The sequence below is a fragment of the Apteryx mantelli genome, chromosome 1, assembly GCF_036417845.1.
Source record: "Apteryx mantelli isolate bAptMan1 chromosome 1, bAptMan1.hap1, whole genome shotgun sequence".
Lineage (NCBI taxonomy): Eukaryota > Metazoa > Chordata > Aves > Apterygiformes > Apterygidae > Apteryx > Apteryx mantelli.
In genome coordinates this window covers 138141196-138212670 of record NC_089978.1, presented here as the reverse complement: position 1 = coordinate 138212670, position 71475 = coordinate 138141196, and the positions used below count along the sequence as shown (strand labels likewise).

General features: G+C 42.7%; 3 protein-coding genes and 1 long non-coding RNA gene across 5 annotated transcripts in view; 1 reads left to right on the top strand and 3 right to left on the bottom strand.

Moving 5' to 3' along the window:
- LOC106489561 (uncharacterized) overlaps nucleotides 1–3589 on the bottom strand; it is a 4818-nt gene extending 1229 nt beyond the window's left edge. The window contains exons 1-2 of the long non-coding RNA XR_001293418.1: nucleotides 3564–3589; nucleotides 3035–3143 (exon numbers count right to left, since the gene is read on the bottom strand). This is a non-coding gene — a long non-coding RNA (uncharacterized lncRNA). The remainder of the gene's footprint in view (nucleotides 1–3034; nucleotides 3144–3563) is intronic.
- Nucleotides 3590–34990: 31401 nt separating this feature from the next.
- LOC136993284 (C-type lectin domain family 2 member B-like) lies at nucleotides 34991–41993 on the top strand. Its single transcript, XM_067304188.1, has 5 exons — nucleotides 34991–35118; nucleotides 36322–36405; nucleotides 37121–37308; nucleotides 38343–38443; nucleotides 40087–41993. The coding sequence occupies exons 1-5, from the start codon at nucleotides 35025–35027 to the stop codon at nucleotides 40199–40201; spliced, it is 582 nt and encodes a 193-aa protein (XP_067160289.1). The 5' UTR covers nucleotides 34991–35024; the 3' UTR covers nucleotides 40202–41993.
- Nucleotides 41994–47322: 5329 nt separating this feature from the next.
- Nucleotides 47323–59181, bottom strand: LOC106489551 (killer cell lectin-like receptor subfamily F member 1). The gene is made up of 7 exons (XM_013948734.1): nucleotides 59097–59181; nucleotides 52875–52952; nucleotides 51098–51196; nucleotides 50158–50298; nucleotides 48976–49127; nucleotides 48120–48232; nucleotides 47323–47455 (listed from the first exon to the last, which is right to left on the bottom strand). Exons 1-7 carry the CDS (start codon nucleotides 59179–59181, stop codon nucleotides 47323–47325), a joined length of 801 nt encoding a protein of 266 aa, XP_013804188.1.
- An 11588-nt stretch (nucleotides 59182–70769) lies between these two features.
- LOC106489558 (killer cell lectin-like receptor subfamily F member 1) overlaps nucleotides 70770–71475 on the bottom strand; it is an 8751-nt gene continuing 8045 nt past the window's right edge. Inside the window, exons 5-6 of one of the 2 annotated variants that reach the window (XR_001293416.1) lie at nucleotides 71401–71475; nucleotides 70964–71032 (exon numbers count right to left, since the gene is read on the bottom strand). The exon at nucleotides 71401–71475 is cut by the window's right edge and continues 146 nt beyond it. Coding sequence is in view for 1 of the 2 variants with exons in the window: in XM_013948737.1 (XP_013804191.1) it covers nucleotides 70903–71032 (130 nt within the window). In the remaining variant the exon portion in view is untranslated. Of the gene's footprint in view, nucleotides 71033–71400 lie in introns of both variants that reach the window. The other variant, XM_013948737.1, reaches the window with a different exon arrangement.

The following is a 71475-nucleotide window of genomic DNA, read 5'->3' as shown; positions in this document are numbered from 1 at the left end:
GCCATCCTGCCCACCTCATGACTGTGGGCGTGATCATCATAACAAGGACAGAGGAGAGGTGAACCCTGTAGCAGCCAAAAGCTAGGGGCTGCGCCTGCATGAAGAGAACTGCAACTGGCCTAGTGACTGTACCTCCACCTTCCCATGAAGGGTATAAATAGGTTGGCCTCAGAGGCTGTCTTTAGCTCTTCACAGGTGACAGTGGGTCTGACAATTTGCAGAATCCCTCAGGATGGGGACGCCCTCCCACAGTTACTTCCCTGGGATTGAGTGTATGTTGGCTGCTGAGGCAATGCGTGGGTAAGATCAATTAGAACTGGTTTGCCTAGTTCATTCGTTTGGGTAGTTACTGTTAGTATAAATTAGCTATCTTTTTCTGTTTACTAAGTAGTTACTGTTAGCATAACTTTCAGTGTAATTAGAAAATAAGTATTCTAGTTGAGCTAAGTTTCTGTTAATAAGAATTGTTGCTTTGTACCGTTGTAACTTGTGTAGTAAATTCTGATCTTTAAGACAAGTTGTGGAGTCATGCAGTAAATCTCTTCTCCTCCTCCTCCTCCTCCCTTTCCTCACACCACACAAAACCCACATGGTCTGGGACTGTAAGGTGATCTGCTGTCCCGCAACACCTTTTTTTTTTTTTTTTTGCATTACTTGAGGGACAAGGAAGCAGGGACAGGCCACTTGGGAGCATTAGAGGAACATTGTCAGAGCAGGCAGGGATGTGACTAGGAGGGCCAAGGCCCATTTGGAGTTTAATCAGGCAAGGGATGTCAAGGACAGCAGGAAGGGCTTCTTTAAAAACATCAGTAACAAAAGGAAGACTAGGAAGAACATGGGCCCCCTACTGAATGGGGCAGGGGCCCTGGTGACAAAGCATAGAGAAAAGACTGAGGTACTGAACGCTTTCTTTGCCTCAGTCTTTACTGATAAGACCAGCCCTCAGAAATCCCAGGCCATGGAGACCAAGGGGAAAGTCTGGAGGAAGGCTTTCCCTTGGTCGAGGAGGATCGGGTTAGAGATCATCTAAGCAAACTGGACATCCACAGGTCCATGGGCCCTGATGGGATGCACCCACAAGTGCTGAGGGAGCTGGCCAATGTCATTGCAAGGACACTCTCAATCATCTTGGAAAGGACACAGGTATCAGGAGAGGTGCCTGAGGACTGGAAGAAGGCTAATGTCACTCCAGTCTTCAAAAAGGGCAAGGAGGAGGACCCAGGGAACTACAGGCCAGTCAGGCTCAACCTCCATCCCTGGAAAGGTGATGGAATAGCTCATCCTGGATGCCATCTCTAAGCACAGGAAGGACAAGAAGGTGATCAGGAGTAGTCAACATGGATTCACAAAGGGGAAATTGTGCTTAACCAATCTGATAGTCTTCTACGATGGGATGACTAGCTGGGTAGATGAGGGGAGAGCAGTGGATGTTGTCTACCTTGACTTCAGGAAGGCTTTCCACACTGTCTCCCACAACATCCCCATAGGCAAGCTGATGAAGTACGGGCTAGATGAGCAGACAGTGAGGTGGACTGAGAACTGGCTGAAGGGCAGAGCTCAGAGGGTTGTGATCAGTGTTGCAAAGTCTAGTTGGAGGCCAGTAGCTGGCAGTGTACCACAGGGGTCAATACTGGGTCCAATCCTCTTCTACTTCTTCATCAATGGCCTGGATGAAAGGACAGAGTGCCTCCTCGGCAAGTTTGCTGATGATACGAAACTGGGAGGAGTGGCTGATACACCAGAGGACTGGAGAGACAGGTTGGAGAGATGGGCAGAGAGGAACCTTGTGAAGTTCATTAAAGCCAAGTGCAGGGTCCTGCACCGAGGGAGGAATAACCCCCTGCAGCAGGACAGGCTGGGGGCTGACCTGCTGGAAAGCAGCTCTGCTGAGAAGGACCTGGGGGTCCTAGTGGACACGAAGTTAACCATGAGTCAGCAATGTGTCCTTGTGGCCAAGAAGGCCAATAGTATCCTGAGGTGCCTTAGGAAGAGTGTTGCTAGCAGGTGGAGGGAGGTGATCCTTCCCCTCGACTCAGCCCTGGTGAGGCCTCATCTGGAGTACTGGGTCCAGTTCTGGGCTCCCCAGTACAAGAGGGATGTGGCACTACTGCAGCAAGTAAAGCACAGGGCTACTAAGATGATGAAGGGACTGGAGCATCTCTCCTCTGAGGAAAGGCTGAGAGAGCTGGGCCTGTTTAGCCTGGAGAAGAAAAGACTGAGGGGGGGATCTTATCAATGTGTAGAAGTATCTGAAGGGAGGGTGTAAAGAGAATAGGGCCAGCCTCTTCTCAGTGGTGCCCAACAATAGGACGAGAGGCAACGGGCACAAACTGAAACACAGGAAGGTCTGTCTGAACACAAGAAAGCACTTTTTTAGTGTGAGGGTGACAGAGCACTGGAACAGGATGCCCAAAGAGGTTGTGGAGTCTCTATCCTTGGAGATATTCAAAAGCTGTCTGGACACAATCCTGGGCAACCTGCTGTAGGTGATCCTGCTTGAGCAGGGGGTTGGACTAGATGATCTCAAGAGATCCCTTCCAACCTCAACCATTCTATGATTCTGTGACAAACTTTAGGATTTCTGTTGTCTCTTTGACAAGGGGAATTTAATACAACATCTGTGTTTTAATCTAACAAAGGAGGCCATACTCCTTCATCCGATATTACAGACACCTGTCCTTATGCTAAGCAAATTGTGTATGCACAAGTCAGGAGTAGTTTCAGATATACAATGCACAGGCTCAAACACACCACTCCTTAGCATTAGTAATCCATGGCACTCATAGGCCTAGCAGAGGAGTGGATCAGACGCATGAAGCAAATCTCAAGCCTTTTCCCTAAGCTCACAGAACTAGCAATACAGACAGGAATAGAATATGATGATACTGATTTCAAGTCTATGGTCAATCACAGAGCTACTCTGCATCAGGCAGTAAGACTGCAAAGTCTCAACCCTGAAAATCTGTAAAAGGAATTCAGATTATTACTCAAGTAAAAGAGGCAGAGATAATCACTTAAATCATAATCTCTTTACCTAGATTACAGCATCCAGTTTGTTCTTTTACTTCTGTTGTTTTTTTCCGTTTTACAAGAGTGTGATAACAGGTTTTTGAGCTAGTCCCCTTGCTTTCAGAGGCCTGCAACTCAAAGAGAAAGAACAACAAAAAACATTGAATGCCTGCCACATTAAAGAACCTTTTCTGGATAACAGTAAAGAAGTGCTTCAGTGCTGCACATCCACTAGCTTACAGAAAAAAAATGACATGGTGGGTGATATTCACACTGCCCAGCTTTAGAAAACAAACTTGGGTACCTAATTCCAGTTGTTAGTTGAGCTCTCCTTCTCTCCATAAGCTCTACAGTAAACCTACTGAAACCAGTCTCTTCACTCCAGCTTTCCCAACTAATTCAGCTAAATTAAAGCTTTTTCATAAGCCTGCAAGTTATGATGTTCCAGTCATAAGAATTACAGGCTGAAAAAGAGGCACATGTTCTACCAAAACCCACCATCTATCAGGTAAATGATAAAGAAAGTTCAGTAACTGCATTAAAAAGAGTCTTACCACTCTTTCAGCTAAATAGTTTGTTCCACCTTCTTCTACTCTAACAATCATTGCCTGATCCCAAACTTGCCGTTCTCCACACCAGTACTGCAAAGGAGGGATGAGGCGCCGGCCACTACGGCTGCATCTTTCACTCTCTTTTTCTTCGCAGGGTTTTGCACATATGTCTCAGCTACAAATAGAGGCAAAAGACATACATGAGCTGTAGGAGGCTCAAATATATAAATATGCTTCCAAATATAGTATTGCAGTTTCCACCCACAGTGATGACAGCTAATAAGTACTGCTACACAGCAACTTCTCTACTAATCTCACCTGATAATACTCTCATTTCTGAGCAGGTGAATAAAGCAGGTGGATCTGTGATAGGTGATAATTTGTTACATCAACTCGGGAAGTGATTTTACCATGAAACTAGGCACTAAGTACGGGCTATCAACTCATGAAGTGATTTTACCATGAAACTAGGCACTAAGTACGGGCTATCACCACAATGATTGTACTGAGCCAGCAGAGCGATATTGTATTGTGAAATGTATGCGCGCGACCTGAAGGGCACCACGCACAACGCAGAGGAAGACCCCTGCCTTCATCCCGACCCCCCCCCAGCAACAGCCGGCGCAACCACAGAAGTTACAGGCATATAAGGGGACTGTGAGCGGGGGATTGCACGTGCCGTTGGTGGAGCAGGAGACTCCCCGGCCGCCCAGCGCTGTTTTGCTTACTTGTGACTTGCTCAATTATTCTATTAAATTGGAATTTATGCAACCCGGCCCGAGTGGTTGTCAATTTGTCGTGTTTACCTATAACAGATCCATCATCATCTTTCTCAAACTGATGTTACTAAAAGTTACTTTCTGACTGTGCTTTCTGTAGTCTGGATCTGCATTCTGCCTAATGGACCTTTCAGGGACAGAAGGTAGTAATGCTGAGCTACCACCCACGGTAAGTGAACTGGAAGGAAATGGAAAAGGCATATAAACACTGTCTATGAGCAAATCTAGATTAAAAAAAAAAAAAAGACAAAATAAAACCAAGAGAGTTGTGAGTAGACTGGCAGGCCATGGAGAAGCATAGAAACTAAAACTGCTAGGGAATTACATTTAACAAAGAAGGCATGTAAAGTGAAGCACAGTTTGGACACATTCTCCCCCTGTTCCTTGCACACAGAAAAGTGTGAAGAGATTCATCTTTGTTTTGTGACACCAGGACCCAGACAATTCCTCGCTGAACCTGGATATCCCCTAGTGATCTAGACACACACCCTTTTAGAATACAGCTCAAGCTATATCTTGAGGCCAGGCAAAAACAATCTGGAAGTCACACTAGCATCTTGATGTTTATTTACTTCATTTATGTTTCAAAATGCAAACCAAAGCCTGCCTTTGGAATAACCACTATAAAAAGAACAATAAGAAACAACTTCCAGACTACATTTAAAGGTATGGGCAGGAAGATGCTATTGACTCTTTAACAAAGTTTTTTTTTTTCCTTCCAAATTTCCTTACTTATACAGAAATTAAAAGTGAAACTAATTGAAGTGGCTAAGAATATGGTTTCATGATAGGACATGAGCTAATTTAACTGCTCTCTGCTGCCAAAAAGAGGAGATCCTATGCCTTCATCCTATTTCCTCCCCTTTTCTTGCCACTTACCTTCAGGCTGTTCTGTTTCCTAGGAAACTAATCTAGAAGAAGTAGGGTGGGTTTTTTTGTTCTTCTGTGTTAGCAAACTGCAGGAGTTTATAGTGCAATTAGCTGAGTGACAGATGAAGAGCAATGGGGGAAGAGAGGAAACTGCATGAGAACACAGGTGCTTACAAAGGAAGGGAGACTGGTTTTGTCATGGTGAGCTGGTACTTTGACTCACACATGTAACCAGAGCTATAGATATGGTTCTGTGACAAGTTCTAGCTAGTGCCACTTATGAAAGCTTAAAGAGTTCTCAGCCTTCACCATCAGCTGCACAGCCCTGCTCTTTTGCCACCAGCATCAATAATTTCACAGCCTGACCCAAATGGGGGAATCAAACCAGCTGAAACAGGACAAGAGTTATTTTTCAGCTACCACTGAAAGTACACAGCTGCTTGAGTTCATTGGGGAGGACATTAAGGAAGTGCAAATGAAAGGACAATGAGTCTGGGGCTCTATACCCAGTGCTGCCATTGAAAAAAAAAAATGCACGTTAGACTCAAAGCCATTCCCATTCTTGCAGAACTGATTTCTAATGTTCTCATGAGATCAAAATCTTGACAGTGCCAGTGACTCACAAAATCATCCTAAGGAAAACTAGATTCTATTCCTATTGCAAACAAAATCAAGCAAGGAAGCCTATGCCAAAGGAACTGGTTCAAGCCTATGAGGAGTTTACCAAACTGCAACAACTGAAGTCACAGCTTGTTACAGGTAAACGCGACAAATTGACAACCACTCGGGCCGGGTTGCATAAATTCCAATTTAATAAAATAATTGAGCAAGTTACAAGCAAGCAAAACAGCGCTGGGCGGCCGGGGAGTCTCCTGCTCCACCAACGGCGCGCGCAATCCCCCCCTCACAGTCTCCTTATATGCAATTCCAGCTCCGGGTACATGTGGCACTTCCTGTAACTTCTGCGGTTGCGCTGGCTGTTGCTAGGGGGTCTTCTTCAGCCCTCTGCATTGTGAGTGGTGACCCTCAGGTCACGCATATATTTTACAACTTTCGAGGTCGTGCTATATTTCACAGTTGTGTGACATCGCCATCACCATATTAGGCTATCTAAACTAACATTGCCGCTTCGCTATCTCAACTCCCTTATCTCAGGCAGGGTACATGCCCCCACCACAGGATGTAGGATGTTCCCACAGATGTTCCCAAGGCTGTTTCTTACTTTGATGTAACCAATTAGCACACATCACAGTTCAGGATGTTTCAAGGCTGTTTCTCACTTTGATGTAACAAATTAGCACATATCACAATCCCCCCTTTTTGTTTTGGTCCCTTCTAATTTGTTCATCAAATCGAGCAACCTCCTGTGCCAGGGAGAGCATAGGGTTATGCTTACTCTCATCTTCATTTAGTTGTTCATATTGACTTCTTATCAACAGTAGGTGGGCAGCTTCGAGTCTGCTTTTTGCTAAGTTAATTATTTTATTTACTATACACGGTCCAAAGGTCAACACTAGTACTAGTAAAGCCAATGGGCCCGCGATGGTAGACAATAAGGTTGTTAGCCAGGGAGAATGACTGAACCATGATTCATACCACCCTTGCTGGGCTTCTCTTTCCTTTTTACGTTTTTCAAGGCCTTCTCTCAATTTTGCCATAGTATCCCTGACAACTCCTGTATGATCCGCGTAAAAACAACATTCTTCTCCTAGGGCTGCACACAATCCTCCCTGTTGCAAAAATAAGAGGTCCATCCCTCTTCTGTTCTGTAACACTACTTCTGATAGCGATGTCAATGACTTTTCTAAAGCTGTAATGGATTTTTCTATTCGTTCTAAGTCCTCATCCACAGCCGCCCGTAGGGTGCTAAAGCTCTGCTGTTGCATCACTAAGGAGGAAATTCCGGTTCCCGCTCCTACTGCCCCGAGGCCCAGTAAGGTGGCTATAGTAATTGCGGTGATTGGTTCCCTCCTTACTCGGACCAGATGAGAAGTGTCCCAATGATCGTATATCACATTTTCCGGATGATACACGATCCTGGGAATTACTTCTATTTGTATACAATATTCTTGGGACTCACTAAGCACCCTTAAGGAGACACAAGGAGTCAGGCCGGTTTTTGAGCATATCCATCTAGTTCCTTTGGTAGGAATAGCCCATCCATTTTTAGGGATGTGGTTTTGCAATGATATAGATCCACACAGCTTTTTCTTTGATTTTAGCACTTTGCCAATACACATTCCTATTCCTGTAACTTGCTCCATAGTCAATCCCCTCTTCTTATCTTCCCATTGACACTGTGAAGCTGGATCATTGCTTAAGGTATATGTCATATTTACTCCTATTGCTTCATAAAAAGGGGGTCTTATGTCGTAGCATAACCAGCAATGGGTAGTTATACTAGGGGTTGTAGCATTTAATACTTTGTAGGTTGCTTGCACAACCTTCCACAGAGGATTGTCTACCCTCTCTGTGGCTTTACTTTCTGAGATTACAACAGTATCTTTCGGCATGGGGCGGCTCATAGGAATACTTGTCAGATTCATGATCGCTCTCGTGGGTTTGATTCTTGATCCTGTTCCCTTAACAATTAAATTCGGCCCTATTACCTGTGGATTGGGTCGCACCCTTTCTTTCTTCATGAAAATTAATCCACCTGTATCGGTTGTCCCAGCCTCCCAGTACTGGACTCCCCAGGTCTTTCCCAAAAACCATCCTGGATCTTCCGGACGGGTGATATTTATCATTAAATGTGTACAATCCGACCCAAAATTATGGATTGGTGGGTATCCCCCTGACCAATCCCTCTTGGCGGGTTTACACCCAGAAGGCCCCCATCCCACTGATAAAAACTTATCTGGCCCTGCTCCTGGAGTCCAATCAGAGGCTATAGTTTCACATCCCCAATAAGCACAATAATAGGAGTTTGGGTAGTTACAGTATCCTCGTCCAGGATTGGAACGAGGACAAAAGTAAAATCCTATTAGATTCAAACATGGCTTTCGGGGTACCAATTCACACAAGGTAGGGGTGAATGTAGGGCTCGCGGGTACACTTCGTACTTGGATCACTTTTTGATCTTCCCATCTTATTAATGACCATTTAAAGAGTTGGTGTACATTATATTCCCCTTGGATTCGTCTTCCTAACGAGCCTAGCACAATCATCTTCCAGAGGAGTAGTGGACCCATGGTTTGGTTAACGGATATTTACGAACTCTTGGAAGGACAACCCATGATGTCAAGTGTCTTTGAGGCTTTTTAGAAGTCTGGGTCTTACAAGTTTAGGTATTCCTGCTTAGGAGGTGGCTTATCGGCCTCAATCCCCACAGTTTCTATACGTCTCTGTCTCCTCTGCCTACTCTTTTGCTCAGAGCAGCAGGGTGTACCGTCTTCTCAACAGCAGCCGTATTCTTCAGGGGAACCTCCTTTATGTGCCTTTCTGATTTGAAAGGCTCCCCAGTTTTTTCGAGAGAGACACCCAACATACAGTCCACCTACAATTGGTGTTTTTAATTTTAGCCTTATGTGATCGGGGTGGTTGGCATGGGTACAACCTTTCTCAGGTTGTACTCCTTTAACAAAGGCTTCCTACCATTCTACCGATCTTTTCTTAAGATCTTTTAATGTCCAATAAGTTAATTTTGTCATAACAAGGGCGGCAAATGCCGCTAGGGAGATACCCGTACTAACAATGAGTCCACTACTTCCCTTTACAAACCCTACATGCATAACACACAAAGGGATAACAAATACAATGTGGGGTTATAACAAATACTATGTTAGGTTTTACAAAATGTGGTCTCACTTATCGAGGTTTCCAGGTTTCTTCTTAAAGGTTACTTTTAAATTGTCCGGGTTTCCAAAGCCTTCCCACGATGATTCTGAAATCGGTCCTTTAATTCTGCTAGCATGTGTCCATCCTCGCTCTGCGGTATGAATAGCAGTGTCTGTGGTAAGTAAGACAAGAAAAGGTCCCTCCCAGCGGGGAGTCAAGGACGTGTCTTTCCAGGTTTTAATTAAAACCTTGTCTCCAGGGTTAACTCGGTGAATAGCTACATCTAGTGGAGGTCTCTGTACTATTAGTCCTTTCTTTATCAATTCTTGTCTTCTCTTCATAAGCTCTGTAACATATTTCTGTAATAATCTCTCTTCTACTTTAGGATGTTCTTTTGGTATTTCTAAATCGTATGGCATCCCATATAACATTTCAAAAGGGGAGACTCCTGTGTCAGTTCTGGGCTGAGTTCGTATATTCAACAAAGCTAAGGGTAAACACTTGATCCAATTCATCTGGGTTTCCATCATTAGCTTCGTTAACTGTTTTTTTATTTCCCCATTCATCTCTACCTTTCCTGAACTTTGAGGATGCCAGGGAGTGTGATACTCCCACTCGATTCCTAAAGGATCTAATGTTTCTTTAATGACCTTGGATGTAAAATGTGGCCCCCTGTCTGAGTCTATGACCAATACATTCCCATACCGGGGTATGATATTTTCTAACAATATCTTGGCTACCGATTTCGCAGTTGCTCGGGCTACGGGAAAGGCTTCTACAAAGTAAGTTAAATGATCTACTATAACTAATAGGTATTTATACCTGCCCACTTTCAGGAGTTCTGTAAAGTCAACCTGTATTTTCTCAAACGGTCTCCTGGCTATTGACCGTCCCCCTGGGACCTTTTCCCTGAGGTGCTGCTTGTTAACCTTCTGACAGGTCAAACATTCTCCCACTAGTCTTTTTGCTATGTCATATATTCCAATGCACATATATTTAGTTCCAAACTGGTCTACTAATGCTTGCACTCCCCAATGAGTCTGTCGGTGGAATTCTTTCATGATTCTCCAAGCTACGCCTTTGGATACAATTTCTCTATCATCGGGCAGCACCCATTTACCTTCTTTTTCTAGGGCTCCTATCTGTCATAATTTATCTATTTCCTGTTTAGTAAAACTCATCCTGGTATCTAGTTTATCTTGGCCCCTCTTTTCCTTCAGACAATAGGTGTAAAGCTGCTTTTTTTGCTTCTTCATCTGCTAGATTATTTCCCCTTATGTGGTAAGATGTGCCCTTTTGATGGCCCCTAACATGTACTACTGCGATTCTCCGAGGTCCCCTCAGAGGTTCTAAAGTTTTTCTAATTAATTTTTCGTGCACTAAATTCTTCCCTTGTGAATTAATCAGTCCCCTTTCTTCCCATATTTTCCCAAATGTATGTACTACTCCATAAGCATATTTAGAGTCGGTGTATATAGTCCCTATTTTGCCTTTTAAAATTTCTAAGGCTCTAAAAACTGCATACAATTCACAAGCCTGGGCCGACCAAGTTTTGTCTAGGGGCCCTGATTCTACTAACTCTAGAGACTTCCCATCTACAATAGCATACCCTGATCTGCGTTTCCCTTCAACTACGCGAGAGGATCCGTCCACAAAGAATTTAGTCCCCTCTGGTAACTCTTCTTCTTCTAAATCTTCTCTTATTTTAGTTTGGTATTCTATTAGACGCATGCAATGATGTTTTAATTGACCACTGGGTTCCCCATACAGGAACTGGGCTGGATTCTGCAAGCTTGTAGTCTCAATTTCCAACTTTGGAGAATGGATTAAAATGCCCTCGTATTTTAATAGTCTGGCATCGGTTATCCATTTTTCGGCTTTTTGTTGTAATACTCCTCGTATATTATGAGGGGTATATATTTTTAATTCTCCTCCAAAGGTTATCTTTTTAGCCTCTTCTACTAATAAGGCTGTAGCTACAATGGCTTGTAGGCAAGTGGGCCATCCCCGACTGACGGGGTCTAGCAATTTTGAAAAATACCCTATAGGTTTCTTTTTCCCTGCCCATTCCTGTGTTAGGACTCCAAAGGCTGTTCCTTCCTGTGTATTAATAAACATGTAGAATGGTCTCTTAATATCTGGTAAACTCAAAACAGGTGCATTCACCAAGTCAGCCTTCAATTCTTCGAGGCTTTGATTATTGGTTTGAGTCCATTTTATTAGCCCATCTACTATTAGTTTTTTATATAAAAATTTTACTTTATTGCTATAATTTTCAATCCATTGTCTGCAATACCCTAATAACCCCAGCAATTGTCGGACCTGTCTTTTGCTCTTCGGGGGTCTTATTGACAGTATACCATTTACCCTTTCAGGGTCCAATTTTTTTGTGCCCTTGCTAAGCCAATGTCCCAAATACTTCACCTCTTCTTCCATAAATTGCAACTTTGATTTCGATACTTTCAATCCCTTTAAACTTAGGAAATTTAACAACTTAATACTCTCACATCTAACTTCCTCCTGGGTTTTTCCTGCTAAAAGCAAATCATCCACATATTGTGTTAAAGTAATTTGAGGATTAGTTTCGTAAGTACTTAGAACCTGCTCCAGGGCTTGCCCAAACAAATTAGGGGATTCTGTAAACCCTTGTGGTAAAACGGTCCATCGGAGTTGTTGTTTCCTATGGGTATCTGGGTCTTCCCACTCGAAGGCAAAAAAGTCTCTACATTCTTCTTTAAGGGGGCATGCCCAAAATGCATCTTTCAGGTCTATAACCGTATACCATTTAGCCTCAGGTGACAGCTGACTAAGCATGGTATAGGGGTTAGCTACAACTGGGAACCTGGTAATTGTTCTTTTGTTTATTTCTCTTAAATCTTGTACCAATCTATAAGTACCATCTGATTTCTTTACGGGTAGTATGGGGGTATTATGGGGAGACATACAAGGCTCCAGTAATCTTTGATTTATTAGCCTCTGGATTACTGGTCAGAGTCCTTGCCTCCCTTCCTGTGACACTGGATATTGCTTGACTCTAACAGGGATTTCTGGATTCCGTATACTCACTTCAAAGGGAGCAATATCTAGTTTTCCTACTGATTCTGGGGTATACCAAACTTCAGGGTTGATTTTGGCCTCATCTTCAATAGTAAGGGTGCATAATTTTATAACTAATTCTTGATTCTCTACTTCTAAATTGACTCCTAATTCAACCATCATATCTCGGCCCAGTAAATTATATTCAGCTTCGGGAACTAATAAAAAGGATCCAACACTTAATCGAGAGTCTGATTCTATTTCCACATTTTTAATTACTGGGACCTTAAAGGGTTCTCCCTTAGCTCCTATCACTTGTAATTTCTCTGGGGATGGTTTACACCCCCAGGGTACCGTTTGGACAGTAGATCTTTCTGCCCCAGAATCCACAAGGAATTCTACTTCTTGTCGCTGGGGACCCAATTTCGATTTTATCAAGGGCTCGGTTCCTTTATGAGTCCCCAGCAGATAGAGCCCCTGACCCCCCTAATCTTCTTGGAACATTTGCTCATCCTGCATTCGCTTCCTACAATTCCTCTTCAGATGCCCTTTTTTCTGGCAATAAAAACACTCCACCTGCCTCAAGTCCCTCGTCACAACTTCTCTGGGTTGTCCTTCTTGGTGAAGTGGCTTTCTTTTAGGTCTGTTATACGACCTAGAGGGTTGTGCCTGGATTCCTCTCTGCCCTTCTCGGACTGCTGCCATCAGAATCTTTGCCTGCCACCGATGGGTTTCCTCTTCCCTCCGCACATGCACTTTCTGAGCTTCCCTCAGCAATTCGTCCAGCCCCCTATCTTGCCAATCATCTAACTTCTCTAGCTTTCTTCTAATATCTGGAAAGGCCTTTGCTACAAACTGTGTTTTCAATAGAGCCTGTCCCACAGGGGTACTGGGGTCTACCCCGGAATAAAGTTGCAGATTTTTCCTAAGTCTCTCGAGCCATTCTGTTGGTGTCTCATCCTTCTTTTGTTGTTCCATGAAGGCCTTATTAATATTTTGCCCCCTGGGAACAGATTCCCTGATTCCCTGAACTATTATGGCTCTCAGATCGGACATATGTGTCCGATGCTCAGCATTCTGATTGTCCCCGTCCGGCCGTTGGGTTGGACATTTAATATCTGCCGCGGGACCTTGTTGGTGTTGTTGATCCCAAATCCGCATCCCAGCCCTACGGATCATTTCCCTTTCTTCCGCTGTAAATAATATGCTTAAGATGGATTGTAATTCCTCGCATGTATAAAGGCTGGGACCTAAAAACTGATCTAATTTCTCAGCCACCCCTAAAGGGTCCTCTAATAAATTCCCCATTTCTTTCTTAAAATCCCGTATGTCTCCTGAACTCAGGGGCATAGACACAAATCCCATCCCCGGTTGTGGTCCTCCCATAGGGAGTTCTCGCAAGGGGTACAGCTGATCAGGTCGCCCACCTCCCCTCGTTTGACTCCTCGTGACCCTTCGGGTTTCTTCTGGGGAACTAGGAGGGTCTAGATCCCAGTCTGGGGTCGTTGGAGAGGGGCTATGAGGAGGGGCTGGTGTTGGGTTTTGAGCCGGAGCTGAGGGAATATAGGGGGGAGGAGAAATGGGAAGTTCCTCCAGTGTTTTGCTTTTCTTCCTTGAACCCTTCTCTTTCAAGGTAAATATCATGGTCCGAGTATCTGGTCTTATCCATAAACTAGCATACTCACTTTCTTCTAAACTAAAGGGCTCTTTTGAATTCACATATATATTTAGAGCCTGACATATCCAATTTTCAAAAGACCCGTATACTGGCCAATAAAGGTGGTCTTTTCTAATTTGCTTCCCGCCCCATACTTGCATACAGTAATGTACCATTTTTTCTCGACTTTTGCCTTTTCTGGAGGGCCTATCGTTCCAGTACTTAATCATTAATCCTAAAGGGCTATCGGGCGGTATATCTGGTAATCGTACTGTAAAGCCCTCCATGGGATCAGAAGACTTGCTCTTTTTCTGTCCCACCTTCCGGAGCACCCACCTCAGTCACTCTCTTTCTTTCCGCAGGGGACCGCACTCACACCACCCGAGTCTTTAACTGCTAGGACGGTTGTCCCTTCGCAGCGGACGGCCCAGTCGGCCAACGGGTGCCCCGTTTCGGTCCCCTGTTACAACTCTCTTTCTTTCCACAGGGGACCGCACTCACACCACCCGAGTCTTTAACTGCTAGGACGGTTGTCCCGTCGCAGCGGGCGGCCCAGTCGGCCAACGGGTGCCCCATTTCGGTCCCCTGTTACACAATCACCCTCCTGGAGGGTCCGCACTCACTCCGTCCCCTGTTACACAAGGACCCCCTCTCCTGGAGGGTCCGCACTCCCCTGGGGACTTCTCACGTGCTCCGGGTATCCCACCCCAACCAAACGGAACCGCATACATATACTCACTCAGTCCTGAGTCTTCGTTCGGATCTTCGTGCACAAAGTTTACGGGGTACTGCAGTTCTTTTGCTTACTTGTCCTGATTTAGGGTTCGGAAATACAGGTTCTAGTAGGGGAACTACCCACTCAGGGGCCATCCGAAGATGGGATGGGGCGCCTCCCCTGAGTCAGAGTCCCGAAACCAGGTAAGCCTGTATCCGAGTCACGGCACCAAATTGTTACAGGTAAGCGCGACAAATTGACAACCACTCGGGCCGGGTTGCATAAATTCCAATTTAATAAAATAATTGAGCAAGTTACAAGCAAGCAAAACAGCGCTGGGCGGCCGGGGAGTCTCCTGCTCCACCAACGGCGCGCGCAATCCCCCCCTCACAGTCTCCTTATATGCAATTCCAGCTCCGGGTATATGTGGCACTTCCTGTAACTTCTGCGGTTGCACTGGCTGTTGCTAGGGGGTCTTCTTCAGCCCTCTGCATTGTGAGTGGTGACCCTCAGGTCACGCATATATTTTACAACTTTCGAGGTCGTGCTATATTTCACAGTTGTGTGACATCGCCATCACCATATTAGGCTATCTAAACTAACATTGCCGCTTCGCTATCTCAACTCCCTTATCTCAGGCAGGGTACATGCCCCCACCACAGGATGTAGGATGTTCCCACAGATGTTCCCAAGGCTGTTTCTTACTTTGATGTAACCAATTAGCACACATCACAGTCCAGGATGTTTCAAGGCTGTTTCTCACTTTGATGTAACAAATTAGCACATATCACACAGCTGAACCCAAATAAGAAGTGAACAGAAGAACTTTTTGGTTCAATTGTCTTCTTTACAAAAACTAAATATGTTAAAAGTACATGAAGAAGTAGAGCAGTACACTTTGAAGAATTACAGACTCATCTAAGTAGGAAGGCACCTCAGGAGGTCTCCAGTCCAACCTCCTGCTCAAAGCAGGTCACTCAGGGCCAGGTTCAGTCAAGTTTTGAATATCTCCACAGATGGAGATCCCACAAGCTCCCTGTCCATATGTTTTGTTTATTCAACACACGTTAAAGGATGACTTTGCCCCAGAACATTTCATGTCTCCCAGCTATAACTGCATAGTGGAGCACGAAGTGTTCCTACAGCCTTACCTTCACCATCTCAACCAGATCCACAAAAGGGAGTGCTGTTCAGCGGGTCATCGCTGGGAACTAACAAGTGATCCAGTAAGTCACACTGCCTCCAACCATGTTGCACTATCCATATCTCCAGAGACCCAAAGCCATACAGCAACAGGGCCTTGAATAGCAACTGTGCATCTCTACAACAAGTTACCATAAACCAATTTGCACATTTCTGATTTTACTGGTATGGTAGGTCCCCCAGCAACAAAGCCATGAATGTCTCCTTTGATTGTCTGCAATCTTACCACTCTCCTGAGGATTACCAGGACAAGCATGCAGGCAGCTGCAACTCTGCATGCATGGTCTCCTGGGCCAGGCCCTCTACTGTACAGTTAGTTCTACCCTGCAAACACCTCACACACTAAAATGGGAGGGTAGCAGGATTTAGCGCTGCAAAGGAATTGTGAAGGATAGGGCAGAAGTCTTTGTCCTGCTATGTAAGAGGCTGGAAAATGAACTTCTAAAAATCGAAGCATACCCGAAGAGCATGCAACATGGCATTAGATGAACACATTGCAAATAAGGATGGGCTCCAGCCGGGCGGGAAGCACAAGGCTGCACGCTGCAAAGCCCTGAAAGCGCAGGGCGGCCACCAGGAGACGAGGCCCCCAAAGCCTCCTCGGCCCCGGGCTCCCCACCACACTATGCCTGCCTGGGAACCCCGTCCCCCCAGCTCCGGCCCCGCTCTGCGCTGCAGCCGCTCACCCGGGCAAACGGAGCCAACTGCGTCCGTCCTGGCTCAAGCGACGGTCGGCGGGGCGGCGCCCCGAGCAGGTGCGGGTGCAGACGCGGAGCCGCGGCGAGGTCGAGCCGCCCACCCGCCCGCACCGCCCCGCGCCGCCGCCCGCCCGCGCCGCCGCACCGGGCCACGCCGCCATGCGGCCGGTCCGGGCCTGCGCTCCTCGCCGCACTGGCCCCACGCCGCTCCATGTCTGCGGAGCTCCACCAGCCTGCTGCCCAGCTCCCTGCGAGACGGCAGGCGGCTTTTCTGCGCAGCGCCCTGAGGGTTTCCTGGTTTTCACTATTCAGCGAATCCGTGAATGGCTCCACTCCGTAATCAAAACGGGGAAAAATGTAATCTTCGTCCCATATGGCTTTGGGATGATTCTTCAGCAATTCTGGAGATCACACCTTGAAGCGGGTTAAGTATCGCTGCATTAGATCTAGGCAGTTTTCAGTCAGCAACCCCCAGCCCAACTGGGACCCTCTCACCTCTGGCTCCTTCCACCCGCTGCGGCAGGGACACCACCACAGTGCCCTGTTGCAGCGGGAGAGCGAGTCCCTCTCGGAACAGGAGCATGGCAGGCTCCAGCTAACGGGTGCAAGCAAGCCGCGGCGGCCGCCCCCCGCCCTCTCTCCCCCCGCGAGGCCGCGCACGTGGCTGCTCGGGGGCGCCGCCGCCTAGCGGCCGGACGGCGAGCTCCACTGCTGGCACCGGACGGGGAAGGCTCTGCCCGGATCACCGGGGCAAGGGGGAGGCGCGGTGACTGTTGTAAAGCAGATAAAGCTCTGCTCTTCAAGGAGAAAACACAGTCCTTGTGTAGTGGGGTCAGACCACTAGGCAGTCAGATCAGATCAGATCACTGTTATTTACAAAACAGTTTTGCAGAATACCCTCCATCTGGACTTGCTGTAGCAGCTAATCATGGCCTTAGATTTATGAGCCTGAACAAAAATGGAAACTCCTGCAGGCTCACAACAACAGCACAACCTCTCAAGCTGCATCTTGGAGTGGACTGCAGTCTTAGAAGGAAACTGTAAATCCTCACCAACTTTACCTTGACCCTACTTGCTACGCAAAGTGTTGTAATATTTCCTCAATGCCCGACTATTATTATAACATAGTATCTATTGTGCATAGGGTGAGGTAAACTACCTGGACAAATCTTTCTCCAAACATGTATGTTTGCTGACAGGCCCCTGACAACTTTGGCTCAGGCAAGCATATCTGTAATAGAGCCCTCATTCTGATCTCAGATTTACCTGACCAGGCTCTTTCCTTGTATTGATTCCTTTGACTATGCAGGGCCTCTTGCACATTTCTCAAATGCATGCTGCCAGGCCCTCTAACCTTTATCTTGGCGCTAAAATATTTTGAGATATCATGGACTTTTCTTTCTAGTTTTCTTTTAGCAAGTTCTGATATGCCTGTGAGCTGACACCTATAGCAGACACCAGAGATGAGAAACCGTATGGAAGCCTGCAGTACATCCTGCACTACTGTGATTGATAGGCGATAATTTGTTACATCAACTCGTGAAGTGATTTTACCATGAAACTAGGCACTAAGTACGGGCTATCAACTCGTGAAGTGATTTTACCATGAAACTAGGCACTAAGTACGGGCTATCACCACAATGATTGTACTGAGCCAGCAGAGCGATATTGTATTGTGAAATGTATGCACGCGACCTGAAGGGCACCACGTACAACGCAGAGGAAGACCCCTGCCTTCATCCCGACCCCCCCCCAGCAACAGCTGGCGCAACCACAGAAGTTACAGGCATATAAGGGGACTGTGAGCGGGGGATTGCGCGCGCCGTTGGTGGAGCAGGAGACTCCCCGGCCGCCCAGCGCTGTTTTGCTTACTTGTGACTTGCTCAATTATTCTATTAAATTGGAATTTATGCAACCCGGCCCGAGTGGTTGTCAATTTGTCGCGTTTACCTATAACACTACAAACAGGAGGGATGGCAATACCTATTCCTAATACAACGTGTTATGCCTCTCAGATTTCCCTATCACTAGTTTTAGAGCCTGGTTGAGTTTTTCTAACCAGTCTGCCTTTCTGTGGATGGTAAGCAGAGATTTTTAAAAGCATGCTCTTAACTTTATGCATAAGTGAAACCACGAAAATGTTTCCTGCTAGGAAGCCCCCTTGGATGAAGAACTTTAGAGATTCATTTGCAACTGTCCTGGCATTGGCAGACTGCAAGGGTACAAGGTAAGGGTAGCAGAAAGAAATAATGTTACAGGCAGTATGTGCATATGAGCTGCTGAATTGTTTGGCCAGGCAATGTCCATCTCTCTGGATCTCCCGAAGCATAGCCTCACTATGGGTAAGGGCATATGGAATCCTTGCAGAACTGGCCATTTGTCAGTCCAGTCCAGATCAGCAAAATTTTGTTGTTTGTGCAGCTTGGCCAGAAATAAACATGTGAGTTGACACTGTTTTCTCTTGTTCCCAGTATCCAGAGCAAGGCACACCACCTCTCTGTGAAATTGGTCCTTAGAAGCCTTTATATCCTGATTTCATTGAGCTGGGCGTTGAGGGAAATACTACAACACTCTAAACTGCACAGCAAATAGGATCAAGGTAAAGTTGGAGAGGATTTACTGTTCCCTTCTAAGACTGCAACACACTCCAAGATGCAACTTAGAGGTTGTGTTCTTGCTGTGAACCTGTCTAGGGTTGCAATTGCCAACACTGTTTTCCAGTCACCTCTCTTTTCTGGTCACCTGCTTTTCCACTATAGAGCAGAAAGCAGAGAAAGTTACCTTCAAGAACAGCTCCCTCCATGCCTTCTTACCCTGGACAAAGCAACGGATAGTTCAGCATTTTCAAAGGGGAAGGTGGATCCTTGATCATGGGATCAGCCAGCTGATCAGTCTCCAGTTGTGTACTAGAACAACAACATATGGTAATTTCCTGATCAGGCAAGCCAGGAGCTGCTGACCATCAATGGTGATCCTAATAAAGCCACTAAGATCAAATGTGCATGGGGGGACATTATCAGCACAGAGCATCAAGCCATTCCTGCAGCGAAATCAGGTCTTCCAGGTTTGTTCACACTATATCTGCTAATGTGCGTTGGCAGCATTAGACTGGACAAATATTTCACCTGGCACTTTTCTAGCCTGTAATGATTATCTGTGAAGGGGCAGCTTTGCATGCCACAGGAGAAAATATGGTGGGAGAAGGGGAAGAGCAAGAGGCTGCCCTCAGTCTTGCTGTCCTTTCAGCCTTGGAGATGGATCCAATTTGTCAGGGGAGTACTTGAAGCTGCCACTGTAGCCATTAGTCTTTGTAACACTTATTGTAGCTGTTGCTTATATTAACAAATCTGACTGTCCAATGACCATGACCACAGTGAAGATCTCACACATCACATCAAATCCATTGCATGTTACTTTTTGGGCAAGTCTTTCTAAATCCCACCACTGGTAGCACAGCATCATAAAGAAGACAGACATGCCCATATTACGTTATGAAATGCATACTGTTCAATACACAAACATGCAGATGAGATGCGGCATGTGACTATTACCCCAGAATAAAGAACACAAAAACACTCTATGCAGCATACTTGAAATGTTTGCACAAATAATGTAATTATTTTTTATTTAAAGCTGGAAAGTAAGAAGACCCTGCGATATCTATGGATTGTTGATAATTACAGGATTCAGGTAAGGAATGTGAGAAGGGTCTTCTGGTTGGTAGAAGCTTCTTTAGCTATTTTCCTAATCAGTGAGATGAAGCAGAATTGATCTTCTCTCTTCTGTGATGCTAGTGACTAGTAGTGCTAGTAGGAAAAATGTTACCATGTTAAAGACTGAGGATTAGTGAGAACTGAAAGAAAGTTAAAGAATAACAAGGCAGATGGTGCTGGTTATAAAATCACTTACCTGAAATGGCCACATTTCAAACAATACAGATGAGGATAGATTTCAGTTCTTCTTAGCTCATTTCCAAAACTCCCATAGAAAGTCTGAAAGAAAGGAGGAGCTACCTTCTTATTAATCCTTTCATCTTAGGCATTACTTGAAAAGGTTTGCATGGAATACAGACATGGAGGAGAAGGTGGTCTTTATGAAGAGGATCATAGCAGTACCTATACAGTAAAAGGGACAGACTATGGCAAGAAGCTAATTACATGCCAGCTCTGTGGCTATTAGAGCTTCATGTGTCATGGAAAAAGGGGAGAAAATGTGTCTTGGGCACCTGTAGAACTGCATTCTCAAAGATTATTCATGATGAAAACTACAGAGAGCTGTCTGCCACAGAAGCCAGGTGGAGTCCCCAGGTTCCCAATAGTAAGTAGTGTCATAAATTCATAGATATTTTTTCCCCACCCAACACAGGAATCCCATTCTGCCACTGAACTATGCCTGGGCAGGCAATTTCTTGTGGAAATTTTGGAATTTTATTGCAAAAATACTGTGCCATCTTCACTGAGAATGAAACAGTTTTCAATAACATGCATGTTGTCATCATCATCGTCATCACTGTAACAGCCAACAACAATATATATCCCATTACCCAGTGTGACAGTACCCATATCACAGAGATTAAGATCCAGAAGTGCTTGAATCCAGGTGTCTAAGCTAAGTTTCTTATCATAGATAAGAAACCCCCATGGAAGATCATGTCAATTCTCTCTGTAAGATATATATCCAACTATCTGACACAATTTCTTCTTGAACACCAAAGAGGCAAACCGAGACAGAGCTAATGGCATTTCAGCAATAACAGCCCATGAATTCTGCATCAAATCAAAGCACTCTGCAGAAGCAGAAACACCTCGCTCTGTATAGCCTCCCACAACATAAAGCTTCTGGTTACATAATCAAGAAATCCACAGTCATTATGGCCTTCAGGCATAGAAGGAAGCTGCAGCCACTGCTCATTTAGAAAAAATGTACCCATAGAATCTAAGAGTGACCTAAAGCTTCTACTAATACCTCCAGAAATATAGAGCTTGTTCCAAAATGCTATGCATTTTGGAAAATTCATGTCTTTTAAAGGTGGCAGATAATGTATTTCTTCTGTTTGTGGGTAGAAACAGAAGATAAGTTTACTCTGGACTCTCTCAAATGTTCCATCTGAGCCCCAACATAAATTCTCATTCAAGCAGACAATACACTCATCATACATGCCCTGCCTGAGCCCTCCATTCCCCTGCAAACTCTCTTCTGCATTCCTCTGCTTCCGTTTCATCTGGGCATCCCCATAACTTTTTGAGTCTGCCTGGACCACTGCAATCTCTTCATGGGTCAGGAGGGAAAGCTGGAGATAAGCCATCAACTCACTTAGTTGAGAAAGGCACTCTGCAGGCTGAAAACGCACCCAGCATTGCACTGCCCCATAGAAAAGCAGTTCTGAAGTCACTGATAGGCTGCCTGAGGAGATAGGCTGTCTATCAGTTAACATACTGTATTTCAAGTGTAAAAAGTCCTGATCTTCAGAAAGAAATTCATAGTGCAGAAGGCCATAGTACAGGGACTCAAAACAAAAGTTTGTGGTTGTGAGCATCAGCCACTATACAAAGCCTCAAACAGTTCTTCCAGGAAATGTTCTTCAGAAAGAACCCCACAGCAACAGCAAAGAGGACAATAAACACAAGGGAAAATTTCTGAAATATGAATCTCATGCTTTTGGCAAATATTTCTGTTTGGGGTTAATGTGGGACATAGATAATCTCACATCTATAGCTTCTTTGCCCCTTCCTGAGAATTTTTGTGTGTAGGACCATTGCAGAAGCAAGAATACTGGACTAGATGGAGTATGGAACTGATTCAGTGCAGCAATTAACTTTTTTTCTGCTCATAAACACCATGGGATTGCTCATTTGCATTTAGTCTGCCAAATGTGACAGCAACAATATTACTGCTTACAAGAATAGTCTGGAAACCATGTGAGCTCTACAGTCAGGGAGGCTAAAAAGGCAGTCTCTAAAACAGCCTCCTAATTCCTAAACACAGGTTCAAAGTCAACCCAATCCCATTAAAATAATCTGATTACTAAATTTCTAAAAGATACAGACAGACACACTTTTACACATACTGTAACCCTGGTTATGCACCAGGAGTACCTGGTAAGGATACAATAAAGGTACAGTAACTCATGGTGCCCTATCTGGAGACAACTGGCTGCTGTGAATAAGTCTCTTCAGTAATTAGTATCTCATGTGTGGACATAGTTCAACACACTTTCCATAACAGAAGCAGTCATATCAGTAGGAACAACTTGCCCACTTGGATTGCCACTGCAATTGCTAGTGAACATGCCCTGGACGTAAGGACTGATGGAGGCCAAAAATACCCTGCCCACACAGACGAAAATGCATTAACAGGTAACTCTTCTCTTACCTATAAAGAGCTTGTTCAGCACAGTACTTGGGAGGGTGATCTCCAAGAATGATGGAGAGCATACTTCTAGAAAAGTGTAGGCAGGTGTCTTCACTGATCCACCTCTGAATATCACCTCCTCAAAATCTCTACTTGTCAAATGTAGCCAAAGTCTCAGATTTGCATCTGGGACTTCCCAGTGGCAGAAAAGAACATTTTTCTTCAGGCATAAGCCCTAATGTAATGGGAAAGTAACATTTGGATTGGTAATTCCACAACCGTGCAGCACTGGAAATGTCACTCCTCATTAAGAAATACTGTGGGGGGAATGTAGAATATGGAAATGACCCAAAACTGCAGCAGCATAACTCAAGGTTGCTGGGTAAAAGACACTGCCACTGCATTTCAAAATGTATTACAAACTGCAGGACTGGCAATTACCATCTAGAGTGGCAGTCTTTGCTTTTAAACTGACAGTTCACTTAGGATCCTCTCCTGATAACAGGCTCTGTATCAGTTCACCCTGACCACCAACACAGGAAAAGCTCACACAGAAAAATGATTTCTTAGGACAGCTCCCAGCTCTCTTGGCAGTACTAGCAGGCACAGTATCAGTAGCATGGATTTGATTTTTTCGCCTTCTGGGACAGCAATTCACCAGAAAGTTGACTTCCTCATCAAGAATTGATTTTAACCATCTGCCATTCATCTACATAGTCTGCTTTTCTATTCCACATACTAAACTACTATCCCTTTTCCACCAGACTCCAGCCTCTCCCAAGTCCTCGCTCCACCTTGCTTTCCTCCTGCCACTTCCATTTAATTTCTGGACCCCCATCAAATACATCCCCAAAGACAAATTCATACTGAAACTTCAAGCCTTGTTCATAGCATACCCCACAGCAAGTGCACCATCTTTGCTTTGCAAGCACAGCTACCTTCTCTCACCTTGTCTCCCAGTGTGTTTTACCACCCAGAGCAAAGCACAAGGGAGAACTGCCCCCTTCACACCCTGCACACTGCACCGCTTTACCCTGTGTCACGGGCGGCAGGCCACCTCAGCGGCACTAGGCGGGGACACTGGCTCTGCCCGGGCTCCAGAGCGCAGCCACTCCAGCAGCGAGGGAGCTGCTTTCCTTCTGCCGCTGTGTCGCAGAGACGCTGACCCTCGCACAGCAGCCCGAGCCCCGACAGGACGGGGCAGTCCGGGAGGGGAAACCAGACCCCTCCGGGAAGAGCCGAACTCGAGGCTCTCTGAGGCGAGGCGGCGCCTCCCAGCCGCAACACACAGGCGTGCAGGGACTCGGGACTGTCCCCTGCACTTGCCACCACCAAAAACACCCTCTGCTGCTGGGCCAGGACGCCCCACCCGGACCCAAATTCCTGCTTGCCCCCAGCGCCGCCAGCGACCCTCAACCACCCCTGGCGGGGGGGGAGGCAGAGGAGAGGTGAGGCCACTACACCGCCATCCCTCCAACCGCGGTGAGGGATAAAGGCTGCTGATTGCCTGCCTTCTGCGAGCACCCGAGCGCACTGCTACCCCTTGCTAATGGGATGCCGCAGGACCTGGTGTGTCAGCTGTTGGGCAGTGGGAGTGGGGCAGTGCCTCCGGCAGCCACGGCCCGGGTGCTGTCTCTTCCTGCTCTCCTCCATCTCATCCTGCCCCCCTCCATCTCCCCCTGTTCCCCACATCCCTATACCCCCATGCCCCTTCCATCACTTCTGCTCTCATTCCCCTTCCGCACCTGAGCTTTTTCCATCCCTTTCTACATCTGGGACACTTCACAGACAGGATACCACAGCTTATTACATCTTGCTGCAGCTTTATGCACGGAGGCTCTTATTCTAGCCCCAAACCTGGCTGATCTTGGTGCAGTCAGGGCTGAACATTGTCGGGCACTGTCAGTAACTCCCTCCATGCCGGGGACTGCTGGCATTCAAGTGCCTCCAGCAAAACATAGGTGGGCAAGGCCCATGTCGCTGCCTCTTTGGTCAGCCTTTCCCCAGTTGCTGGAATAAAATATTTTCCGGCAGTGCCTTCTGCTGCCTTGGGCCTGCAGTCAAGGAGCTTTTTGCAGCTGATGGCTTCTAATCTGGTGCAGAGTGCTGCACTGAAATGGCAAGGTGTTGGAAAAGGGAAAGCTCCCTTTGCTGCGTAAGTCTCGAAGGGTGGTAGTGCTATCTAACAGGAAGCCAGTGCAGAGAGTTGTTTGCAGCAGATGCAGTTGTGAACAGCACCACTTAAGGAGAGATTATACTGAGCAGCTCTGCAGACTAGGAAGATGTGGGTCAGTTGCTCAGAGCTGGTGGGTCTCTGGCACAAAATGGCATCATTCATTATCATTGGCACTGGGCAGTCCATGCAGAAATGAGTAATGCTGTAAACTCCTCCAGACCTGCCAAGTTGGCCTTCCAGCAGGAGGAAGCTTGATGTGGGATCCTGACCAGTGTGGAGCCTTCTTCTGCTCTCTCACCCTGCTGTGTCTCTGGGGAGCAGCACTGGGCAACACCTGCTGGCTCTTAGGATGCTTTCAGGAACCAGAAGGTGCAGTGGGGGGTGCTCTGCTTGGTGTCCTCCTCTCATTCCTTATTGTTAACCCCCTTGCCCTGGCCCTCACCCTTTCATTTTTTTCCTTCTGCAATCGTTTTCTTTCCATGTTCTCTTTTTTTATTACTCCCTTCCTCTTTTTGAGGTTGGAGGAAAAGAACATTTAGTGTTCTTATGGATGGAAGAAGCAGCCCTATGGATGGAAGTAAACAATACAGACAGTGGCCAGTAATACAGAAGGACTGGTCCCCCCCTGCTTTCTGCAACTCCATAGGTGAGATATGCTGAGTGCTGCAGTAGCAAGGGCATGCACTCTTGCTCCTAGAAAGAGCTCACTCTCAGGTGCCTAGCATCCTTCCCTGCATCAGCAGAAGCAGAAGCAGGACAGCATTACCACCACCACCACAACCCTCACTGCAGCCACTGGGACTGTTACACCACTGCCGCAACCCGTGCTTCTATTACCACCTGCATCTGCATTGTGACACCTTGCCACCCCATACATCAAGAGTCAAGGACTCCCAGGGCCACAACTATACACTATCACCTTTGCCCACATGTCACCTAAAGACTTGTGATGGTGTGCTCCCTTCCCCCCTTTGATGGGCTCTCTCCCCCTCAACCTGACCCCCCTGTAAACAGCATGTAGACAGGGGCTAATTGAGCATGCGCCAACTAAGGCCTGTCTAGTATGCAAATATGACTATGAGTCAATCATCTCCCCCCCCATAAACAGGGGGCAGCCCAGAGCCCATTGAACTCTCCTGCACAGCAGCGGGCTGCACTGCAGAACCCCCTCTTGAGCAGGGACGCCTCTCAAGGTTGCTCCTCGAGGTTGAGAGATTCCTTACCCACAACAGATCCTCAATAAGTGATTAATAGCATGCTGAACTTTTATGAACTTTGCGAAACTTTGCTGAGTTATATCTCTGACTAATTGTGCACTTAATCCCTTAGACATAAACCGCTGACCCAGTCTGGGACTAAGACTGGATCCAGCCACACCTGGGCTCCTCTCTGAAGGAGTTTAGAAAGCAAGGGGGTCCTTTCTGAACCTCATGACTCAGCAGGGGGGTCTCTGTTGTGCGTGCATCTGACCCTGTCCTTCATGCAGTAAATAACTGAGTGAACCTTGCCAATCGAACCTCATTGAATCGTTCTTATTTATGATTGAACTTTGTTAAGTCGCTATCTTACTGCAACAAACACAGTGCTGCTTCCCTCTTACAAGTGAAGTGCATCACTCCTTTCACGACAAGAGTGACTTCTACTCTTTAGTTAAGAAAACAGCAAACAAAATAAGGTATTACTTGCTCTCTACCATGGGGAGATAATATTTTGCACTAGACAGCTCTTGTCAAACATTTCTTTTTCTTCCCACAGACCTCAGTAATATTTGCCTCAGCTGTTTTTCTCTTGCAGACCATAAGGATATATGTGATGTGCTTGGCTGTACTGGCTACAGAGGGGACAGAGAATGGGCTATAACTGTCCTGTCGAAGGCTTGCTAGAAAACAGTCCGTCAGAAGTGCCACTGCACTGATGCTTTTATGCGTCTGAGAAGTTCCACAATTACAGAAATCATCCATATTCCTGGAGGAAGTCACCCACTATAGTTTGCTTTTGACCTCATTCTTTGTGGGCCTAAGGTGGTAGGTGAGAGAGAGGTGGAAAGCTTTTGGCATTTAGTTGCAACTATTATTTGCCCACTAACATAGCTTTTTGGGTTGCCTAGACTGTTCTAAAAAATTAAGACCTCAAGAAATGAAGGCTGCTCAAAAATAATTTGTCTTTGTTGGCCTCATTCTTGCATTAAAATCAAGGAAATGTTTAACATCCTAAGCCAAGGACTTTAAATACAGTTAAGCTGAATTTTTGTATTAAAGGAGGAAAAGCATTCAAATGACTTGCAGGCCATGAAATTACAGTCATCCAATAATAAAAGCACTTTAAACAACTTGTTTTATGGTTTCTTTTTCATTCAGACATCTATTTATTGAAATGTATCTTGTGAAAGGAAGGATGATTTGTGGCTAATGTACAAGACTGGATCTTCTGCCTTTCTTCTGCCTAAAGATTTACTATGTAGCCATGACGGCTAGAGCTCTCTGCACTTCCGATTCTCACCATGAAATGTGGATAACAACTTTCCTCTCTCTGGCCTGACGCTGACCTTTTCTATTTAGACTACTGGCTCTTCCTGGCAGAGATACCAGTTGCTGTAAGTATTTAAAGTACGGAATCTTGTCTAGGATATCTGTTATGAAAGAAACAGGTATTCTAATTTTATATTCCGCCTGGCTTCCAAACTGCCAGTAGCATTGTTTTTTCCTCATCAGCCACTCCTGCTGAATGCAGGTATTTTAAACAGAAATAGGTCAAAATAGTACTCACACATGCCATACACACCAATGAGTTTTCCCTATCTCACTCTGATTTTGAATATTTATGTAATAAGGATTACTTTCAGTTCCATAATATGCCCAATCCATCACCAGATCTAATTTGCTTATGACACTAAAATATTGAATAATTATCTGGGGTGGAAGAAAGGAGTAGTGGCATAGCAAAATTTTCAAGCTACCCTAAATTATTTTGGTGATTAAGGACTTGAGCAGGTAAGAAAGAAATGCAGAGGCTTAAACAAGACATCTGAATTGACCTTGCAATGACAAGTGACATTTTATGTCAAAAAACGGAAGTTAATGCACAATGGATGAAAAAAAAGAGGAAATTTTAAAGGGTTTTTTAATGATAAATGTGTCAATTCAAGAAAACGGCCTTGCAACCAGATGGACAGTTCAGTGCAGATGTACTGCCAATGTAGAGCTGCTGTCAAAGCAGCAAACAGGCTTGTAGGATGTATAAAGAATGTGATGAAGAATCTTCTGACCCACAATGCCCATTAAAATCAATGGCATATCACACTCCTGTGAGCACAGACTCCTCGTACCGTGAGCAGTTCTGATCTCGCTGTAGACCTATTACCCCATGCAGCTCTCCTACTGCACTTCACATAAAACTTTTCTCTTGTTTTGGTCCAACAGGGAGGAAAGTACTTCTTGCTACAGCACATTCCAGCACCACAGCAGGCAATGGTGGGAATAAAAACTGTTAAACTGTTACAGATTAGGAAAAGAAACCTTGATGAGCAGACAGAGATTCTAAACTCCTTTGATGGCAGGTGCTCAGCTCTGCCAGTTGCAGCTGTGAGACATATGAACAAGATGCCAAACAGGAAACTGATTTGAATGGCTCGTCAAACCCATGTCAGAATGACTCACCACTTCAAAAGTCACAGGTGATCACAGCGCGCGCTTTTGTTCTCTCCTCTTTGGTCGAGAACAGACCTATCAGTAGGAGCAATGGAAGTCACTAGCTGATGATGCAGCTGTATGGTATCGTTTCAGTTGTTCTAGCCTCTAAGAGTTTCCTGGTGCAGATGCAAACCTGCAGACATTTTGGGGAGGACTGCTATCCATATGGAGGACATGATGAAACCAAACTCAGCTGGCAAAATCTATGATTCATGGCACTTTCTTGGTTTGCAGCTGCAAAAGCATGAAATGGTGAGTAACTTTTCAAGGTGTTAAATACAATGTTTGTTCTATGATGAATCACATGTTGTCTGTAGAGAAAATTCTGCTCTCTCCTGGAAGCTGAAAATTTAGAGAAAGTACAGCTACTAATATTTATTGATGGCCAGACCATCAGCTGTAGATAAAGACAAAGAAGAACTCTGCCTCTTTAGATCATCTAAGGTTTCTGCTCTAATCTCCCTGTCCTATTTATTTTTATATTTTTATTTATTTTATTAAGCTTGCTACTGTTAATTGTTTTCATGTCATTATACTGCTGTGGTGCTTTCTCTTCTGTATTCCAACCTTCCCTACTTATTTTTGTCCTCACTCAGGTCATTTTCAGTGTTAAGACTGTCAGTTCTTGAAGATGGAGGTTATGTCTTCTACTAAATTCTAATAACACACAAGTGGTACAGACAAATAAACAACAATCCTAGTGAATATTAGCCTCATCAAAAATACAACAGCCAGTAATGTAGCTGGACTCCTTTCTCTTGTGCCTCCTATTCCAAAACTGTAAAATAATTGCATTCTAAATGCTAGTGTTTTGTAAGACCTCTGCAGCTGAATGACTAACCTTTTTTGGTGTAGATCTATTTGGCATACACAGCATTCTCAGCCCAGCACTTCATAAAATACTTAGCACTCTTCAAATACTATTTCTTAACTTTTGCAGTAAATACAGTGTTCTAGTACCTCTGTTAAATACTTTTTAAAGGACAGTAACTTTTTAAATGTTCAAAACTACTAACCAAACCCCATGTGTCCCACAAGTCACTCAGCATTATTTCTGCTACATTCTTCTTTCATCTCTTTATTATCTAAAGCAGTTATATTTCCCATGTTATTCTTGCCCATGTCTGAGTAGTTGACTACTCGGTTACTACTACTACTGAGTAGTAACTTTTATGTTGCACAGTAGGAATATTCACATACTTAAAAATAAGTGCAGGCATATATTTTCCAGTCTAACATTTTCACTTTGGGAACTGCAGGAATCCCTCAATAACATCCTGAAAATATATCACCTCAAAAAAAAATAGCCTCTGGAATAGGAAGATTTTATAACTATTAACAGGAAAAAAAAGCATTTTTGACCTGCTGGTAAAAGGACTTCACAGCATCACAGAATCACAGAACGCTTGAGGTTGGAAGGGACGTCTGGAGATCATCTAGTCCAACCTCACTGCTCAAGCAGGGTCATCTAGAGCACATTGCACAGGCGGGTTTTGAATATCTCCAGAGGAGACTCCACAACCCCTCTGGGCAACCTGTTCCAGTGCTCTGTCACCCTCACAGTAAAGAAGTTTTTCCTCATATTCAGATGGAACTGTATTTCCATTTTTGCCCACTGGGCACCACTGAAAAGAGTCTTGCCTCATCCGCTTTACACCCTCCCTTCAGATATTTAAATGCATTGATAAGATCCCTCCTCAGTCCTCTCTTCTCCAGGCTAAAGAGCCCCAGCTCTCTCAGCCTTTTCTCTTACGAGAGATGCTCTAGTCCCTTAATCATTTTACTAGCCCTTTGCTGGGCTCACTCCAGTAGCTCCGTATCTCTCTGATACTGGGGAGCCCAGAACTGGACACAGCACTCCAGGTGTGGCCTCACCAGTGCTGAGTAAAGGGGAAGGATCACCTCCTTTGACCTGCTGGCATCACTCTTCCTAATGCACCCCAGGATACCATTGGCCTTCTTGGCCACAAGGGCACATTGCTGACTAATGGTCACCTTATTGTCCGCCAGGACCCCCTGGTCCTCCTCTGCAAAACGGCTCTCCAGCCAGTCAGCTCCCAACGTGTACTGGTGCAGGACTGGACCCAGTACTGACCCTTGGGCTACACCACAAGCTACAGGCTTCCAACTAGATTTTGTGTCACTGAGCTCTGCCATCCAGTCAGATCTCAATCCATCTCACTGCCTGCTCATCTAGCCCACACTTTATCAGCTTGCCTATGGGGATGTTATGGGAGACAACGTCAAAAGCCTTACTGAAGTCATGATAGACAACATCCCTCAGCAACTCTCCCCTCATCTGCCCAGCTAGTCATCCCATCATAGAGAGCTATCAAGTTGGTTAAGCATGATTTCCCCTTGGTGAATCCACACTGACCACTCCTGATCACCTTCTTGTCCTTCACGGGCTTGGAAGTGGTATCCAGGATGAGCTGCTCCATCACCTTTCCAGTGACCAAGGTGAGGCTGACTGGCCTGTAGTTCCCTGGGTCCTCCTTCTTGCTCTTTTTGAAGACTGGAGTGACATTTACTTTCTTCCAGTTCTCAGGCATCTCTCCTGATACCCATGACCTTTCAAAGATGATTGAGAGTGTCCTTGCAATGACATTGGCCAGCTCCCTCAGCACTCCTGTGCGTATCTCATCAAGGCCCATGGACTTGTGTATGCTCCCCAGTTTGCTTAAGTGATCCCTAATCCAATCCTCCTCCACCAAGGGAAAGTCTTCCTTCCTCCAGACTTTCTCTCTTGCCTCCATGGCCTGGGATTCGTGAGGGCCAGTCTTGCCAGGAAAGACTGAGGCAAAGAAGGTATTCAGTACCTCAGTCTTTTCTCTATCCTTTGTCACCAGGGCCACTTGCACAACCAGAAGTAAACTGTAGGAATAGTAAGCAAAAAACAATCCTTCAGGACTTAACTCTTTCTTATTTACAGTCAGGAGTCCTATGGTACAGAGATATACTGAAATCAGGAGGCTTTGGGTTAATCAAAAGGTTAGAAATAGGCCCTGCTTTTTTCTCCATGAGAGGTACTTATCTACAGATCAGTTGAGGGTTACTAGCTTAAAAAAATGTAAGAAGTCACACAACACACTATAAGATTCATTCCTTTTCTAATATATGGATTGGGCCAGTTTGATGGGACCCTAAGAAACTAACCCTTGTCTGATGTCATGGCTAGACTTTACTAGAGTTTCCAGAGCACCTCAGAATAGCAGAAGTTAATGTCATGTTTGGGGTACAAATGTATAAAGGCCTGACTAAAGATTCTGAACTCACTGATAGTCCTTCCATTGACTTCGGAGGGAGATGGAAAGGGACTGATTCAGTCAGTCAAAAGCAGGGTAAATTAGTTACCCTAGCCTGTGCAATCACAGCCAGATTGCTACTGGTGTGAGGTAAGTAGTTCCAGTCAAACTCAGGCATCTGTGCAGTATGCTGTTGTGACTGCAGTGTAGACATTTCCTAAGTATGTACTCTGGCTCTAAACTTCTGGTATGCAATGATTTCTCCTTGCATAATGTGACTGCAGTTTTTCAGAAAAGGTAGAGGTAACACTTTGAAGAGTGAGAAAAGATAATCAAAGATTATTTGTAATGGCAGTGAACAGGAGGTGGCATCACAGAGACCAACTGTAATGAGTCAATTCCGTGAGATTGCCAGTACTGCAGGGATAAAATGGTTTTTGAGAGAAAATCATTTCTTTTGGAAAATGACCTGCTTTTAAATTAAAATGTTTGTGTTTTCATCCCACATTATGGCAATATTTTAAAGTCATCTTCCAGTGATTCTGGCTGGAGGGTATTTTTGTCTTGTGCCTTTTTCCTTTAATAAATTTCTATCTCCTTTTTCAATTTTCATTTTATGAAATGTGGAAACACTGAAAGAAACAAAATATCCAGATTAAAACTAAACAAATGTCCCTTGCAGTACCTTATGGGACACATTTTTTCCTGCAAAAATAAACATTTCTCTTTTCTAAACAGCTGTCCTTAGCACCCTAACAGCCCCCAGTGATGTCCATGGCAATTAGCTTTGCAGAGGAATTTGCAAACTTATGGGCCTGGGCCATATGGCTTGAGCTACTGCACAAGAAAGGAGAGTTAGAGGTGATCCTACATGCCAGCAGCTGAGAGTGGGTTGGAAAAGTGTCCCTGCTGCTCTCAGTCCACTCATTGCATTCACACTGGTACAAGGATGAATTCTCCTTCTCCTCCAAGATCAGCCTGAATACTCTGTGCAAACTCTCAACTAGTCTATCCCTAGTTCAATAGCTACCCTCCCTCACTGAAGCAGCAAGCTCACATGGGGTAAGCCTGCCAAATCACACTTCCTTGATAACAGCAGCAGACTACACACTCTTCATCAGGAGGTGTCTTAGCCAAACTGTGAAACTAAACGTCAAAAGCCTCAGTAAAGTCAGGACACTTGTACAGGAAGCATCTGGGGTTATAACTATAGGGGTTTTGGAGCATCAAATGATTCACAAATGAAGATGTTATAGGTTCTCAGTTTTTTTGTCAGCCTGGAAGATGGCCTGAAAATGTCAAAACTATCTTCTGTATTAGTGGGTAAGGATGAAAAGGGTGTCTGTGAATGCTCTGTGATTATAAGCCAAGTCATTTATGATCTTAGTAACAGGAAGGTCTGCCACACTTATCAAATTGCAAGAGAGCCAGCTAGTTCTTCAGAGCCAGGTCATTCCTGAGATTAAAACTAAGCTAGTGTACTAGCTTGTTGGAGGAAGGTGGATGCAGTAGTTCACAAGGCATTTCTGTTCTAGTTTTTTTGTTTTGCTTAACTCATGAGGGGCTTGCCTAATTTTGTTACTAAATAGCCAGAAATAGAACAGCGAATAAATGTTGAATATTCTGTTCTTAGGATCAAACACAAGAGTAACTATGCACATTAGCATTCCCCTACCTCTTTTGAGGCAAAATTTGCTCTGACTACATGAAACAGGTATTGTACCTTCCTACTGTCCTAATTCCATACCCTACTCTCATTCGCACTCCTCTGAGCTCACGTCTCCCAAAATCTCTTAAAGTGCTTACAGGTCATGGTCTCTGTACCCATTATCTGCCCCTTCTCCCATTCACCCTCTTCCAGGAATTCTCAGTTCCCTAACTTCCCAAAAGCTGCCATGTTTTAAGCTCTCTCTCCTTGTTCACACGCATCTTTCTTACTCTTTGCCTTTCTCTTTCTTCCTGAGTGCCGTCCTGGGCATGCTAGCCTGTCCATCTCTCCCAATCCATTGCTCAGACCAGCAGCTGCTGCAATCAAAGGCTAAAATCAACTGCAAGTCAATTTATATTTATGGAAGTATGAAGTTTATACTGTTTTTTACTACATGTAACGATAAACACCTAGAGATAATTTTCAATAGCTGACTAACCTCAAAACTGCTCAAATCCCTGACAAATCAAAACAATTGGAGATGGCAATGAAGACATAAAATGTAACCCTCCATTCTCCTGGTTTTCTATTCAAGATTTTCTGCTTAGACACAGATAGATGAGTGTTTCGGATGAACCATCATTAAACTCTTTGCTTGCACAGAGCCTGCGTGCTGACTTGAAGAGAGCCATATCCTCTGGATATTCGAACATGTTTTACAGCTGATCTCTGTTGTGAGTAAAACAGTTACTGTGCATAATACACCAGCTGAAATATTTGTACTGTACATCAACCCTCCTGATATCTATGGCCCTGTCTTTCAAGCATTGCTACAACTTCTCATACACCTTCATTCCCACAGTTGCAGATCAGAATCATCAGATTTAATGCTTTTCTGGATGAGGCCCATCACTGGCCTGATTTTCAAAAGGGATCAAGTTTTAACTAGTCACCTAATTTAAAGACAGCAGGAGTCTCCCCAACCCCCTCCCAAATGTTCTTCATCCAGAAACCTGCTGATTTCAGAGAATAAGACTTTCACAGTGAGAACTGGTGGAAGCCAAGTTCTTCTTGAAACCATTTCCCATTTCCTTTTCTATTATAAAGTGGTATGACTTCTTGCAGTGCTGCAGTGATACCAAGTCTTTAGACTAAGCTGACGACACCCATGAACAGAGGTGAAGCACTCACAGTGGGTCTAAACAGTGCAAGCAGTACAAAGCCCTCCAAGTCTACCCGAGGTGTGGAAAGGGGAGCCGAAGCTCTCCAGTCTTCCCAATGCTCATCTCTTTTCCTGTTCCTCCAGGCAGGAACCAAGGACTACTGAAGGCACCTGGCTCCGCTGGGGTCTCTCCAGCTTCGGCACAGCGCAGATGAGCTCCGGGGAGCTGGAGCCCGCAGGTGCCCGCGGGGCCGAGGGTGCACTGGGCAGCAGGTGGGTGCAGCCCCCCGCACCCGCGGCCTGGGCACCCCATCCCCGCCATTGCCCCCGAAGGCGGGGGCGCTGCGCCCCTCCCGGCCCCGCCCGGAACGGCGGAGGGGATAGCAGCCGGCCGCCGGCCCTTCCGGCAGTTCCGGCCCCGTGATCTCCCCTGCCGGCGGCGCGGGAGCTCGGCGCCCATGGGCCGCAGAGGGGCAGGCGACGACGGCCGCAGCGGCGGGGGGTCGCCCCAAGGCTCCCCCGGGCGGAGGACGGGGACTCCCCAGGGTAAAGGTGCAGAGAGGGAGGGGCGGGGAGGGCAGCCACGGGGCGGCGGCGGCAGCGCTTTCCTCGGCTGCAGCCGGGCGGGAGCCGGGGCCGCGGGCTGGGGCGCGATCCCGGCGCAGCCGGGCTGCTCGGGGAGGCGCCGCCGGCCCGGCATGGTGCTTCCCGCCTGGGGGCTGCCTGGCAGCCGAGCTCCCTTCCTGTCTGTCACCAGAGACCATTTTGGGTAGACGCCGCTACTGGCGAGGCGAAATGGCGCCAGGGGGCGGGGGGTCAGGGGGCCACGGCCCTCAGCCCCGGTGGCGGCCCTGCCCTGGCAGCCTCAGGCTGGCTTGGAGGGACCGGAGGCTTCAGCCTTGGGGCTGGAGGCCATGGTGAACAGGGCTTGGCACAGGCCACCCGATCCCCTTGGCAGCTGGGCAGACGCTCCAGGAGCAGCCTGCGCTGCTTCACCATTGTGCAGGCTGCAGCGTGTCTGAGCCTGGGCACTGCCCCTGCCCTCCAAGCAGCATCACGTGTATGCTCATGTTGCGCGCAAGTGCTGGGTAATAATGCCTGTGCACTACGTGGAGCGAGGAAGGAAGCTTTCCAAGGAGGTCGTTGTACTGTCAGATCGTACAGTAACCACGAGTGAGAGGGTCTTTCAGGGACACTTTGGGTGCTTCATCCCTTCCTGTTGCCTCTGAAGTTTGAAACAAGTGGCAATGATAGATTGGTGAGTCCTTCCTGCCACCAAACCCAGCTTACTGCACAATCCTAGAAGGGATGGGAAGAAAAGAAGAATTTAGAAAAGGTGTCTTGGTGGGGTGAGACTAGAAGTACCTCAGTGGAAGTTTAGGGCTCTGGAGTTAATGAATTGCCTCACTTCTCTTAGCAGTGCCGTGCTCAGACATCAGATCTGTCTCAGGCTTATTTTCTCACACTCTTTTGTTCTACATTAATTTCTTTCCTTTTCAATCACTTTTGAGGTAAGGAATTACCTCACTATTAGGTCTGAATGAGTTCTGAATTATGTAACTAAAATTCATAGTAATTCATAGTTGTTGTTAGCTCAGAAGCTTTGTGATGACAAGCTAAATGTCACACACTCCAGCACTGCTGCCAGCCTGCCCTCTGTGAACAGTGACTTCCTTTGGAATAGCTTAATGGATCCTGGGCTCTAATTCCTTTATCAGCTATCTTTTTGAAATTTCTGACATTTCTTCTTTTCAGGTTTATTCTCAAATATCTGGTTCTGGCGAGGTGTTGCTGGACTCCTTGCTGTTGCTACAGTTTTGATTTTGTGTATTCAGTTTGGTAAGTGTGTGAATTATTTAAAAAGAAATTATAATTAGCCTTAGTAATTACTAGAGTTCCAGGTGGTCAGGAGTCCTTATAGATTAAAAAAAACCCAACTCATTGCGTTTATATAAAACTTACCTTATATCAAAGTTAAATAGATGTCCCATCTGACATATTGTTTAAAACTGAGGTTAAATGCTGGAGAAATTACTTCAGTAGTTGCAGTGGAGTTAGCTGAGTGCTCGGTTTAGTCCTAGTGCAACATTCAAATTTATAACCCTACTGTTGATCTCAATCCAAGTTCAAGAAAACAAATAACAAATGGAAGATTCTTTGCAACCAATCTGTAGTTTTTCAGAAAATGACACTATAATTAATACAGCTATTAATGCAGCTACAAGAAAGTAACATTTGCAGAAGCTATAGTTGTCAGTCAGAAATGTTTATTTTACAGAAGAATCCTTGAAGGAGACATTTTTATCATCTTCTCATCTAGTTCTACATACCTGTCCATGATCATCACTTTAAAGATGTGTCAGCAACCATAAGGGTGCAGGAGCCAGAATGTACAGTTAGTTTGGGAAAATTACTTCTTCTGGGCAGAAATAATGACATTATGGTTAGAACTGGATGAGATTAGATGATGCAATCAGAGAACAAGCTAAAAAACTCCAGAAGCTTTTTTCCAGTATCAGTCAGAAGAAATAGGTGGTCTGTTTTTGTCTTTTAGCGGTAAACAGTTCTTCGGAGAAAGATTTTGCTGGCTGTCCATCCCTGGAACTCTGTCCAGCAGATTGGCTCTATTTCCAAAGGAAATGCTACTACCTCTCTGAGAGTGAAGCCAGCTGGAACTCCAGTCAGAACTTCTGCTCATTACACAATGCTTCCCTCCTTGTGATTGAAAATCATCAGGAACTGGTAAGAGAACAGAAGGGGGATGATGGTTTAATCCCATCTCACTTGTAGGGAGCTGCACAATGAACCTTTGTGTTTTTCCAGCCTCATAAGCTGAATGGTTTGAAATCCAATGACTGTGACAAGTCACAGAGTAGAGAAAGCTGTGTCCCTCATCTTCCTACAAACTCCAGTATCAGCTTTAGCAGTTAATGTTTTAGAAAACACCTGAGGTGTATCTGAGTTAAATTTTATGCTTATTACAGTCAGAAATACTCACACTGTTAGGAGAAAAACTGTTGCTTCTGATTTATCTTTAATTAAACAGAAACTGTTCAACCTTAGCAAGGTCTGTTAATGACAGTCAGTGTTGGCAGATACGTTAACCTTGAACTTAGAAGTTAGGAGATAGCACTCCTAATCACAGCCTGAACTTTCTTTTTCTATAATACTGCAATGCTAGGAATGACTGCATCTAGCATAAAAACACAGGAGAATATACTTTCCCATATCTGCTGTAGGCCTTGACAGCACTTGCTTCAATGTTCTAAAACAGCCTGTCCCTAGGTCAGTAGACCCCATCAGAAACACCAGTATAATGGGTGCATTGGGCACAGATGACAATTCTGTTGCACACACTGTGACAAGGATCTTTTTTTTACTTTTCTGTCCCTAAAATGTCTTCCACAGATCCTTGCTACCTGATAGCAAAGAGTCAGTATGATGAAGAAGCATCAGTGATGGAGAAATCCATTGGCTGCTGAAGTGTTCATGGTTCATTGAAGACTTTCTTGTGGAGAGACCATAAAATGATGTGTTTGCAGTTCCTTAGAAAAAGTTATGTGTTTGCAGTTCCATAGAAATTCTAATCAAGTTGTAGATTTTATTTCATTTATGTGGATTACACAAGATCCAGATGCTGCACTATTTTTTTAGATTTAATCTTTAATATTGTTCCTTCTGGGAGAAAACAAGATCATTCTTTTGCTTTATAGCCCTCAGTCAAAGACTTTATATTTTGAAAACTGAACATACAAATATTCTTTTCTCGTATACAGAATTTTACGGTGAAGATAACAAAGCAAGACCCGTGGATTGGACTTTATAAAAGGAATGAAGAATTCTTTTGGATTAATGGAAATGCATTAGATAATAAACTGTAAGTTGATGATGGGTTTTTTTGACAGTGATACTAGGTTATAGAGGAATAAGAAAGGAAAACTAATACGGATGTAGGCAATGACTTGAAAGAAATGTCTATAGTGATGTTGAAAGGATGACATTGGAAGGAGTATGGAATACAACAGAGATTTCACACAGCGCTGTTAAAACTGTGATGGATGAAAATTAAGAGATAAATTCATAACACCAGGTTCAGAAGTAACATGAAAAGGGTAGTCATGGTAACAGAGAGTATAGCGAAGAGAAAGTTAAGCCAAGAGGCCACTAAGGTACAAAAGTTAAGGAGGACAGAAATAAAAGATTCCAATAACATGAATTCCTTGTTATATGATATATTTTGGAAATGTACTATATGAGATTTATAGATGGGTTAATCGAGAGACTTCATCCTTCTCATGATATGTGTGTACAAAAAAACTACTGGAAGGAAAAGTGAAGTGAATTTATATTCAATGAGCTACTCTATAGTAACTGGCCTGTGCTCTGTCTCACTGGTGGCAAGCGTGGGTTGGTTTGCTCCACCCACGACTGCTTCCCCATCTCCTGAATGACTGCTGCTTCTCTTCGTGGGGCAGCTGTCAGCAGGAGTCAGTGGAATTACTAATGAGAGTAATGTGAATTGAAATTTGAGAAGTCTGAAATTAACTTTGAATATTTACATTTTCCATTTCATAAGTTTGTGACATGACTAGTGACACCTGACTATATTCAGTTCCTTACCAAGTCTTGAGGACTTGATCTGATGAAGATCATAAGCATCTAATGTGACATCTAAGCAAAACAGGCATCTAAGTTGAAAATTGCAATCCTTCCCACTTTTGCTTATCCTCAGGCCGGTGATACATACATCCATGGATGTTTTACTTTTCAGCTTTGAAGTTCCCTATATTCTTATACTTCTGCCTTTTTGCATGCCTAAAACTGCCCCTCCTGACATTACAAGGGTGAGCATCTTGATGTCTAAGCTCAGTTGGTATCCAGAGTTAAGTTAACACTGGGGCTTTGTCCCATTGACATTTTCAGAGCACCCACTAGTTTGACTGGCCTTTTCACAGAGCTACTACAATTTGTTTTAAAACACAGTTGGTGAAGGAGGCTCTTACGTCTTAAATAGCAACACCTACAGTGTAGAAACTCAGATTCATTTCCTGTTTTTCATCACCCCCTTAACCATAATGCCATAATTTCAGTTACGAGGAAGAGGGAAATGAGAAAGGGAGGCATTTTTCACAGTTTCTTTTGGAACTGTTTTGCTGTATAAAAGGATATGGAAGTTGAAGAAGGAGCCTGTCTTGATAGCACAGGTTATTTGAGAAGGGCAAACTTGAATTCCAGTCTGCTCCAAGGACACATTTCACATTAAGCAGCTCCTAGACAAGATGCAGGTATGCTGCAAGTTCTAGATTTTTGTATCCTAGGGGCCAGGCCTCATAAGGAAAAGACAATCTTTGCAGTGTGCTCTCCAAAGTTCAAGCTGTCATCTTCCTCCCTGCGATGCCTTGGCTGTAGTAAATTAGGCATTGTACAAGGAGAGTCTGCAATCCGTTTGGTTCCCTTTGCACCACTGAATTATTTGATTCTGGGTGTCAAAGTAATGGTATCTTTTGTTCTCCCTTGCAGGCTCGAAGTAAAGGGCTCTGGAAACTGTGCCTATCTTGAATCAAAAGGAGTCTCAGCCTCTGGATGTTCTTTAACCAGGAAGTGGGTCTGTAGCTTGAGTACTAGCTTAGCATGATGAAGGTGGGGAAAGCCACCACCTCTGCCACTTAGAGCTCTGATATGTAATCTACATAGCCTATGTGTATACTCTGGGACCTGGGAATGTTTCTCAGTTCCTGCCTAGAGGTGAATGTCTTTTCTGGTAGCCAGAATTCTCTACCCATAGAAAACCTCTGCTTTTCCACTATGTCATTTACATGAACTGTTTCAGGGTCGTCTTAAACTTCCGTGCCCTGTTTTTCTAGCTGCTGCTCAGCTTTTTGTTTCTTTCCTCCGTGTCATCAGTATTTCTTCCATTAACTCTTTTCTTGTGGGATCCTAAGCAGCTGCTCTTTCTTTTCCTTTTTGGTGTGTACTTGCTGTGCATACAGGTGTGTGTTGTGAAGTGGGTCTGCCTGTGTCTCTCAGATAGTGGATAAGCCAGGAATTAACACTGTTGTTTTAGACAGGATCACTGTGAATTTCACTTTCCCAGTTTGATGGGGTGCATCTTGTTGCGCAGCTGTGTGTTGCATTGAATGTTTTGTTGCTATTTTGCATTAATCTTGTTAAATTAGTTTGGCTTGGTGCCAGCGGCAGAATCATAAATCAAGAGTAAGAGAATTAATAGCAAAGGATATTTCATGATTATCTCCTGTCTTATGCTTCTTGGAGTGTGAGGTTTGCAAGCAGATGGTTAGCTTCTGGCTGGATAATCAGCTTTTTTGTTCTGTGCATATACCATTTTTAACAGCAACATCCAGTGCTTTTGAATTGATGTGAGCCTGAACAGAACTAGGGCACAGTCCCACTGAACTCTATCCACTCGTATGCAGCAGGTAAACTGAGGACAAAAAGTGAAATTTGTCTAGAGGAAGCAAAACAACTTATTTTCATAGAGGGACTGGAATATTCATGCCATTCTAGAGAGGAAAGGATCGGGAATTCTCATGTGTAAGAGGATGAAATCCTTTCTGCTCAGAATAAAATCTGAAAACACTGGACTTTGATTTTAAGAATACCTGATCAATATAGAATAAACAGTAACCACTAGAAAATCACCCCAGCAGTAGAAGTTATGAATGTATTTTGTTAAGAAATATGGGACAACTCCTCATCTGGCAGAAATCAGTGTTGCTCAACTGATTCAAGTGGAAGAACACTACTTAACAGAAGTTCAGGATGTACTTCAGTGTTGTGATTCCCTTCTGCCCATCTCTTAAGGTGCACATAGTTGGTCTTATCATCTGGGATGCTGTGGAGTGGACTACGAACTACATGGGGCTTTAAAAGGAGCAAGATTTTTTGAGTAGCCATGAGAGTGCACTGTTGTTTCACGGAAGGGAAGATAATCATGTTTTCTTGTTTTTCAGTAATGTAAAATTGCACAATTTTTGACAGGTTATTTGCAGTGGGGTTTTTTTTCATCCTATTGGTAATTATTTTTGCCTTCACTACTTTTTTGTGCAAATTCAATTGCTGTCTGGTTTTGTTCGTTGTATTTGTATTGTTTATGCCTTATTTTCTGTGGCAATAGGACTTTAGCATAACAAGACCATGCAGTATGGGTGTTGTAGTAACTTGTGTCTTTCAGATGTTAATTTATGTATGATCACAAATTTTGCTGTGCTACATTTTATTTTTATTACTTGTGTCCTTTATATGCACAGTAACAGGACTCTACAGTATGAATAGCCTTAATAACCTTATGTTAATTTATATGTAACTAGTAATTTTCTTGTCCTGCAGACTTTTTAAATTAATTAGCTCTGAAGGATATGATATGTGCAATAGTCGTGAAAAGGTACCTAATAAATAACTTTACGAAGCTTCTGAATTCCAGCAGTGCATGTGCTAATATTGTGCCAGGGGAAGTATTTTTCAGCTCAGGCACCATTTAAAAAAAAAAAAAAAAAAGCTAGACTGACACAAAATAAAATTTTTCAGGTTTTCAATTGGAAAGATCTTTAAAAAAAATGTTGGGCTTGACATGAAACATGACATTTGACCCAAAACAGAATGAATTCCACTTTCTAAGTATTTAATCTTTTTCACACTTTAAAACATGTCAGACTTTTAACAAAAACATTATTTAAGTGAAATGCTGAACTACTTGCATGGAAATGCTGAAATACACACAGTGCAGTACCTTTGGAGAGAATTGTGAAATTTTCTATTGCTCACACTTGCAAAGGTATCAGAGTATTTACATTATGGGCATACTAGAGGCGCATTTTACAAATTTAGTAAAATATGTAAGGAATAAAGAGTATTCACATAACACATTGCATCTCAGCCTTTTTTACTGAGCTGCTTTACCTGAACATTCTTTTTAACTATAGAATAACAACATTTTTATGCTGTCTTATGATTGAAGAATTGTTTTCCATCAGTCATCTATGGGTAGAGTGCAAATATGGGAAATTTTGCTTCTTAAAGGAGGTTTTAGAGAAACTATGAGCACAGTAGGTAATAACTTGGGTTATTGCAACCCAGCTCTTTATGGGTGTAATTAGCATCTTCTATAGCATCCGATGTCTGTAATGCTAAGAAATGAAGGGTCAGTGAACTCCCTTTACTCAGAGCGGGGTTTAATGAACTACTACAGTTAAATACCCATTCCTTTTTTTTAAAGCCAATGGAATGCTCAGGATTTAGTAACTGCTTAAAATGTAGGTAAGGGCTTCAGTATAGCCCTACAAAAAAGCCAGAATGCTCCAATACTAGATGTTCTATAAACAGAAAAAACTTAAACACCACAACTGATTTGAGAGAAACCAGCTCAGTAATTTTTCTTGTTAAGTTCAGCATAGCTTGAGAAACATCTGCCATAAAAACAGCAATTCAGCAATTGTCTACAATGCATAAGGAAGGTGTGTTTTAAGTACCCTAAAGTTATATACACACTTTTCCCATTGAGAAGATATAGTGTGTTCATTTCAGACCGTTGCTTGCCTTTGCTTCTGTATCCAGAATGAACAAACCTCTCCCACGCACACACATGCTGCATTGAGATTTTTCTTTTTTCTTTTCTTTCTTTCTTTTCTTTCTTTCTTTCTTTTTTTTTAACACGAGAATAACAGTTTTTCAAATGAAACTTTAGCTGCTGATATTGCATACTGTAGGGGAAAGTTGGGCTGTTTTCACTTGAGAGAAAATCACCCTCACTGAAGATGTTGTTCACTTTTTAATCTGTAGGACTCAAAGTCCTTCTGAAAAACCATCATATTATGCTTATGGAACATAGCAGATTGCATCAAGTGATTAGTATCTGTTTCCACAGAGGATCCCTGAGCCTTAAAAGCTCTCATACACACCTACCACCTTCCTGACACCTTTGTGTGTCCATAAACAAGCTAAGTGAGGTGTTACCCATCAGTGTCCATAGCTTGATTCTCACCTGATACCAAGTTTACATTTGTGCAGGAGTCTGAAAATTGAACTGAAAGTTACTTCTCTGAGGCCCTCTCTCTTATCTAACATTCACTGTGGTCATTGCAGGTTAAGTAGAGGTAAATTGCTAAAATATGGAGGGTATTTTCCTATGCGTGTAGTTTCTCAGGTCTCTGACTTTCAGGGCTCACACACCACTTTATCTTCTCTTTGCTTTTGGTGCAGTGAAGAACTCATTTTCACACGCAGCAATGGAGGGGTGTCAATTTGTTTGTGTTATCGTATTTCTCAGTAATCTTTCATTCTGTAGCTGGACTCATGTATGTTAAACCCAGGGTACTTTATGCCCAGAGCTCAGTGTAAGTGTGTCTGTTAGTTACTCATCACAAGTTGCTAGACATTAACCACAAGCTCCACTGGAGCATTTGACATCTGGTACAGGTATGAGACAACATATCTGGAAACGTGCAGCTGCCTTTAATTGTATGTATCACAATAAAGGTTATCTAAGGGCTATATGTTTTGAAAGCCACATTGGACTTGTCTCTCTCTTTCACTGCTATAAGGACTTTAATTCCAGTCTATGCTTTTTTTGTTAGAATAGCACCTTCGATTTTAATGTCATTTGTCTTCCCCCACCCACCCATGGCCTGTGTAAAAGTACATAAAATTTAGTAAAACCCTGGCAACTTAGAATCTCCCACTGACTATAAAATGGCCTTGAGATCCCCTCCACTATAAATTATTCTATGATTCTATAAAATGATGTAAAAATCTAGCTTCTTACTGTGGAAAGCATAGCATAAGAAGAGTTAACTTAAGGGGCATGTGAAGAGGTCCTATCTGAAATAAAATTACGGTGGGTAAAATGAAAATTTACATAAGCAGCCCTGTCTGTAAGCACAGAGTAGGTTATACTTTTGTAAGACAGCACTTTGTAAATATGAGAGTGCTTCTGTTGTTTTGCCCCACAAAGTGACAGTATGCTATAAGACTACAGGTTCATAGTTTGGAAACATAACTAATTTATGAACTTTTTGAATATTAGATTCCACATCAAAAGTATTTGTTTGGTATTTTATTCAAAGGATAAACCAGCCCAGCCACCAGTTTAATTGTCCAGCCTGCCATGTGGATAAGACTAAGATGATGTAGATAAGACCAGATTCTGTCTGGTATTTTTGACTCAAAGCACATCTGGAAAGAAAACAGCCTCATTGTTTGGTTTCCGTGTTGAATGTAGTCATGACTGTGTTCCATGATTGTGGTGCATAAGTCATGTGAACAAGAATCAAACATACTGTGGGAGGGTTGGTATTCTTTGCTACAGTAAAATATACAGGTTGTACTGTGTTCATCTACCCCTTGTAGAAGCCCTTGTTAACTTAAGCAAGCCAACTACTTCTTTTGACTGTGAAAAATAGTGCCTAGTATCTGGCAGAGAAGAATCAAGGTTGTGTTTTTCTTGGAGATCCACCTTTTTAAGGTTTGGCAGTTCACCTCTGCACTTGGAGGAGAAGACATTTTTCCACTCATTGCTCCTGTAAGAAGAAAATAAAGTTCACGCATGCAAGTTAGCTCAGAGGGTGGAAGTACACATATAAATGGTATACAGTCTGCTGTAAGAGTCATGTCTTTGACTGGGGTTAATTTGTGCATGAAAGGGGTTGCAATCTGCTTCAGTGGATGTTTGGGATGGACAGAAGAGATCTGTGAGTCTTAATATGGGCAGGAGTAATTCAGAGATCCCCAGGCACCTGAGCATTATGAGGGGACATAAAATCTGCAGAGCCAAAGTTCTGGGCTCCAATAATGAAAAGACTATTTGCAGGAATACAAAACTCAGCTTGATCTGTACGAAAGAACTGAAAATGCCAGCTATGGGGCTTGGTATGCTTGGTAACAGCTGATGTACATACCTAAGGGAAGGTGAGCCAGGAGCCGAGGGTCACCTCAGCACAGGCAGTGCCCTCACCAAAGGGTCTGACCACAGCAAGCGGAGCAGGGTGCTGGTGACAGTCCATCAAAAGTCCCAGACAAGGCAAGCAATGAACCAGGTCCAGGGTCTATCCAGGTACTCCAGTCAGGAGCCAGAGGAAACGTGGCCAGAGACAGGACTGGAGACAAGGCTACAATGTGGGCCCAGAGTCTATCCAAGAGACAAGGACAAAGACAGGACTGGAGACAAGCCAAAACATACTTGGATGGAGGGATCTATTCATGAGACAAGCTAACTCTAGCAAAGGTCCGAGGTCAGTCCAGGAGGGCTGGAGACAGGTACATCTATGACACAGTTTAAGCAGAGACTGGAGGCCCAGGCCTGAGATTAAATAAGGCTCCTGGGCCCACAGGCAAGAGGTTTGGGTGAGGGTCTCAGGAGAGGCTGGTCAGGGCCATTAAGGCCTCTGTGCACTTAGGGCCCTGATAATACATAAGTGAAAGTACATGATTTGTGAACAAGAAGAAAACAGTTTTATTGCAGCTCCACTTCCATTTTCCCTTATATTATTTTTTAAATTTCCATGGTTACATGTTATTGGTTTTCCTGATTGTTGCAACATGAGTCACTGGAAATGACAAATGCAAACATTTTCTTTGCTTTTGTTCACTCTGGTTTCAAAGATGTGCTAGATACAGATCTAGAATAATTATTACCTGTATGAGACTAAGGTGTTTGTAAAAGCTGGAACAATTGTGAGGTGTCTCTGTGTTCATAGAAATCAATTCAACACATTTCTCCACTTTTTCAATTATATAATAAAGTCAATAAGTCAGACTGCTCCTATCATTCCTTTATTCTACATCCAGAAATAGCATGTGTCCCTGAAACTAAATGACCAAGCAATGTGTTTACTAGGTGCATCCACAGACAGTAATTTCACCATTCTTTGTGTAGCTTCAGTACCTTGTCATGCCTTCCTGGCCTACCGTCCAGGCAGTACTTACAGTTGCATGTTAGAGAATTCACAACATAAAGGGCAAGGAGAGGAGGAAAGGCAGGCTACCATCTTTCCTCATACTGTTCCACTACAATCTGGTCTTATGGTCCAAGCCCTTTCCTGTGCTAAGAGCTTGCTTTCAGATCATAAGGTTCAGTATCAGAAGAAGGTAGCAGCTTATTAACCACAAGTGTTATGAGTCACTTTGTGCTGAGTCTAATGTCTATATTGCCAGCAGCCATGCAGGCCAGCTCTGAAAAAGTTTAAGTGTCTAGTAAAAGCATTTCTCCCAGCCCTCCAGTGACTTGTGAAAGAGTCACATTTAGACTATAAGGAAAAAATATAAAACTTCAAAAAACATTAAAATATTGAATCCCATATAGAAAGTGCCTCAGCTCAGTAAAGGCAGTGTCAGGGATATAAACAAAAGCTGTGTATTCCAACACACACTTTCATCCTCACAGATGGCAGATTTCTCGCACATCACGGTTCATTTTACCTATTGTTCATCCTCACATGAGTTGCTCTTGTCCCCTCCCCTTTCCCACAGCAAGCTTCTGCCAATGTCTGTCTGTGGGAACACTCTGCGCCCCCAAAAACCACATGTGCTGAGTTAACAGTCCTACTGCTTGGTCTTCACACTGAAACTTGGCAACTTCTAAGCTCCCTCTTGATTTATCAGATACTGTCTTAAGTGAGGTAAAGGGCACAGGACAGCAGAATTCAAACTTCTGTGCAAGTCTCTTAAAGTTATTTACATCAGATGCTTTTATCAGCAAAATGGGTCTTCTGACAAAGAGCTCTGCCTGTTATCTGGCAATCTGGTTCAGAGAACCAACAAAGTTGCATTCTTCTTGCATATCCACTTTTTTAAAGTCTGGCAGTTATCTGTTTGGATCATATTTTTTCTTCTGTAAACAGCACAGTTCTTGTCAGCCTCAATTCTGTTTAGCACTATCCTGATGAGAGAACAAAAAGAACCTAATGAGTGGTCAGCTTTAAATTCAGTACTGGATAAAATTTGCTGATAAATACACTAAGTGAGGGGTTTGGGTGAAGCACATGAGTTAACCCACTGAAGCACAGTTCCTCTATTTCCACACATAGATGGAATGTGCACCCACGACCAAGACTGCTGGCTGCTGAGAGATTGATGCTCACAAACATTAGCTTAAGAAACATGGGAAAATCTCCATACGCAGCCATGACGCTGCACTGTAATGGTGAAAGGGAGGGGAAGGACCCTTCAGCTGCATGAATCCCAGGCACCCAGTCTACATGACTGGCATCACATTCGACAGAGGTGGTATGCACAGTTTGTACATGAAGAGAGTTTGCCAATAGTGATTTTAGTGGCAGAACTGTGCAGTTATGTCCCTCTGCATCAATGTATACATGGGCTGTGGCTGTGGTTGATTTTGCAGGCAGAAAATCAATGTTTCCAAAGGTGCTCAGCAGGATATGGTTGACATGAAATTGGCCATGGATTAGATGTAAATAAGTGCTTGAGACTGCAGGACTAGATCTGTGCATTAGGAAATTAGCTTGGATTCAGAGTTGTATTTCCATGCAGAGTAATGTGCCTTTGCTTTTACCAAAGACTTCCCCATCCCTAGTCATCACCTGTTTTCTCTTACTCCATGATTCTCAAGCCAACTCCATTGTTTCTTCTTCTCTTGAAACTTCAACCCAATCCAGATATACTTGGTATCTCTCTCTTTATTATCTATAAATTCCTGTGGAGCAAGTAGAAATATGTTATTCAACAGCAAAGCTTTTCTGCTGTGCTCTGTCACTGTTCTGTCTCATGCACAGCTTTTAATGTAGTCCCTCACGTGGAGAGCTAGGGTAGGGATCCAGCCATATCAAAGTGATGCCTGCTACACTGGCCCATATGCATTGACTAGTCACAGAAATTCTCTTCTGACTGCCAGTCAGGCTGACTAGCTTCCTGTCAACTTTCAAAATTCCTCCACACTTGGAAATGGCCTCTGATACTCCTCACTCTAATGTGCTAGGTTACAAAGCCTGTTCCTTAAACTCCAAAAGACCTGCTCCTTAGGGAACTATAAATTGCTCAGAAGAGCCATGACCTGCTATTTAGTGATACCCTGCCATTCATGTTCCCAAAAGAAGATGAGAGGGAGGTTTGACTGTTTGGATTTCCATTCAGTGCTGAATGAAGCCTCTCCTCCCAGAGGCAAGTGATGGAAATGAATGGGAGGCCCCCAGGATTTCCTCCTCCCAGTCAAAGCTACTTTGGTTTCCACACTTGCCCCTCTTGTGCTTCTTCAGCTCTACCCTGTAGGCCCACTCCAAGACAAGTCCTGTCTGTAAGGAGTTAGATGCTCTGCACCTGATGCTCTTGCTCGGCTGCACGTGCATCTGTCATCTAGGCAGTGTTTCAGGGTTCACTTGGTGAAATGTTTGACTAATGCAGGTGATTGTTGCACAATTTTAGGGCTGCCGAAAGACTCACCATCTCAATTTCATCTTCAACAACAAGAAGCTGGGATTTCCTAGCCAGGCAGTTTCTCTGGCTGTCATCCCAGCTTACAGCCTCCTCAGAGAAGTAGTAACATCTCCCCCTGTGTAGTTGCCACCCTGGTGGACACAGCTCACATGTTGTTCCTGTGGGTAGGGAAGGGGAGAGCAATTAGCTAGCACCGTGGCTTCTTTTGCTTGCCCTGTAGCATTTTAAGTTAATCTGCCTGGCTGACTGGTCCAAAAGCAGTTCATCCTCTCTCCCAGGCGTGGGTTTACTGGGTGTGGAGCAAGGGTTGAGGGCTCCAGTGTCCCTGCTCTCCTCGGTTTCCCAGTGCCTTGCCGTGGCACTATGCACTTGAGCATTCCCACTGCACAGCACCAGCCTCTTGTCACCTCCTTGGTGCCACATGCCATATGGAGAGCAGGGGGAGGACCTAGAGGGCTGCCAAGACACTGGGTCTCCCTCCCACAGCCCCTTGTGAGGAGACACCATGTGATGCAACATGATGTGGAGAATGTGTGTTTGACACATTAGGTGTTTGGAAAGCCCAGCTACTTTGTTGAGGTCCAAACTATGGCTATGGAGCTGGAGGAGGAACTATGTTAAATAAGGGGAACACTTACTCCCAGGTTTACTTTCCATTTCACTCAGAGCATGTGTGAGGAACCTCTTGGCTTCCTCTAACGTTTTGAAGTAACAGTGTCTATATCCTTTTTCTCATTATAATCAATCCTTAGAAAAGCATTACAATTTACCAACAATCAATAGATCCATGACCACAAGACCCTAGGAAGATTTTCCCCTGCCTGATCCTTACAAAAGGATATGAAAGTTAAATTCCCTCCTGCTCTTTGCAAACATACAAACAGCTATTGGCTGCAAAGTGCTCTCCAGGACACAGGGAGGATCTGAGGCATATGGCATTTCTGACAGCAGCCCCTGATAGTTCTGCTCCAAACACAAAGAAAGTACTGAAAATTATGTACCAAAAGAAGATCAAAACTATTATCATTACAATGTCAGTTTAGATCCTGTCACCACTTCTCTGCAGCGACACCATGCTCTGTGAGTAGTACTAGTAATTTCCCATAAATTACAGAAATGGGAGCAAGAGACAACAAAAGCATACACACAGCATGTGTTCTGTGTTATAAAAAGACTAACTTTCCTTACCCTCTCCATCTTCACACAGTTCCTCCATTAGCCATTTCAGTAGCACCACTGAGTCAGCTTTCTCCGAAGAAATGTGTTTGTGAGTGCTATTAAGACTATACTGAGACAAACTTTCCGATTTTTCTCCCCTGCCCTTCACAACTTTAACAAAAAAAAGAGATTATGGTTAACAACAGGGTCAAGGAAATGTCATCTCTATATCCAGCTTTATACTGTGAGTGTGAGTGTGTGCATATGTAACTGAGTATTCAATGATGAGTATAACTGTCTGGCAAAGGGTGTAGCTGCTGAATAATATAGCCAGTATGGAAAATGAAAATAAGCTTGTGCCATTTTTGATAGTTGAGTATTTAAAGAATATGTGATATTTTGAGGGGATTTAAGGAGGGTTGGCAGGGATGCAGGGATGAAGTTTTTCAAGATTTTATTCTCCTAGAAAATTAATGACTTCCCTAGAACTGTTCTTGTATAACTGGAGTGCAGTGTGGGTTATGATATTACTGGTGCTAGGGAAGTCTGATTAAATGAAACAAGTTTTACTCAACTAACTTTGAAGTCTGCTTTTTATTCTATTTCTTCAAACCTGTAAAGTAATTAAGGGAAATGATCTTGAAGCAGCATCATGGGTGCAACTTTTAACTCATAAATCAGGAAGGTCAAAGGTTCTGATTATCATAATGATTTGAAATGTCCCTATCTAGGCCTTCAGCATCACTGATGATGAGGTAGATTGTAGCAACTTCCCTTCATCAGTGCTCTATACGTTAAATGAGAGATAACAAATGTTCCCTTTGGAATGCTACATTTATCTTCCTGTATTTATGTATAACTTGACACCTTTAATGCAAATTAAGGGAATTTTTCTTTTGGCAACATACTCCTTGTGAAATTTAACCATGCCTGCAGTGAAGAGATGAAGTAGACACTATGATCTACTCACATTGCTTCGCTAAAACAGCCATAACGCCCAGCAAAATGAGCACCAGAATTCCCAGGATCACGGCCACGTAAAACCAGGCTGAATGCTGACATCTGGCACCTTCAGAAAGTCAGGTAGAAGAACAGCTTAAAATCTTTGCCTTATTAAAATTAACATTGCCTTTATATATGCCAGTTTCCAACTTGGAAGCAATATGGAAAACATCTGTCTAAAATCTCTCTGCTGTTTAAAGTATTTAGGGACATTTTACTTATTAACAATTTACATCTGTTTTGCATAAGTGAAAGTGAAATTAAAGGATCATTTTGTCAGAAAAAGAAAATGATTTTCAATTAATTATTCCATTAAGAATTACTGAGCTGTTTGTAGGAGGAAATTCAGTACAAGTGATACAGAAAAATCTGTGACATAATAAAAAGTATTATCTGGCAATCAGGTCACATTGACTGGGATTTCGACAATCCCACCAATCACACATGGATTCCTGCTGTGGGAATTGTCTATTAAGTGGCAGATAAGATGAGGTGGAAGTTCCCCTCCTGCAGTGCTCTCTGGACTAGTGAGCTCTCCTTTAATCATGTCCTGGTAGTACAGCTCCAGTCCCATCGGCTTCCCCCAGCCACAGGGAAGCCCATGGGCACTCTCAAGGATGTCCTAGCCCAGTGCCTCTTTCTCATGTATAGGAAGATATCGGGGGCTTGAGGAAATGAATTCTCACTTTCTCCTTCAAGATAATTTTTTCAAGAACTGCCTCCTCCCACCTACCCACCTGTACCCTGTAAGATACTCAGAGCACTTCAGAGGAAGTACCAGGAATGGTTTGTGGTATATTCCTCCTCTCTATCACACTCTCCACAGGAAAAGATAAAGATGTGGTAAAGTGCATCCTAGGGCTGAGGACCAACTTACATGAACATATACAAAAGGCAAAGGTCCCATACTGATAGCATATTGCCATAATGTGCAGCTAAATGAGTATCTCTCCAGCTGTTTGGCCTTCATCAGCTTGTGACAGTGTAAAACTCAGGAAAGGGAGGAACCCATGAAATTTGGGATCAAGGTGCCATTTCTACAAGTCACAAAGTTATGCTTTTGTAATTACTGTGTTCCTGATCTTGCCTCATTCTTTGGCTGGCTTAGGTGTACTTTGTAATGTTCCTTTTCAGTTTGCAGTTCTGTGGGCCTTATCTTGTCTGGCAAACTTCATTCGGTGCAGAGAGGATAACAATCAGTTCACAACTAGCAAATAAAGATCTGGGTATTACACTGACTCCCAAGGCAAAATCTGCCCCTGTGACTGTTCCTGCAGAGACACAAGCAAGTTTGTACTTACATGAGAGTTCCTCAAAAACCGTGAAATTTTACTGAGGCCCTGAAATCCAAACTGCATGAAACCAAACCCCAGTCCAGTACATTTTGATTCATTCATGAATGTTCTAACTATAGGAATGTTCTAACTACAGTTGTTTTCTAAAAAATACTTCCTTCCTCTATTCTTAGAAAAACCCAAACAAACAAAAAACCCTCACTCAGTTCAGTTTAGGGCATAAAAGCATTTTTTTAAATTATTTTAAAAATCTCAAGATTATTTTTATGAGAAAAGTGTGTTTATCTAAGAATCCAGTGAAAAGGAACATGAATGTGAAATCATATCTCAGTTCTTTGTTGAGAGGTTGTGTATAAAATAAAGATTCCTGATAACACGTTTTACTGTTGGCTAATAGGGAAGACTAAATCTATAATTAGTAACTGACAACCAAAGAAAATAGCACAATACCAGAAGCGGAAATCTCTGATCTGCTGCTCCCTCTGGGTTTCGGCTTCATGCGCAGTTCAGCATATGTGATTGTATTTCCTGTAAGGAGCAGGGAAATGCTGACATTTGTGGTTGTATGAGCCACTAAGCAAAGAAACAATCAAGAAGTACGTAGAAGAATGAGTCCATATTAAAAGGGGCATGTGTTTCCCAAGCTGCTAGTTCAGCTTCTTTTTTTTTTTTTTTTTTAAGAAAAAACAGGCAAGTTGATGACTTATCATTTCCTGCTGGTGTCAGGAAGTAACTAAAAGCCTCCCCCATAATTCTTGCTTGAACTACATGGGTCCTGTGTGGTTGAACAAGGAGGGAGCCAGACAGAGTGAGGGATGGGTAAGACCTGGGTACATCCATAGCAAACTTCCCAATGTTTCTAAGCCAGCTCAGGAAGCTCAGGAAGTATCATATGAATTTAAGGCATGAGAACTGTGACTGCTCCATGGAGCAGGGAGAACCCACAGGGAAAACTGCAACTGAGAGAAATGCTTTTGTAGCAAGGTGATTTTTAGGGGCATTCTGGGCTTGTGAAACTTTGTGCCAGGATGTGACGTGATACCTGTAATAGCAGAGGAATAGACCTGATGATCAAAGACATGCACATTACTGTAAAAAAAAAACAGAAAAGCAATCCAAATAGCTTGGTTTGAGTTACGTGAACATACATCCTTTATTAAACACATTTTCAATTTTGTTTTAGACAGATATTTTGTAAAGCTATTTGCTAGTTTTATGAAAAGTATTTGCACCTTTGGAACCGCGGTTTTCTTTCCATAAATGGTGAGATTTAATCAAGCTGAATCAAGAATAAGCTTCTGTGCTACTGCCTTAATTTGTGATTACTGGGATTTTTAACCAGTAAGCACTTTGTGTTGTATAAAATCTCACTGATCAGGGAAAAGCCTAGCAGAAGGGAAGAACAGAGTTTCATTAGGCTGAAAAGAGATAGTATTTGATATGGGAGTTGCTAAAGTGTTGAGAGGTTTTATGGTTTAATGTAAGAAAAATACAGAGGAACTGGCTGGTAAATGATATTCATTCATACAGGCAAGACCTACTGTGTTTTAGGGAATGTCACCTAATACAGTTTGCTTCTTGTTTTATTACAATTTATTAGCTCAATGAATTATAGAAAATCTGTAAATTATATTTAGCTATATAGATAAGTAATAGTCTGTTCTCAAAAAGAAATGTTCATAAGGGCTTTTCTTCTTACAACATAAACATTTTTCAAAGAGCAGTGCAGACTTTTTAACTTTAAAACGCACGAGCCGTATAAATGGTGACACGTTTTCTAGAATAGGTACTTTAGAAAATCTGCTACTGTTATTAAATATTTTCCCTCTCAAATAAAGATCCATACCTTTAAAGAGTGAAAAGATCACTTATCCCAATGTATGAAAGAAAAAATTCTCATCTGTGACCTGAATAGTTCAAATAAAAGTAAAGCTTCTATTAAAATCTATATTGGCATATGATCCTTTGGATGTGAACTCCTCAGAAGTCAGCAAGTGGTTTCAAAATGCCCATGCAACCTTAATTTTGCTGGATGTTTACACACCCTTACGTAGTTTAGCAACAAGCCCTGATTCTCTAGGTGGAGGTCTCTGTCACTTACTAAAACTGAAATTTCACCTTGCTTCTATATGCAAATTGTAAAGTGCTGAAAGACATTTCTATTTACTGGAAACTTCTACTTGGTGAATGTGCAAATAGGGAGTCCTTCTAGCAGGTCATTCGCTCCGAAGAGTCAGACCTTTAAATAGTCAGGCTCTTATGGTCATCTGGACATTAAGCTAAATGTAGGCCAACAGTGCACCCTCACCACAACCAACGCAAGCTGCCTACTGAGCCACATCAGGAGAACCGTGGCCAGCAGAACAAGGAAAGTTTCTCTCCTGCTCCATTTGGTGCTGCTGAAGCCACACCTGGAATATTGTGTCCAAGTGGGAGCCATCAGTTCAAGAAGGATTTGGTGGAACTGGAAAGGATCCAGCAGAGGGCTAGTAAGATGGTCAAGGCCTGAAGCACCTGAAAGGGCTGAGGAGGCTAAGGAGGAAGACAAGAAGCCAAGGAGCAAACGAATACCAGCCTACGACTGCTTGTAGGGTAGTTAGATGACGGAGATGAACTCTTCTTGGTTTGTTCTTCTGTTAGAGGGAAAAGGTTCATGTGTAATCATTTATGAACCATGATTAGGTCACTCTCAAACATTTCTTGAGTAAACTAGGAAGCTTAAACTGCCCTAGCCTTTCATTATAAAATGGATTTCCAGATTCTGTTTATCCTTACAAATATTTTCAGTACTTTTTTCTACTTTTGAACATCTGTTTTGAAGCGCACGTATCATAACAGCACCTGCTAGTCCAGTGATGGTTTCACCAAAGCATGTGCACAGCCAGTATCACCTCCTAATTCCTCTTCACCATTCCCTGCTTGAGCATCCAAGAGTCACTTCATTCCTCTAGCTCAGAGCATTTTACTGAGACCTGAGATTCAACTGACTGTGTTAGTAACCTTGCTGTTGACTTTCAAGTTGGAATAGGATCATGACAAATCCATTTCAATCACTTTTCTGAGTACAGCCTCCCAAACTTACAGCTGCAGACATCTTTTATTTCCACATTATGTTAAAAATGCGGTTTAGTGAATCCAGTTTATCAAGTGAGCTTGAAAGGTTTCAATAATTGAGCTTTCCTTATCATTAGTATGCGCTTTTATATATCCTTTGCAACTGTGCCGTCAGTGATTTTTGTATCTTTTTCTGTATCATTGTAAAACGCATTGAATAGCTGTTGAGATGAGAACAGATTTTGGGAGAACTCCAAGAGACTTTTCCCTTTGGATTTTCCTATACACATGCACTTTTATATCTGCATAATTTGGCTAAATTCTCATGGATAAAGAAAAGCTACAAAACAGCAGGTCACTAGATCTGCAAAAGGACTTTGACCCAAATCCAAGTTTTACATATTTAAAACACCTACTCAGCTACTGCAAAGCTTTGGGAACAGCTCAGTTTCCTGCATGTGTACCCTTCACCTGCACCACATCTTGACAGCTACTGTAGTGGGACAAATTAGATATGCACCCCAACTCATACTTTTTTATCATCTCCTCTGCTAAATTGCATCTAATCATCTTAAACTTGCACAAAATACAGCCAGGAGAAGGTGAAGATGTTTCAGTTTCATGTAGCCTAGTGATCTGAAGACTCCCCTCAGGTCTGGGAATCTGCTGCTCTGAACATTCCCCTGTCAAATTTAGCATGGTGATTAATCCACCTCCTCCCCAGGTGAGTGTTTTACCCATGTAGCATTTCCCCTCAACACCATCTTGAAGCTGCTTCTTTTTCTGTAAGATAGTCAGACGTTCCTGGCCAAGACTGAGACTGGCAAAAATATGGCAAAGGGAGAGACCTGGGTACCAAGCCATCTTCTAGTGGACACTTTAATGTGTCACAGAGTCAGGATATTGCCAAAAGGAGAGCTTGTGGTGCTCACCACTGACAGTCCCAGGGCTTGTGGCCAGTGCATTCACTTTGGGCCTGAAAGTCTCGCACTGAGTGCTGGCTTCAAATTCCTGCTCCAAACTGGAGGAAGTGCTGAAACCTCTTTGTGTAGGACATGGTATCAAGTGGGTCATCTTGTAAGACGGGATGTGCTTGATATGAGGAAGCCATCCAGTTCAAGCTGCGTTAACCCCAGCTCACGGCAGCTAACTCCACGCAGAAGAGCACGCCTTCTAGCTTGCAGGGGAGGATCTATCTCTGAGAAAAAAGGTGACTGAGCAGTACTTTGCATCTTTGATCTTTTCTATTAGCTGCCTTAGGCAGTTCCTAGCTCATCATGCTGGGTTTTATGCATTCCCAACTCTTCCAATAGCTGCAAAGGCATCCCCCATATCTCACTGAGAGTTCACTACAGAGCAGGAAACCTTAGGACTAGTCATTGCAATACTTGCACTAAGTTTAAGTTTGCTTTGTGAACATTGCCTGACATTGCAGTCACATTTCAGGATTTTTTCCTGAATTTCCTACTGAGTTTTAAAAAATCACAAAAAAGAATTTTGTGGAAATTCTCCTATTCTTCCTATGCTAAAAGTGACTCCTTTTTGATGAACCTCTTGGAATAAAAGAACATGGCCCAACTGAATGATTATGTATAAATTTCAGGCAAAGTTGTAAAACTTCAAGGAAGAAAAAGCAACAAAAATTGATTATTTTGAATTTTCTAATGCTCGATAATATGGCTCAAGTTTTTGTCCACTTCAATAGCAATAAAACCTATGTTACTAGGTTAGTATGGTAGTGTGTTAATGATGAAGACAGAAGAGTAATTGTCACCAGGGAGATATTTCTAGAGATGTTCTAAAGTTGCTCAATACTGTTTAGTGCTTTTTTCCCATTGTGTCAAAGCAAATATAAAAATCATTGCTGATAAAATCTGAAAACAACGGAAATTTAACAAAACAATAAATAATGACAGCCACATAGCTGATCAGGATTGCCTGGTAAATTCAAGCCCATTCAAATAAAATGTTTTTGAATATAACAAGATATAAGAATGAGGGGAGGTGACGCTGGGATCTATAAACAATGAAGGAAAAATTATTTAAGAGAATTTTGTCTCTCTGTACAGCATAACTGAGACTCACAGTAATACCGTGCATACCCCTGTTACCCACATTTTTAAAGGAGTTGGAAACACTGCAGAATGTACAGAAAAGAGCCACAAAAATAGAGTTCTATAGAAAATTAATTACGGTGAAAGATTTAAAGGCAATGGAAGAGTCAGAGATGACTTGCTTATTGCAGCCAGTATCTTTATGGGAGAAAATGCTGAATGCTAAATACTAACAGACAAAAGTTTAACAAGAACTATCTGGATGTTAATGAGAGCTTTAACTGGAAATTAATTGGAAATTAATTGGAAATTAAGACCTGACCAATTCAAATTCAAGTTTTTCATTTAGTGAGTATTATTAGCTCATTATCAAGGGACATTCTTGGATGTCTTCAAATCAAGATTTGATGCCTGTCTCCCTCTGCAAATAGATGATATTTTGTTAGAAAGTGGGGTAAAATTCTGGGTGAACCTCTAAGCTTTGTGTTGTACAGGTTACACTAATATGAATGACATCCACAGATGCATGTATATGAAGAACAATGTCATATTTTCTGTTAGATATATAATTAAAGTGAACTAATTTTTATTTATGAGAGAAAGCTTCTGTAAAAATATTTTTTAAATGTTTCTATCATTTAATTGCATGCATTCGGATCACTATTATCATTATTAAACTTCACTGCAAGTGGGACAACGTGTATTCTAAAAATGATTATTACATAATGCTGTTTGCTTAAGTAATTAAATACATTAATTACTAATATACCTTGAAAGCATGGAAATATCATCTTACTCTGACCACTGTGTGTTTCCTATTTGCTTATAGTGAAAACCATAGTTTGCATTAGCTGTGATCCAGAATTTTGACAAAATGCTCTAAAGAATGAATTACATTGTTTCCAAGTACTGGAAATTCTATCTCTTAAGAAAAAAGGGTTTAAATCATCTCCTTACCCTGGATATTCACTTAATCCTTTGTCTTTTGTTATAAATATATGAAGCTGTCACAGACTGATAATGTGGTTCTGGGAAAATCACTACTGGAAAATCAAAGAGGGAGAGCAGTAGGGTTTTAGGAGTCGTTCAGTACTTCCTTCAGTGACAGTTTCTGCACTTTCAGCTGCCACTAGTTTTCTGATTGAGTTATTTTACTACCATTTTTCCATGAAGATATCGTAAAATGCATTCACCTGATTTTTGGATGAGGTAGTAATTTAGGGGAGTATATTCTAACAACTTTCAATCATAGTATTCATATTAAAAAAAATTGTGCTCATTATTCAAAAATTGGCAACTATTGCTTTCATTCTGTTATTCAAAACACTGGACCAAAACTGGGACACTGCTCTGTAACAATACTGACTCAAGACTAGCTTTGCTGATTTGGTTCTCATGAGGATTTCTCTCACCATTTGCAGCTTCTCACCCTTCCCATGACTTCTGCATGAAGCATTTTATAGCATTCTTTCAGTATTATCCAATGGCAATTTAAAACAGAAAAGAGAGAGAGAGAGAGAGAGAGAGAGAGAGAGGGAAGACACTATACATCCAAGAACTTTACCTGGAGCTGATGTCTGAGAAGGAACGTGTGGTCTTTCCCTCCTGGGCAGCATTGCTACATCTGCATAAGTGATATCGCCTGCCATTGATGAACAAGTCCCTCTGAGTTTTGGAAAGAGCTGGTTTAATACAGTAGGTTGCATCCTATATTAGCTTTGCCTGCCTCCAGAAGTATACATACACTGTACTATGGCTCTGAGGAAGGCTGAGAAACAGATAAAAGGAAGGAAGTTACTTCTTTCAGTACAGCTTCAAAGCCTATTTGCAGCCACCATTCTGTCTCTTCTTGTGTGATCTGTTGCCCTTCAGAATACAGGAGAAAATGAAGATGAAAAATCTTTTTATTAATATAAAAAATGCCTTTTTGGCCAAAATAGAGCAATGTTTCTAAGGTCTACCCAAGAAGGGACTTACACAGGTGCAAAAGCTCTGCTGATTTACACAAGCGTAGCTAAAGCAGTACAATCACTGCTGTGGATGTATTATACTAGTGTGCATGATCTTACGTAGCTTATTCACCTAAAAGGAAGATAAACAAGATAAATATCAGTATAAGATGTTTTGGAGCTAATGCAACTGCAACCACAGCTAAAGCTGTAGAAATGTAAGCCTTATTTTAATCTGCTCCATCCACCAAGTAGTACAATGGTTTAAAAACTGACTTTAGAAGATATCAAAGATGCATTAAATTTAACTCAGAATAAAAAAGCAATATAGTCAATCCATTTTAAAATAATGTTTGGACACTTTTATTTTATTCCAACAGTGGTTGCTAGGACAAGAGTAGCTGTTCCTAAGCAACTTCAGATATCTCCTGTTTGACCAAGTAACTCCACGGTCTGAGTCTCCTTTAACTTCTTGTTCATAACCCACACTTTTGCTGCAGGATATTTTGATGACTGGTTTTTTTTTATTATTTTGAAAACAAAACAAAACAAAACAAGCAGACTTAATTTGAAGCTTAGAGCCTTTTTCAAGCCTAAAAATATGTGTCAGAACACAGATTTGTGCATGTAGACAGTTCTGACATTTCCTGTTAAGTGCTAGGTGACTGATTTTGTGCTTTACTCCCATTTAGAAAATTCCTTTAAAATTCAACACAGATGATAGACTCTACAAAAATACACCAGTTAACTGAAAATAATGTTTCTACTCTGTTATGTAACCTATTCTCCTTTTCTGTTACATTCAATGGCATTATTTCATCCCTATGGATTAAAATGAAGAAAAGTCTGGTTTTTGTGATCTTGCACTACTGATCTTTTCCCTTTCTACTTTCAGTGTTGGTAACAGTGTTAAATGCAGAAACAAAAAGGTTTAGGGAAAAAAATCAACCTTTGATAGCCATGGAACACATTACTCAGAAGTGCCACTCAGGTACGATTTATGTCACAACATATCTAAATCATTGTTGCTCTATCAGCCACAAAGTGAACAGCCATGTATGCAGATATGGATAATGCTAACTGGATACTGATAAGGTTTGTTTCATGGCAACCTACACATCAACCATATGACTGATCCAAACTGACACCTGGTTTTCCTCTGACAGTCAGTTTCCACTGCCTGCCCCGAAGTTCTTACCATCCTTTGCAGCAGGATATTCAGGCTCTGAAATGAAAAATAAAATAAAATAAAGTAAAATAAAGTAAAATAAAATAAAATAAAATAAAATAAAATAAACCCCTAACCTTTCCTTTTTTTTCAGTCTGGTCCATAATGGAGAGAGAGATAGCCAAACAGGATGCTTAAACTCTCAGTCTTGCTTTCCATCATTTCATATATACCTAAGCAGTCTTTTCTCACATCAGTCCCTTCTAAATGATTCAAAACCATCAAGATCTAATCACACATAGTCTATCTGAGCATGGTTCTTTCTGAGCTAGTGGAAAAAAACAATGTTTCTGTTTTAAGGGAACCTCTCCTCTCCTCTCCTCTCCTCTCCTCTCCTCTCCTCTCCTCTCCTTTCTTCTGCCAAAAATATATTTTCAGACACAAGTGTAATGTCAATAAGTGTACAGTGGAGACCAGACAATTACATGCTTTGTGACTTAGAACATTCTTTTCTGAAGAAAATGGCAAATTCATACACAGTCTTTACAGTTATTTTCCTGTGCATACTTACAAAACACCCATAGACATTTATCATTTTAGGTGTAAAGTCTACTAGCTGCACTTACTGTTATGACTGATAATGAAAAGGAAGGTGAATTCTAATCTCTAGAGGTAATGGAAGAGTAAAAGTCTTTGCAAGACATTTTTCTTGAATTCTTTCTATGTCACAGAAAAAGGATGAAATTTTTATTACTTTTAAGAATAGTATTGCACTGCCACATAATTTTTATATGATAATTATTTTCCTTAGATCTAATATTAGCTTTGTAAGTATTTTCATTCTTTTCTTTCCTTTCATCTTAAATAATAGCTTTATATTCAGCTAGCTGCATTCACCTAATCTGACTCACTGATCTCTCACAATACGGTGTCTGTGGCACTTTCAGTCCAGAAGAAACAATCCTTGTGTCCTGGCTGCTGTGGGAAAAGGCCATTATTGAACCAAGAGATGATCTGGTAGCAAAACAACCAGCTACTCAGAAAGAAGAGAAAATCCCTCCTCATCCCACCAAACGTGTCTGGGGATGGTAGTTCCATTCTAGCTGAAGAGTCAGATCTCCAGGGCTTTGGAGGATTACCAGCCTGTCTATCACAGAATCATTGAATAATCTGGGGAGGAAAGGACCGCTGGAAGTTTCTAGTTCACCCCTTGCTCAAAGCAGAGCTGCTTTCAAAGATAGAGCAGGTCATGCAAGACTTTGTCCAGTTGGCTTTTAGAAATCTCCAAGGATAGAGATCGCATGGCCTCTCTGGTACCTGCTCCAGTGTTGCACCACTCTTATGAAGGAAGAGATTTTTTTTTCCTTCTGTCCAGTCAGAATGTCCCTTGCTGCACCTTTTGCCCATTTCCTCTTGTTTTTTTCACTGTGCCCCCATTCAGAAGTCATAGTGTTTTTTGTTTGTTATTCCTGGCGAAAAAAAGTTGTCCAAATATCTGTATGCTTCACCAGAAGCCTAGATCACAGCTGTAGTCCAGGTTGTGCAACCATGTTTGCTAACTTTTCCCAAGATCCACACTCACCCTGTGTCTTTTGACTTCACCAGGTGAAATGGAGCAGTACCTCACCCTCTCCTCTCCTCCCAGCCACCTGATTAATTTACTTAGCTTATGGTATACAAGCATTGGTGAGGCCAGTAAACAGCAGGGTTGGTGGGCATTAGTCAGCTGCATGACCAGAGGGAAGTGATTCTTTGGCTTTGAGTTTTCAGAACATTTGCCAGACCGGCAATCAGAATTTTCTGATTGCAGAAAATAGCTGGCAAATACTGCCTCATGGAAGGATGGTGAGAATTGTTAGCTGTGATTCTTCTGCCCATCATTTTGAGTTTGGCAAGCTGGAGCTCAAGTGACTGTATTGAGGTGGCTAAATAAATGCTAGCTCAAGTTCTCCTCCATCTTTACGTGTGCTCCCGATTGCACATACATACATTCTCTGCTGCTAACAGTCATCACTGAGCTACCAGCTAGTGATGTTCTGGTGCTAGCACAGTTACCAGTTCCAGTCATGCTCAGGGGAGATGTGATAATAGCTGCAGATGACACCCCTTCTGTGGGTGTGACACCATGTCCTTCATTGTGTGGCATTTGCAAAGGCAAAAAGTAGACTGAAAACAGCAACATGGGCTGCAAAGCAGAATTCAGCACCTTCTGCCACAGAACATGCAGTTCAGCCCAAAGCTCCACGTTCCGCATGCAGCACATTTTGAAGAGCTTGAACTGCTGCTCTGACAACAAATCTCTATTTTCCAATGGCAGAGCTGCAACACAGAAAGTCCCAAGCTGAAATGAGTGAATGCCATGACTACGTCTCCATTTTGGGTTGTGATTCTAAATCATGTAACCCAGACAGCCTGTACCTACAATGCAGTGTAGGAGTAACACCTGGAGGAGATGATCAGAGGAACAGCTACCGCATAAGACACTCCCTCCTATAAATGAGAGTCTATGCACTGTTATCCCACACTGAAGCAAAAATGATGTCTTCTAAACAGAGCAAAAACAATTTACCAAGAAAATACAAACCAGCAGTGCCAGATTTTTCAAGCTGAATATTTCCACAACAGCAGCTTCATGTTCAGCAGGTGGGACTTGAGGAGCAGATGTGAAGCAAACAGGACTAGAATCCTGTGAGATGGGCTCATTCCCTGTGCAGGTTTTTGGGGTTTGGCATGTCAACTGTTTTTAAACTTCAGGCTCATTCCCTAAAGATGTTACTGTCTAGAATACTTATTCTGACTGCTGTGTATTACCCTGGATGAATTTTTTAATGCTAGGCAGTGATGGGGTGAATATATTGGCAGGAGAATCTCCTGCCCAGTTTGGTGGCAGTATGTCAGGATGGCTGTCATGATGGCTAGTCAACACCCTCTCCAACACTTTCCCAGGCTGCAGTCTCTCCTTTCCTTCACTTCTCACATTGTGAGTTAGTTTTGCTTCAGAGCACCGAAGCAGTGAATCTGCTGGGACTTCTTCCACAGGTAAAGCACTTGTCTATGCTATAAGGTACATTCTGGTCTTCAGAAATTCCATATCTGTGACTTGGAGAATGACTGGTGGGAAGAATATAGTGCATCTCTCTGCTGACCATATGTCTACGCAACAGCACCTAGTGTTTTGTGTAACAGAGATTTCTGCACAGTGAGACACAGCAAAGGTGTTGGTACAGAGTTGCAGATCACCCTGGTGTGACCACAGCACTGTTGTTACCAAAAGGCCCAGACAAAAAAGAGTCTCAAAGGGGGGGGGGGGGAATGGGGGAACTGTTACCAGCTCGGACAAGAAGGAGTCTCGACAGGAACCTCAGCCAAACATACCCAAGGACACAGGTGCAGCTGGGACTGATACATCCTGAAAAAGTACAGATAAACCAGCAGAAGCCAGTTGGAGCCAAGATTAGGACCAAGACAGCTTTTCTCAAACAAGGAAGCAGGCCAAGTTGAGACCATGTATGGAAAAGTAGAGCAAAGTTCATGGCAAGATGCTGAGTGACACCTCTTCTGACACCACTAGGGACCACCAGAGACCACCAGAGACCCCCACGGAAGACCCCCAAAGACTCAGACCTCATGCGTAATGATTATGTAAATGTAGTAATTAGTTCTAGGAAATAGAATGAATATGTATAATAATTCCTAGAAATTTAATGCATATGTATAGGATAGAGCAATATAAACTTTAGATGATGTGACACACGGTGTGCACGTTGGATAGAGCTATCCCCCGTGCAACCGGTGCCGTAATAAAGAGAATGCCTGCTTCTTAATGCTACATTGGTGTTAAGGAGTTTTTCTCCCAATTTCGGTGACACTGTGAAAGGGTGAACACATCCTGACTCCATGTGAACACACTGCAATGCAGAGTGCTGGGCACGTCCTCTGGAATGGTCTCTTTCTCATCACTCACAGGAACAGAATCAGCTTACAATATATTTTCAAAGTTAGAACAGATGAGTGTTCCCTCCTTCCAAAAATATCTCTGGATATGTTGCAATCATTAGGAGAGAGATCTGAATTTGAGATAAGATCTGAATGAGATCTCACTGTGATAGGATAGCTTGGCACCAGCCAACCAGAAAACACAGACCATTCATGTTTTAAAAGCTCTTAGAAAGAGTATAATAGTTTATATCTATGTCTATATAGATATAGCTATAATTATATATCTAACTGTATATATGGGCCACACTGGCAAGAGCGTAGCCATCAGATGCAAGGAGGTGATTTTTTTCCACTTTGCTCAGCACAGTCACAAAGCCACATTTGGTGTACTTTGTCTGGTTTTGGGCCTCCTGCTACAGAAGAGATGTTGACAAACCCAGTGGAGAGTCACTAAGGCGGGGAGGGGGTTTGAGTACATGATATGTGAGGTGAGACTAAGGGATCAGGGTCTGTTCAGGCTGGAGAAGAGAAAATTAAGGGGAGGAAGGTCCACATTGCAGTCTCCCACCACTTAATAGGGAGAATACAGAGAAGACAGAGCCAGATTCTTCTTAGATGTGCACTATGACAGGACAAGAGGAAATGGTCACAAGTTGCAGCAGAAGAAATTCTGATTGGACAGAAGGAAGAATTTCTTCCTTCATGAGAGTGGTGCAAGCACTGGAAAAGGTGCCTGGAGAGGCTACAGGATCTCCATCCCTGGAGATTTCTAAAACACGCCTGGACAAGAGAGCTGCCCTCAGCAACCTGATCTAGCTTTGAAGTTAGCCCTGCTTTGAGAAAGGGTTTGGACTACAGACCTCCAGAGGTCCCTTCCTTCCCAATTTATTTGATGGTTTTATGATTCTGTGATTTCTTTCACCCTAGATGTTTAAAGGAACAGAGACATCTGAGGCATATGGCCAGGATGGGACCAGCAGGTCCTTTTGGGGGATCTCCTGTCCTCCCTTAATGAGAATTGTTGCAGCCCAGTTTAGGAAACAAATTGGAGTACAAAAAGCACTTCCTTCCACAAAACTTTCAGTGCCCTCTAGTGTTATTTCTCTACAACTACAAGTATGCAAAATCCTTACATTTTTCCCCAGGAGGCAGAAAACCAATCCATGAATGAATATGCTTGAACACATATTTATAAGAATTCTTTCATTTACAGCTCTGCAGAGAAGAAGTCATCAGTGCTTGTTCTTCTTGGGAACAACCTACAGGAAGCTAAGGGATTTGTTCTCAGCCTTCATTAGAGCAATTCTGTGGGAACCAGACACCATGCTTAAGTCTTTATAGATTTTTTTTTAAAGGACTAGTTAGGAAGCCTTTGAGAAAACTGTCTTTTTTATATTTTTCATAATATGCTGTATAATGTTTAGTCAAATATATTTTTTTCTAACAGAAGAAAACAATTTAAAGCCCAGAATATATTCAGTGAGCTATACAATAGAAACAGTGATCAAAATGCCTCAAAGAAGAGGAATAAAATATATGATCTTGTCTCTTGCAATACTGGGGAGTGTCACAAGTCTCAGTCACAGGGAGCAAAGAATAAAATTTCCATAAGAAGAAGTCAGCAAAACTGTAGCACATCACCTGGGATGACACAGAGCAGAATTCAGCTCCTGGAGAAGTTTCCACAATAAAACTTGAGTCTTGGTTGGTTTTCTATGCAAAGTTGATTCCCCTACAAAAACACTGTGCAGAGCTTTGCAGAGGAGCAAACTGAGCATGATAACAGGCTAACAGTTTGCTATGAACTAGAAGGCTGATTGAGTGGTTTCTAGAGCTAGAAATTGATGACTGAGGAGAAAGCACATGGTATTTCACAGGTAAATGTGACTCAGTTCCTGAAGAATCAGGACTCCTTTGCCTGCCTTTGTGGTTTCAGCATAAAAATCTAGTGCTCAGAGTGATCACCAACTACCCCAAGTGTGTGAGAAAGCTGTTTTGTATTTGATTTACTGGGCACTGAAAAATTGATTTCATTTCTATATGAAATGCTGCATACATCATATGTTCAAAAGTCTGTAACAAGAATAAAACAGACCTCAAGGATAATCCTTCATTCCTCTGTTATTTAGCTTGTTTATTTTGCACTTTTAACAGTGATATTTGTTGAACATTTGAACTGTTCTGTTGATGAACAATGAAATATTTCCTTCTGGGTATGGCACATTGACTCTACACTTTCATTGTACATCTGTGTGCCTGCTGGGCATCAGAAAAATGAACACAGCAGTAACAGCAAAGAAGCTGCTGAGATTTCCAGGCTTGGGTGGATACCCTGGGGCAACTATTTTTCACTTTGCACATGCCAGGTAATTGACATTACAACTACCAGTATTCATGATTTTCTATTTCGCAGAAGAATTCGAATGGCATTCAGGACACTAAGGCATATAATGTAGAAATGGCAAGACCCAGCCTTCAGGTGAATAAATGACAGAGTGCAATCCTCCATGTGTCTTTGGATGGCTATGGACTGATATCTACACGATACTCATGATAGCCATGTCACATCCCTATGAAAAGCCCACTGTTCTGCAGAAAGGCTGTGACAGAACATGGAAAAGAAAACAAGGCAGCCCTGTAGCACAGCAAATATGATTGTTGCATTACTTGTTAAAGGTAATGGGCCTTGATCCTTCAGGGCAGGACTGGTCTGGACTTGTCTTGGCCTGAGCTGATTTTAGCTGTGGCAGCAGTTGTCTAGCAGTCAGGTAACAATTGCCTAACTTGTTTTCATCTTGACTCTGTCCGAGCTTGGGAATGGGGTTGATCAGTGAAGACCAAGCACTTGAAACTCCAGTTAAGTAAAAACATCTCAGAAGCTGAACAAGAGAATGCAAAATTTGAAGTATTAACACCAAAACCTTCCCATAAAAAATTAAATAAGTGAGACAGAGCACAGGTAATGCGGTCAGTGACACATAAGCTAGATAAAGAAATTCAGACTTTAAAGTCTGGGATGAGAAATTACAAGCTGAAATAGAAGCCCATTGAGTTAAAGCACTGACAGTGTAAAACTCTGGAAGGAATTGCAGCTATAGAGCAAGTTAGAAGGAAGACTGCTATGAGTGAAAATCAGGGAATTAAATGGAAAACTAAATATCAGTACAAAATGTGTGGAGGAAACTTAGGTAGCTGTCTGAGTATCACTGTGAGAAATATAAGCTCTAAAAGAGGAGGATGCAGAGCCTGTTAGCCTGAGGTGGAAAAGCTAAAAAAGCAGCATTATGTGCAAAGCAAGGTATGAACACAGGTCTTACCAAGGCACCCTCTCATGAGGATGCTGAGCCAAGGGATGGAGATTAATGGTTCAATGCAGCTGGTGACCCTTCTGCAGGGGAGTACAAGGCCAAAGGCCCACGTGCTCCTGATGTTGAAATGCTGCCAGCATTCAAAGTGAATCCCATATCACCCATCACTACTTCGTTTGCTGTAAAAACAGAAGGTGGGCAAACAAAAGCAGAAGCAGGGAAAATACACAACCGAAGTCAGATTGAATTATTAGGGAAAAAGTAATGATTACTGCTAATCAGATCCATGCAAGTAGATCCTTTAAATAAAAAAAGGTGCATTAAATGGCTTCTTAAATTAGATGTCAATACTAGTTTAACCATGGCTGATCAGGAGAATGTCTCTTGAGCATCTGTTATGACTTCTGACTGGGCCACTGGAATAATTGACATAGATACAAATCTTGCAGTAGTAAACTATCATTATTGGTGGATGCATTGCATTGCATGGGCTTTAAAGGGAAGACTGGAAACTGAAAAATTTTATTGCCTAGATTAGCACAAGCCAAGTGAAACCATAGAAATGTATCTGTCATCAAAAAAGTTGTCAGTCTCTGCCCATAGTCTTCTAAACAATAGGGGCAGACAGGTCCCAAATTATGACCAGGCTGCATTTAAAACAGCTGTTGTGAAAGGCCGTAGAGGAATCTAGCTCGAGCAACACCAGCCATCAGCAAAAGGTAGAGGTGTGACACACTGGGCTGTGTCCAGCCTGTAGCATTTGCTGACAGCGAACTGCAGCAGTGGGACTGGGAAAGAGGGACAGTGTGAAGCGTGGTATTAGTGGGAGTGCCCAGTATGTTGTATGAACCCTGCATGTAGAGAAGCAAGGAAGAAATATAAAAGAGTAGCACAAAAGAATAAGTAATCCATTCCAACCCTGTGGATATTGCTAATTGTATGCTACGATTGTTTGTTTTAGCTGACTTTGTTTTCTTTTTATTATTGTATTTGAATATATGTAAAAAGGAAGGATACATTTTCTTTTTAGGTCAATTCCCATGGCAGAAATTAAAATCAAGAGAAAACTGTGAATAAACTAAGGTAATAACAAAAAATGGATCCAATTACAAGGTGTCCCATCTCCAAGCAAGGAAACCCTGTTTCTCTCAATGAGAATATACATGCCTCCTATTAATAATAGTGATCATGATCACTAATATATGATGTCTGTATAAGTAACTTAAAAAAAATGCATGTGATGTTGTATATTGATATAATATTTTGAGCGCTGCAAAAAGCAAAGATTAATCAATTAAGTACAGAAATGTTTACAATGGTAAATTGTATTTTAAAAGAATGCATGTTATTAAGTATACATTTACAACATTGATACTGGGAGGACTGTATCTTTGTGCAGTTTTATATATAATGCCAGGGATATTTTAAAACAACTATTTAAAAATGGATGGTTCTGAAATGGTTAGAAAACAGGTCATGGTGGAAACCAGCGGTTCCTCAATTATGGAACTATCAAAAACTACATGTGAGTATGATATATAACCATGCATCAATTTTATGAAAAAGATTTTTGTTATCAGAGAGTTAGCTATGTAGTGTTAGACATGTATAACAATATTACAATTGTACTTACACCGTGCATCCATGAGTTAGTGTAAATTATCTCACTGTATATAATTTACCCAATAACAGAATCTAAACTCTGCTGTAGGATGTGGTGTTAATTATATCATACCCATGGAAGTAACGGTTAAATCACAGACATCATTGCAATTGCATGCAATGTTAGGCTCAGTATCTTTAGGAATGAATTCTTAAACAATTGGCAAAAATGCTAGAGCACCCCACTTTACACCTGATTCCTGATACACGGCACAAAAGCCACAAAGGTAGAGATTAGTGTACACTGAGCAAATAACTAAGTCACCCACATTGCTACTGCAGTCCAAAATGCAGCATACCAGTTCTGCAGAAAGGCCCTCCTGGAGTGCTTTCCCTCAGCTACAGCAATTTGGAACTTGGCTTTACATCCTACAGTTGTCATTATAATCATCATACTGGGAGGGGGGGGGGGAGGTTGGCTATAAAAGTAAAAGTTAAATGCTTAGCACGTTGTGATTATACATCACAATGAAGCACTACAGACCACACTCAGACATATACAAGTCATCTTGAGGTTAAAAGCAGACAGGAAAGAGCAAACCCATCTAAGAACATCTGCTGCCTGGTCCTGATCAGGAGCCTTGAGCCGTAGGAGGGTTTTCAACATCCTTTTGTGACATGTAAAAAGATAAAATCTGTAAAGTGAACTACCAAAAGGAGGGTTGATAGCCCTGTAGCCCCATAAACAGTTTTTTGCCATTACTAGTAGTGGCATTGCTAGTAGAACAAAGACGTTATGTCAGGTGATTAAATCTCAGAATTGTAGAGGTGTTTCTGGTATTTTTAAGTAAGTGCCAAATTCTGTAACCCTGAAAGAAGCACATGAAATCAAACTTTTTTGAAAAAACACTAGATTTTGACTTTTTCTTATGTAGAGCCATGCTGGCTTCCCATATTTGTCCTTTAATGGTGACATTTACAGGCCCATTTAAGTGCATAGTGCTGATTATCATCTTTTCAACTAAAGTAAGCAGAAGCAGCAATCATACCTTTTTGCCTTCTGTGACATCTAGTTGGTAGGCTGGTACAAAAAACTCATTTTGCCTGTAGTTTACACAACTCTTAGTCTCTATAAGATACTTAAAGCTGGTAAGCTGCTTATTTTTATAGCTCTAAGGAGTGCATCAAGCACCCACAGACACACATTTTATACCTTCATCCTGAAAAAGAAGAGACACACAAGCCTGAAATCTTCATAGACTTTAATCACAAATAGAATCACAATGTATCAGTTCATCAAAATTCAAGTCAACAATTTTCCCCTTAATTTTACATCAGCTATCCTACTTGCTGTAAAAGGGTGTAAACCTTCAAAGTCCCTATTCACTTTCATTTTGCAATCTCTTAGATAGCCAACACGACTGCCTTCTTCCTGCAAATCCACTTGTACAGGGAATGGCAGTTATCAGCATGCACTTCTGTCAGCTTATAGGCAGCACATTTTTCTTCTTGCTTCCTTCCTTTTATTGTAAAACTGTAAGAGCAAAAAAAAACACAGGCATGAAGGTCATTGAAAAATTCTGTTTGCAAATATAAGGAGTGAAACCACAAAGACTGGATTTTTTTTCTGTCTTTACGCTTTTGATTCTTTTGATTCTTTTGATTCTCTGGCATACAGGCAGGTTTTATTTGTTTAGTAAACTTTATCCTTTCTCTGTCTCCCTGCTTGCAATGTACCTGGAAGTAAAAAGCAGATTCGGCATTGACACACCTAATAAAATTAGCTCCTTTTCCTGAGAGCTTCCAAGAAATTTCATTTGCCAGCTACACATTTTGATCATAATTCTGTACTGAGAAAAAACAGAATAGGCCGAGCTGCCTAACTAGAGTATGGGTTCTTACATCTTATTGCCACTTTGTCTTGGTCTGATGGCTGAATATCCTGGGCACAGAGAGTGGAGGACACGTCATGGAGGC

Excerpts from the sequence above, each read along its gene's own strand:
- LOC136993284 (XM_067304188.1), top strand. The coding sequence starts at position 35,025 with ATGGGCCGCAGAGGGGCAGGCGACGACGGCCGCAGCGGCGGGGGGTCG. Across the intron at positions 36,406-37,120 it reads GATTTTGTGTATTCAGTTTG|CGGTAAACAGTTCTTCGGAG; the intron begins GTAAGTGTGTGA and ends TTTGTCTTTTAG. Across the intron at positions 38,444-40,086 it reads AATGCATTAGATAATAAACT|GCTCGAAGTAAAGGGCTCTG; the intron begins GTAAGTTGATGA and ends TCTCCCTTGCAG.
- LOC106489551 (XM_013948734.1), bottom strand. The coding sequence starts at position 59,181 with ATGGCAGGCGATATCACTTATGCAGATGTAGCAATGCTGCCCAGGAGG. Across the intron at positions 51,197-52,874 it reads ATCAGAGATTTCCGCTTCTG|GTGCCAGATGTCAGCATTCA; the intron begins GTATTGTGCTAT and ends GACTTTCTGAAG. Across the intron at positions 47,456-48,119 it reads CATGGAGTAAGAGAAAACAG|GATAGTGCTAAACAGAATTG; the intron begins GTGATGACTAGG and ends TTCTCTCATCAG.